This window comes from Capricornis sumatraensis, chromosome 1 (genome assembly GCF_032405125.1).
Source record: "Capricornis sumatraensis isolate serow.1 chromosome 1, serow.2, whole genome shotgun sequence".
NCBI lineage: Eukaryota > Metazoa > Chordata > Mammalia > Artiodactyla > Bovidae > Capricornis > Capricornis sumatraensis.
The window spans coordinates 249,804,753-249,875,132 of NC_091069.1; the positions used below are offsets into that span (position 1 = coordinate 249,804,753).

Sequence of the window (70,380 nt, forward strand, 5' to 3'; positions counted from 1 at the left end):
TTTGACTCTTTATGTTACGGAACTCACGTTCAGCTGCTTGTCACTCAGGAATCCAATGCTAGGCGTCAAGTGTTGGGTAAAAGGAAAGATGGCTGTCAGGAAGAAGCCGGCAATCTGGGGGAGAAGGTAGGCCTATGTCCCAAAGAATCAACTCCCCCTTGCTGATCAGGGGGCAGGAGCTTTCAACGGGCAGTTCCAGGGGTGCGAGGCCGGGGCGGAGGGGGAGCCGTGTGTGGGAGCTGCAGTCAGCGCCGACAGGCTCTTGGAGTCGGGCGCGCTCCCGTTGACAGTCGTCTTGAAGCCGGCCATGTGCTAGTGCGAGCAGCATCCTCGTGATCGTTGTGTGTACAGTTAACCTTCAGTTCCAGAGGTGGTTTGTTCCCATTTCCTTGAGGCCAGTTCTCAGAATTGTGCAAGATGGAGCAGCTCACATCATGGCTATAGCCTGGTCATCATGAAGTTAGCTTCTTCCACTGGGTGGGGGTTTCAGTATCTCTAAAATAGCTCAAAGGATACGGCTCAGAATGTTAATCACAGATTTTTAAAGAGGAAATAAAGGTCCTTGTCTTTTTTTTTGTTTTTTGGCCATACCACATGGCTGGCAGGCTCTTAGTTCACTGCCCAGGGATAGAACCCAGACCCTCAGCAGTGAAAGTGCCAAGTCCTAATCTTTGGACTGGCAGGGTATTCCCCAAAGATCCTTGTCTTTAATGGCTAAACTTACTATTTTGTCTTGTTTGACTGCTTTCCTTTGCTTCTGCATGTTCTTACTCCTCTAATTAAATTTATTCTTTGGCTAAAGTTTTTTCTACAGACAAGAAGTGGGCAGAGGGTGGTAAGGGAACAGTCTGGGCTTCCCAGGTGGCTCAGTGGTAAAGAATCCACCTGCTAATGGAGTGAGTGAGTGAGTGAAGTCGCTCAGTCGTGTCTTACTCTTTGCGACCCCGTGGACTACCAGGCTCCTTCATCCAAGGGATTCTCCAGGCAAGAATACTGGAGTGGGTTACCATTTCCTTCTCCAGGGGATCTTCCCGACCCAGGGATCAAACCCAGGTCTCCCGCATTGGAGGCAGACGCTTTAACCTCTGAGCCACCAGGGAAGCTAGGAGACCAGGTTTGATCCCTGGGTTGGGAAGATTCTCTTGAAGGAGGAAATGGCAACCCACTCCAGTTTTATTGCCCAGGAAATCCCATGGACAGAGGAACCTGGCAGGCTACAGTCCATATGGTCACAAAGAGTCAGACATGACTGGGCACATGTATACATATTGTCCCGAGAAGGCCCCATGGGGACTTGCTCAGTTACAGTTACACACTTCTGTAAAGCAAAAATAAAACTTCACAATGAAAGCAGGCAAAGCTAGGAATTTTTTAAAGGAAAATTAATGGAGGGACAGAAGATTTACCTATTAGTATAAAAATGTCCATCCCAGAATTTAGAAGCCCCCTCACTGCTCAGCCTCTGTCCACAGCCAGGAGCCCTGTTTAGTTGGAGAAAAGTGTCTATAGAACTGTGTCTTCCAGGGCCCTGCTGTTGGCAGCGCTGGGTGCTTACTGTAACCCTGAGTTCCCAGCCCTTTAGATTCCAAGTCCCTGGGGCTTGGTGGGGCCCAGGCATCTGTGGGATTGATGGACACTCACCGATGCTAACAGTAGCCATCACTAGAGGTGGGGAATGGGTATTTAACAACACTCTGTGAATTTCTGTGTTTTTCCAAAGTTTTATCTAAAGGACTCTTTTTTAAAATTAAATGTTTATTTATTTACTTGGCTGTCCCAGGTCTTAGATGTGGCATGTGAACTCTTAGTTATGGCATATGGGATCTAGTTTTCTGACCAGGGATCGAACCCATCCCTCTTTCATTGGGCGCTCAGAGTCTTAGCCACTGGACCACCAGGGAAGTCCCAGGACTCTTTGTTTTTAGAAAAAGAAAAGTTTTCTTTTGGAATACTGTTCATTCTTGAGGAGTAAATGACATCATAGGAGAATGCTAGATGTGTTATTGAGAAGCAGTTTCAAAACAGTCAATATAATGTGGTTAATACAATTGATAGATTCTATTTAATTGACATATAATTAATAAAAATCCTATGCACAGAAAATAGAGAACAGATCTGTCAGAAGTTTTCCTTTAGATCATGAGGCCATGGGCTTCTCAGATGGTGCTAATGGTAACAAACCTGCCATCTCCCAATGCAGGAGACAGAAGAGACATGGGTTTGATCCCTGGGCTGGAAAGATCCCCTGGAGGAGAGCAGGGCAACCCACTCCAGTATCCTTGCTTGGAAAACCCCAAGGACAGAAGAGCCAGGCAGGCTACAGTCCATGGGGTCACCAAAGAGTTGGACCTGACTGAAGTGACTTAGCACCCACGCATGAGACCATGGTTGGTTCCCTCCCCTAACTTTTTCTATTTCCTTAATCTTCTATAATAACAACGGAGGGATGAATATGAGGGGAGAAGCAGCCTGTATGGAGTGAGTGGGTGTGAGTCCTGGAGCAGCAGGGGGCAGGGGCATGGGGTGGGGAGTCTAGCAGGAGGAAGGGCGGGGCCATGACCACAGCCGTATCTGCCGGGCTGTCTAATGCACGTACAAAATGAGTTTTCAGGCCCTTGTTCTAAGAGTACCAAGGATCTCAGGAAGGCAGCGCCTGAGCCACCCTGGGCACAGCCCCTGTGCTCAGGCCCATGCTGCTAACTGGGCACACACACCACCTGCCACCTGTGAAGCGGTCCTGGCCCCCACCTGGGGCACCCACAGCTGTGGTGGGCATGCAAGCTGGCCTGGGTGTTACCTTCACCTGTCTTTTACTGACTCTGGGCAAGAGCATCCCCTGTAAGCCCCCTTGCTCACCTACTAAAGTGCAAAAGTCAGGACTTCTCTGGCAGTCCCATGGCTAAGACTGCCCTCCCAGTGCAGGGGGCCTGGATTCAGATGCCACAGCTGAAGACCCTGCATACCACAACGAACAGTCAGTGCAGCCAAATAAGTCAATGAATATTTATTTTAAAAGTGCAAGACCCATCCCTTCCTCGCAGGATTCTTTCAAAGTTTACAGAGGCTTTATATGCTTCATGAGTCAGTCCTCGCACATGGCAGGCACTCGTTAGCTGGCAGTGACTGTCAGGTGGTCTTCTTTGCCCCTTCTGTAATGCGTTCAATAGTGTCCCCTCAGAGTCACATCCACCCAGAACCTGAGAATGGAACCTTAATTTGGAAATGAGCTCTTCGAAGATGTAATGAGGTAAGGTGAGGTTAACAGTGGCTGAGGGTGGGCCCCAAATCCAGTGGCTGGTGTGCTTATAAGAATGAGAGGATGCAGAGAGACAGAAAGAAGCACAGCGCATGAGGACAGAGCCACAGGGGAGGGGGCCATGTGAGCATGGAGGCAGAGCCTGGGGTGACTCGGCCACACTCCAAGAGCACCAGGGGCCCCCACGTCAGGAAGACGCAGGGAGGACCCTCCGCTGGGGCCTTCGGAGGAAGCGTGGCCCTGCGGAAGTTTTGATCTCAGGCTTCTGGCCTCCAGAGCTGGGAGATGATACATTTCTATTGTTCTAAGCCACTCCGTTTTTGCCACTTTGTTATAGCCTCTCCAGGGAACGGAGTCCCTCCCTGGTTCAACACACACGCTTCCTAGCACAGATATGAAATTGTGCTTCAGAGGTGTCACACACACCCTTCCGGTCTGCACCAAGCTGGTCTGGAGTTGAAAGACTATGACGTAGGAAGACACACAAGATCTACAAACAGGGGTTTTTTCCATGTCCCAGAAAACGAACACAAGCAGGGCAACCTCAGAATCGGAAGTGGCTCCCCACGATGCTGCAGGATATGAGAGATGCTGGGTTTTGTTATTTGTCGAATACACGAGCACACTTCTGTTGTTAATTTGTACCTAGTGAGCTATTCACATCTGTTCTGCACACTGTCACCTCGTAGGCACCGTCCTGGGTACAGACAAGCAGGACACAGAAAAACCCTGCCCTTGGGGTAGGATGGGGTGGGGGTGTATAATGCTTGTAGAAATGGGAAAATACCTCATTTTCCCAAGTCTTCTCAGATTTTCTGTTCTTGCTTTTCTAATTTTTAAATATTCATTTTCATTTCTCTGTTTGGCTGCCCCGTGTCTTGGTTGTGGCATGCAGGCTCTTCGATCTTCACTGCAGCACATGGGATCTAGTTCCCTGACCAGGAATCAAACGTGGGCCCCCTGCACTGGGAGCGGGGAGTCTTCCCCTGGACCACCAGGGAAGTCCCTTGCCTTTCTTTTTAAACTTTAATTTTTTTTAACTTTTTATATTGAAATAATTTTAGGCTGCAAAAATACTACAGGGTTTTTGTGAATTCTTTATCCGGTTTCCCTAAATGTTAAACTCTTAAAGTGTTGGCTGCTCAGCCATATCAGACTCTTTGCGACCCCATGGACTATGGCCCGGCAGGCTCCTCTGTCCATGGAATCCTCCAGGCAAGAATACTGGAATGGGTTGCCATTCCCTTCACCAGGGGATTTGCCCCAAGGATCAAACCTGTATTGCAGGCAGATTCTTTACTATCTGAGCCAACAGGGACACCCTTAAACTCTCACACAAGCCTAAACATAGTAGTTACCAAAGCCGGAAGTGAGCCTTGAGATGCCCTGGGAGGAGCCTGTGTCCAGAATCCAGGCCCGTCTCACTGCACTCCCACTAGAGTCCTCCTGGCCCACGTTCCTTCCACCTGGCCCTTCCTGGTCAAGTCCTCTGAGCAGACATCAACCCGGGACAGGTTCCCGGCCCCTCGCCTTTTATACCCTTGACACATATAAAGAGGGTGGATTGCCTGTGTCGAGGAATGGTCCTAGTTTGGGCTCGTCTGATGTTTCTCCTGATGAGGTGGAGGCTGTGTGTTTGGGGCAGGGACACCACCAAAGTGATGTTGTCCTTTCAGTGCGTCACTTTGAGGGCATGTGACGTCCATACGTCTCGCTGGTGACGCAGATCTCCATCTTGAGTGAAGGCATGTCTTCGGGGTTTCTCCACTGTAACGTCACTAATTTTCCCATTAACCAATAAGTCCTTTGAGGCTGTAAGAATATCATGTTTGTCATCACCCTTTTGCCACTGATTAATATCCATGGGTGGTTCTTGCCTGCGATGCACAGCAGATTTTGGAAAGTCTCCTAAAGAAGGATAATTTGGCAGGTAGAATTGTCGAGGAAAATTCAGCTGACAAGAAGAAAAAAAGAGAACTTTATTTGAGCCAAATTGAGGACTATAAGCCAGGAAAAAGTCTTATAGAAAATTCTGAAGACTCTTCTGGCTGTTAGAAGTCAAAGGCATGGTCATATACATTTTCGAGACAAAGAACCATCCATCAAAATGACACACTGACATTTTAGATACAGTTCACCAAGGATACATAGTCCAGTCACCATGATCCCCTACGAAGTTGGGAAAGAATGCTGTCTTCTAAGAAGTCACATTGCCAGCGTCAGAAAACACAAAACAAAACAAAAATGATCTTTATGGTTGAACAGGCATTCTCACTTTTGAGGAGGTCTGGTTAATGTATAATTTGGATGCACTTGGCCATCAAAGGTAGAAGGAGGCCTGAAAGGACAGAATTTTATGCTTCATTTTCTCATCCTGCCTTAAAATATAAATTTTATTTCGTCTGAACAAAGACATGTATTTTTTAGTTCCATTGAATATGCAAGAAACCCTTCATTGGCCATCAGCATCTAATAGCTGTATACACTGTCAAGTATGTTGAGTTGTACAAAAAGTTCATTTAGCTTTTTCCATAACATCTTAGGGGAAAACCCAAGTGAACTCTTTGGCCAACCCAATATTTTTAAAGTATATGTTGCTCCATTTCATTATATTATTTTGGTGAGATTCTTTGTTGGAAGTTCACTGAATGTCTATTAAAATTGCCCTTTCCTCTGAGTTTTGTTGTCCCTTTTCCTGTTTTGGCTTTTCCCAGAGCACTGTCCTCTCTGGAGTGCAAGGATTTGTTACTTTACTGCCTGGTATCTCTGCTGAGTCCTGGCTGGTGAGGCAGGGATCTTGTCCTGCTCAACAGTGCCACTGCTGGTGAAAAACTTAAATAGCTTTTTCAAACAGAAAAAGTTGGATGAATAGGGCAATGAACACTTGTATTCATGCCCTGGAGTCAATCCTTGTTAACATTTTGCCATATTTCCTTGTGTACTCCATGCATGTCATCATTTATCCATTTATTGACATCACAACATTTAACTCTCACCGAACATGTCACCGTTATTTCCTAAAAGTTGAGGCATTCTTCTCCACCATGTGCTGGCAAACTATAATCACTGGGCCTAATCCTGGCCCATCACTTATTTTTGTAAATAAATTTTTATCAGAGTCTCATCCATTCATTTACATGTTGCCTGTAGCTGCTTTATGCACCAAAGGAGCAGTTGTTTGGGCCCACAGAGATGGAAATATTTACTGCCTTGCCTGTGCAGAAAAGCATTAATATTAGGCCAGAGTGTTATCCTTAGGGAGTCCAGCAAATGAGTTTGACCCTTAGCTGGGAACCTGGATTTGGGGATTTTTCTCATCTCCCTTAAAACTCAACATTCAAAAACTTAAGGTCATGGCCTCCAGGCCCATCACGTCATGGCAAATAGATGGGGGAAAAGTGGAAGTAAAGGCAGATTTTATTTTCTTAGGCTCCAAAATCACTGAAGATGGTCACTATGCTTCTGAATAGTGTGTGGGTCGGGCTGCTTACCACTCAAAAGGCAATACACAGGCCAGGTTGGTGGAAAGGGGAGTTTGCTTTATTTCAGATGTTGACAATTGTCTGGGGGGTAGGGTGGCAGACATCTGTCCAAGGCTGACTCCCACTCCCTGAAAAGCAGGGATTGAGAGCTTTTATCGACAGAGTTGCAGATGATACTACCCTTATGGCAGAAAGTGAAGAGGAGCTAAAAACCTTCTTGATGAAAGTGAAAGAGGAGAGTGAAAAAGTTGGCTTAAAGCTCAACATTCAGAAAACCAAGATCATGGCACCTGGTCCCATCACTTCATGGGAAATAGATGGGGAAACAGTGGAAACAGTGTCAGACTTTATTTTGGGGGGCTCCAAAATCACTGCAGATGGTGACTGCAGCCATGAAATTAAAAGACACTTACTCCTTGGAAGAAAAGTTATGATCAACCTAAACAGTATATTCAAAAGCAGAGACATTACTTTGCCGACTAAGGTCCGTCTATTCAAGGCTATGGTTTTTCCAGTGGTCGTGTATGGATGTGAGAGTTGGACTGTGAAGAAGGCTGAGCGCCAAAGAATTATTGCATTTGAACCGTGGTGTTGGAGAAGACTCTTGAGAGTCCTTTGGACTGCAAGGAGATCCAACCAGTCCATTCTAAAGGAGATCAACCCTGGGATTTCTTTGGAAGGAATGATGCTAAAGCTGAAGCTCCAGTACTTTGGCCACCTCATGTGAAGAGTTGACTCATTGGAAAAGACTCTGATGCTGGGAGGGATTAGGGGCAGAAGGAGAAGGGGACGACCAAGGATGGGATGGCTGGATGGCATCACTGACTTGATGGACGTGAGTCTGAGTGAACTCCGGGAGTTGGTGATGGACAGGGAGGCCTGGCGTGCTGCGATTCATGGGGTCGCAAAGAGTCAGACATGACTGAGTGACTGAATTGAACTGAACTGATAGACAGAGTTGGGGTGGAAAGCAGAAAGAGCACAGTCATCTTCAAATTGGTCATCAGTGCTCTGACCAGCATCATCTTGGTTGTTTTAGGTACAGTTAGTCTTCAGTTCCAGGGTCCATTTGTTCCCATCTCTTTGCAGCCAGTTCTCGGATGTGTGGCAACTCATGTCCTGGGGACAGCCTGGACATCATGTAGTTAAATTCTCCACCTGGTGTTTTGGTATCTGTAGGACAGCTCACAGGACATGAATCAGAATGTTATCTATAGCCCTTGAGAAAGAACGAAAGGTCCATGACTATGCTTAACGACTACACTATTATCACTTAGTCTCCTTAGACTGTTTCTCTTTGTTTTCACATGGTCTCATTTCTCTGATTAAACTTTTTCTTTGACTAAAGTTTTCCACATGCAAAAGGCAGGCAGAAGATATGCAGGGCAGGCAGGCAGCAAGGACCATAGGGTCCTGCTCTGTTTCAGCTGCAACCAGGAAATTAAAAGACGCTTGCTCCTTGGAAGTAAAACTATGACAAACATACAGAGTGTATTAAAAAGCAGAGACATCATTTTGCTGACATATGCCTGTATAGTCAGAACTATGATTTTTCCAGTGGTCATATATGCATGTGAGAGTTGGGCCATAATGAGGGCTGAGCACTGAAGAATTGATGCTTTTGAATTGTGGTGCTGGAGAAGACTCTTGTCTTGGACTCCCTTGGACTGCAAGGAGATGAAATCAGTCAATCCTAAAGGAAATCAATCCTGAATATTCCTTGGAAGGACTGATGCTGAAACTGAAGCTCCAGTCCTTTGGCCACCTGATGCAAACAGCCAACTCACTGGAAAAGACCCTGATGTTGGGAAAGACTGAGGGTAGGAGGAGAAGGGGGAGATAGAGGATAATATGGTTGGATGGCATCCGACTCAGTAGAGATGAGTTTGAGCTAACTCCGGGAGATAGTGAAGGACAGGGAGGCCTGGCATGCTGCAGTCTATGAGGTCAGAAAAAGTCAGACTCCACTTAGTGAGTGAATGACAACAACCCCAGCACCCTAACTGTGATAAGAGTGACTCATGGGCCTAAGGCGTTTGGAGCAACAACACAGCAGGTGCTGGGCATCTGCCCTCCCTGTGGGAGTCTGGAGTTCGGGTGTGTCTGGTAGAGGCAGCTGTGACCAGCTCATAATAACAACTCTGGGCTTTTTGTTTTATTTTAACTTCTTAGCGGTGTTTCGAGTCATTCGGGAGACCAGGGATCTCGTCAGTGGAAGTGGAGAGTGTCGGCTACGGGACCACCAGGAAAGTCCCCTAAATGCTCCGGATTCTGATCTCTAACAAGCTCCTTCTGACATTCAATGGGTTGCCATAGCTGTTTGATCGGAAGTTAGGGGAACACGTGCTCTTTAAACCTTTTCCCTGTGCTTTGAATCCTTTTGCCATAATAAATCACAGCCAAGAGTCTTCCTAGTGAATCAGTGGATCTGGGGATCCTGGGTCCCCCTGACATATGACTCATTACTGAAAAAGGCTACTGAGGGGCGCTGTCCTGGAACAGGTTCGAGACTGCCTCCCCCTGCTCTGTGTGCCGCCTTCTGCCTTTCTGTGTTCCAGGCCGGTCTCGGACCTACAGGGTGGACGAGGTCAGTGCAGCGTGCCCCACGGGTGACAGTGCTGTAGCGTGGGGGCCCTCCAGGGTGGCAGGCCACTGCGGGCATAGGTGATACTCCCGCAAACCCCGCCGTGACTACCCTCCCCTGGCATCGTGGCATTTTCTGATGACCTTGGCCTGAACCAACATTCACTGGATTCATTGTGGACTTTCTACAATTCCACCTTTTCTCTGTCTGTGCTCACTGGCATTCTTTGCTAAAGAAGAGCCTTCCCTCAGCAGCCAAGGGTGAACTACAGCACCTCTCCGCCTCCCAAAAGGCGGGCAAATGCTGGCTTCCTTTTATGCGGGGGACGACCCGTGAAGGGTCGAATCCTGGGAGCTGCTCCGCAGGTATGCGGAGCCTTAGGCGTTGACCTAAGCTCCCTGTCCCGCCACCCTCAAGAATTTTTACAGCCCTTAAGGCTCCAGGCCGTCTTGCTCCAGGAGGTCTGGCTCTTGCAACATGTCTTAGAAGATAGATTACTTATGCATACATTGGTAGGGGTCTGGTGATAGTATTTGGAGATTAAAGAATAACCTTGTACATGTCTTAAGTCACGTACTTTACCCTATAAATACCGTGGCCTAATAAAGGAAGGCATCAGACATAGTGGGTCTGATCCTCTCAACCCCATCTTTTCTCTCTCTCTTATTTTTCCACGCGGGGACACTCCGTTTCTCTCCCCTTGCAGGTGCGACTCTTGCTTGTGCTGGCCGCGGCAGGTGGCGCCCAACGTGGGGCCCGAGATCGACAGCTTCTCCTCGCCACTGCTCATATTAAGTCGAAAAGAGTGAGTATATAGGTATACTAGCGACTATCAAGGAAGGAGCAGTAAGGTATATCGTTGAGAGTATAAATATGGGACAGACGCATAGTCGTCAACTCTTTGTACATATGCTATCTGTAATGTTAAAACACCGGGGAATTACTATTTCTAAACCTAAATTAACCAATTTTCTTTCATTTATTGAAGAAGTTTGTCCTTGGTTCCCCAGAGAAGGCACGGTGAGCTTAGAGACGTGGAAAAAGGTAGGGGAACAAATTCGGGCTCATTATACTTTACATGGCCCTGAAAAGGTTCCTGTAGAAACTTTATCTTTTTGGACACTAATTCGGGATTGCTTGGATTTTGATAATGATGAATTAAAACGTTTAGGAAATTTATTAAAACAGGAAGAAAATCCTCTTCATGTTCCTGATTCGGAGCCCACGTATGCTGTTCCCAAGGGAATTAAAGGTGACCCTCCCTTTTGTAACTTGTCGCGTCCGCCAGATAATGATGATTCACTTTCCTCCACAGATGAGGCAGAATTAGATGAAGAGGCTGCTAAATACCATCAAGAAGATTGGGGTTTTTTGGCACAAGAAAAGGGGGCGTCAACATCTAAAGATGATTTGGTTGAATGTATAAAAAATCTCACTGTTGCCTTGCAGAACTTAGGAATTAAGTTTCCTAGTAACAGTTTAAAATCCCCTTCTGCTCCCCTTCTCCCTCCTGCCTATGCTCCTTCCGTAGTTGCTGGTCTCGATCCCCCTCCGGGGCCTCCTCCTCCTCCTCCATCTGAGATGGTGTCTCCGCTACAAAAGGCATTGAGACAAGCACAACGACTTGGTGAGGTTGTCTCCGATTTTTCCCTTGCTTTTCCTGTCTTTGAAAATAATAACCAGCGTTTCTATGAAGCACTGCCTTTCAAGCAATTGAAAGAGTTAAAGGTCTCTTGTTCACAATACGGTCCTACCGCTCCATTCACTATTGCTATGATAGAAAATCTGGGTACTCAAAATCTACCCCCAAATGATTGGAAACAAATAGCTAGAGCTTGTCTTTCAGGGGGAGATTATTTATTATGGAAATCTGAATATTTTGAACAGTGTGCCCACATAGCTGATATTAATCGGCAGCAAGGTATACAAACCTCCTATGAAATGTTAATTGGTGAAGGCGCTTTCCAGGCTACTAATACTCAACTTAATTTTTTGCCTGGTGCATATCCACAAATATCAAACGCAGCCAGACAGGCATGGAAAAAACTTCCTAGCTCCGGTACTAAGACAGAAGATCTTTCAAAAGTCCGACAGGGACCTGATGAGCCTTATCAGGACTTCGTGGCACGACTCTTAGATACTATAGGTAAGATAATGTCAGATGAAAAGGCTGGGATAGTATTAGCAAAACAATTGGCTTTTGAAAACGCTAACTCTGCCTGTCAAGCTGCTTTAAGACCTTATAGAAAGAAGGCAGATCTGTCTGATTATATTCGCATTTGTGCTGACATTGGACCTTCCTACATGCAAGGCATTGCCATGGCAGCGGCTTTACAAGGAAAAGGCATTAAAGAGGTACTTTTTCAGCAACAAGCCAAAAACAGGAAAGGATATCAAAAATCAGGTAATTCAGGTTGTTTTGTTTGCGGCCAACTTGGTCATCGGGCCGTAATGTGCCCCCAAAAACAACAGCAACAAACTCCTGCTAATCCTCCTACTCCATGTCCACGATGTAAAAAAGGAAAGCATTGGGCTCGAGATTGTCGTTCTAAGACGGATGTTCAAGGTAATCCCTTACCTCCGCTTTCGGGAAACTGGGTGAGGGGCCAGCCCCTGGCCCCGAAACAATGTTATGGGGCAACACTGCAGGTTCCCAAAGAACCATTGCAGACCTCTATCGAGCCACAAGAGGCAGCGCGGGATTGGACCTCTGTGCCACCTCCTACACAGTATTAACTCCGGAGATGGGGGTTCAAACCCTTGCTACAGGGGTGTTTGGGCCTTTACCTCCAGGAACTGCTGGACTGCTTTTGGGGCGTAGCAGTGCGTCTTTAAAAGGGATACTTATTCATCCTGGTATAATTGACTCTGATTATACCGGAGAGATAAAAATATTAGCCTCCGCTCCTCATAAAATTATTGTAATTAATGCAGGACAACGTATAGCTCAACTCCTTTTAGTTCCATTAGTTATACAAGGAAGAACAATTAACCGAGATCGTCAGGACAAAGGTTTCGGGTCCTCTGACGCCTATTGGGTGCAAAATGTTACCGAGGCACGACCAGAATTTGAACTGCACATCAATGGTAAGCTTTTCCGCGGAGTGCTTGATACCGGGGCTGATATTAGTGTTATTTCTGATAAACACTGGCCCACTACATGGCCTAAACAAATAGCCATTTCTACTCTTCAAGGTATTGGCCAAACTACTAATCCAGAACAAAGTTCGTCCCTTCTTACTTGGAAGGATAAAGACGGCCATTCAGGCCAATTTAAACCCTATATTCTGCCCCATCTTCCGGTTAATCTGTGGGGGCGTGATATATTAAGTAAAATGGGTGTATATTTATATAGTCCTTCACCCACTGTAACAGATTTAATGTTAGATCAGGGTTTACTCCCTAACCAAGGTTTAGGCAAACAACATCAAGGCATCATTTTACCCCCTGATTTAAAATCTAATCAGAGTCGAAAAGGCTTAGGGTGTTTTCCCTAGGGACCTCTGATTCTCCTGTGACACATGCCGATCCTATTGATTGGAAATCTGAGGAACCGGTATGGGTTGATCAGTGGCCCCTAACACAAGAAAAACTTTCTGCCGCACAACAGCTGGTGCAGGAACAGCTGAGACTTGGGCATATTGAACCTTCTACCTCTGCATGGAATTCCCCAATTTTTGTTATTAAAAAGAAATCAGGAAAATGGAGATTACTACAAGACCTTCGTAAGGTAAATGAAACAATGATGCATATGGGAGCCCTACAACCTGGGCTACCCACTCCTTCTGCTATACCTGACAAATTTTTTATCATTATTATAGATTTAAAAGATTGCTTTTACACTATTCCTCTTGCACCCCAAGATTGTAAAAGATTTGCTTTTAGTTTGCCCTCTGTTAATTTTAGAGAGCCTATGCAACGCTATCAATGGAGAGTCCTTCCACAAGGAATGGCTAATAGCCCTACGCTGTGTCAAAAGTTTGTTGCTGCAGCGTTAGCTCCTGTTCGTCAGCGTTTTCCTCAGTTATATTTAGTGCATTATATGGATGATATATTATTAGCTCATGCTGACGAACATCTATTGTATCAAGCCTTTTTTATTCTAAAACAACACTTGAGTCTTAATGGTCTTGTCATAGCTGATGAAAAAATTCAAACTCACTTTCCCTATAATTATTTGGGCTTCTCCCTATATCCTCGGGCTTATAGTACTCAATTAGTCAAGTTACAGACTGATCATTTAAAAACTCTAAACGATTTTCAAAAGCTCCTGGGAGATATTAATTGGATACGCCCTTATTTAAAATTACCCACTTACACCTTACAACCATTATTTGACATCCTTAAAGGTGACTCTGACCCTGCGTCACCCCGAACACTTTCTTTAGAAGCACGATCAGCCTTACAATCAATAGAAGAAGCTATTAGACAACAACAGATTACTTATCTTGATTACCAACGATCATGGGGTCTGTATATACTTTCCACCCCACGAGCACCTACAGGGGTTCTTTATCAAGATAAGCCTTTGCGATGGATATATCTATCAGCTACTCCAACTAAACATTTGCTTCCTTATTATGAGCTTGTTGCAAAAGTTGTAGCAAAAGGACGTCATGAAGCCATCCAATATTTTGGTATGGAACCCCCTTTCGTTTGTATTCCTTATGCTTTGGAACAACAAGATTGGCTTTTTCAATTTTCAGATAATTGGCCTATAGCTTTCGCAAATTATCCGGGACGGATTACTCATCATTATCCTTCTGATAAATTGCTACAATTTGCTAGCCTTCATGCCTTTATTTTTCCAAAAATAGTTCGCCGACAACCCATTCCTAAAGCAACACTTATATTTACAGATGGATCTTCTAATGGTACTGCAGCTTTAATTATTAACCATCAAACCTATTATACGCATACCAGTTTCTCTTCTGCCCAGGTTGTAGAATTATTTGCAGTCCATCAAGCATTACTAACTGTACCCACTTCTTTCAATTTATTTACAGACAGTTCCTATGTGGTCGGTGCTTTACAGATGATTGAAACTGTTCCAATTATTGGCACAACCTCTCCTGACGTTCTTAACTTATTTACATTAATTCAACAGGCACTTCACCGTCGTCAATACCCGTGTTTTTTTGGACATATTCGTGCACATTCCACCCTTCCTGGTGCCCTGGTACAAGGCAATCACATTGCGGACGTTCTTACTAAACAGGTGTTTTTTCAATCAGCTATCGATGCGGCTCAAAAATCTCATAACTTACATCACCAAAATAGTCATTCTTTACGGTTGCAATTTAAGATTTCCCGTGAAGCTGCACGACAAATCGTAAAATCTTGCTCTACCTGTCCTCAATTCTTTGTTCTCCCTCAATATGGAATCAACCCTCGAGGTTTACGCCCTAATCACCTTTGGCAAACAGATGTCACTCACATTCCTCAATTCGGGCGTCTCAAATATGTTCATGTCTCTATCGACACTTTTTCCCATTTTCTTATGGCCTCCCTTCATACTGGAGAATCAACTCGTCATTGTATTCAACATTTGCTTTTTTGCTTTTCTATTTCAGGAACCCCACACACCCTTAAAACTGATAATGGACCCGGTTATACTAGCCGTTCTTTCCAACGTTTTTGTCTTTCTTTTCAAATTCATCATAAGACAGGAATTCCATATAATCCACAGGGACAAGGTATTGTGGAACGAGCCCATCAACGCCTTAAACATCAATTATTAAAACAAAAAAAGGGGAATGAACTGTATAGTCCCTCACCGCATAACGCCTTAAATCATGCTCTTTTTGTTCTAAACTTTTTAACTTTAGACGCAGAAGGCAATTCAGCAGCCCAACGTTTTTGGGGAGAACGGCCCTCCTGCAAAAAACCACTTGTACGATGGAAGGATCCACTTACCAATCTGTGGTATGGGCCAGACCCTGTATTAATATGGGGACGGGGACATGTTTGTGTTTTTCCACAGAATGCCGAAGCGCCGCGCTGGATCCCGGAGAGGCTGGTACGCGCGACGGAGGAACTCCCTAACATATCAAATGAACCGCATGACATTGGATGAGCCCGCGAGTGAGCTGCCTACCCAAAGGCAGATTGAAGCGTTAATGCGACATGCTTGGAATGAGGCTCATGTACAACCTCCAGCAACACCTACCAATATCTTGCTCATGTTATTGTTGTTGTTACAGCGGATACAATACGGAGAGGCTACGGCTTTTTGGGCATACATCCCTGACCCGCCTATGATTCAATCATTAGGCTGGGATAAAGAAATAGTACCTGTCTATGTCAACGACACAAGTCTTTTAGGAGGAAAATCCGATACTCATATTTCCCCTCAGCAAGCTAATATTTCCTTTTTTGGTCTTACTATGCAATATCCTATGTGCTTTTCTTATCAATTACAACATCCTCACTGTATACAGGTGTCAGCTGATATATCCTATCCTCGAGTGACTATTTCTGGCATCGATGAGAAAACCGGAAAAAGATCGCACCGTGACGGGGCGGGACCTCTCGACATTCCGTTTTGTGACAAACATCTAAGCATCCGCATGGGAATAGACATTCCTTGGACTTTATGTCGAGCCCGGGTTGCGTCGGTGTACAACATAAACAATGCCAATACCACCTTTTTATGGGATTGGGCACCTGGGGGAAAGCCTAATTTTCCTGAATATCGAGGACAGCATCCACCCATTCTCTCTGTAAACACTGCTCAGATATTTCAAACAGAACTGTGGAAACTTTTGGCTGCTTTTGGTCATGGTAATAGTCTATATTTGCAACCCAATGTCAGTGGGAGTAAATATGGTAATGTAGGAGTTACAGGGTTTCTATATCCCCGAGCTTGTGTCCCTTACCCATTCATGCTGATACAAGGCCTTATGGAAATAACATTGTCATCAAATATTTATCATTTAAATTGTTCTAATTGCATACTTACCAATTGTATAAGAGGTGTTGCAAAAGGAGACTCATACTGTAGATTCCTTGTCATATAATGTTACTAAAGTAATGGGAACACAAGAAGATATAGATAAAAAAAATAGAAGATAGATTATCAGCTTTACATGATGTGGTTAGAGTTCTAGGAGAACAAGTTCAGAGCATTAGCTTTCGCATGAAAATTCAATGTCATGCTAATTATAAATGGATTTGTGTTACAAAAAAGGCTTATAATGCATCTGACTTTCCTTGGGATAAGGTGAAAAAACATCTACAAGGAATTTGGTTTAATACTAATGTTTCTTTAGATTTATTGCAATTACATAATGAAATTCTTGATATTGAAAATTCTTCTAAAGCTACTTTAAATATTGCTGATGCTGTTAACAATTTTGTGCAAAATTTATTTTCTAATTTCCCTAGCTTGCATTCACTATGGCGAAGCATAATTGCTGTGGGCGCGGTTTTGACTGTTGTGCTAATCGTGATTTGTCTGGCTCCTTGTCTTATTCGTAGTATTGTTAAAGAAGTTTTACATGTCAAAATTCTGATACATAAAAACATGTTGCAACAGCGACACCTTATGGAGCTTTTAAAAAATAAAGAGAGGGGAGATGCGGGGGACGACCCGTGAAGGGTCGAATCCTGGGAGCTGCTCCGCAGGTATGCGGAGCCTTAGGCGTTGACCTAAGCTCCCTGTCCCGCCACCCTCAAGAATTTTTACAGCCCTTAAGGCTCCAGGCCGTCTTGCTCCAGGAGGTCTGGCTCTTGCAACATGTCTTAGAAGATAGATTACTTATGCATACATTGGTAGGGGTCTGGTGATAGTATTTGGAGATTAAAGAATAACCTTGTACATGTCTTAAGTCACGTACTTTACCCTATAAATACCGTGGCCTAATAAAGGAAGGCATCAGACATAGTGGGTCTGATCCTCTCAACCCCATCTTTTCTCTCTCTCTTATTTTTCCACGCGGGGACACTCCGTTTCTCTCCCCTTGCAGGTGCGACTCTTGCTTGTGCTGGCCGCGGCACTTTTACTTGTCAGTAAATCCTTAAAGATGATGCTGTGAGAGTGCTGCACTCAATATGTCAGCAAATTTGGAAAACTCAGCAGTGGCCACAGGACTGGAAAAGGTCAGTTTTCATTCCAATCCCAAAGAAAGGCAATGCCAAAGAATGCTCAAACTACCGCACAATTGCACTCATCTCACACACTAATAAAGTAATGCTTAAAATTCTCCAAGCCAGGCTTCAGCAATACATGAACCATGAACTTCCAGATGTTCAAGCTGGTTTTAGAAAAGACAGAGGAACCAGAGATCAAATTGCCAACATCCGCTGGATCATTGAAAAAGCAAGAGAGTTACAGAAAAACATCTATTTCTGCTTTCTTGACTATGCCAAAGCCTTTGACTGTGTGGATCACAATAAACTGTGGAAAATTCTGAAAGAGATGGGAATACCAGACCACCTGACCTGCCTCTTGAAAAATCTGTATGCAGGTCAGGAAGCAACAGTTAGAACTGGACATGGAACAACAGACTGGTTCCAAAGAGGAAAAGGAGTACGTCAAGGCAGTATATTGTTACCCTGCTTATTTAACTTATATGCAGAGTACATCATGAGAAACACTGGGCTGGAGGAAGCACAAGCTGGAATCAAGATTGCCGGGAGAAATATCAATAACCTCAGATATGCAGATGACACCACCCTTATGGCAGAAAGTGAAAAAGAACTAAAGAGCCTCTTGATGAAAGTGAAAGTGGAGAGTGAAAAAGTTGGCTTAAAGATCAACATTCAGAAAACTAACATCATGGCATCTGGTCCTGTCACTTCATGGGAAATAGATGGGGAAACAGTAGAAACAGTGGCTGACTTTATTTTTCTGGGCTCCAAAATCACTGCAGATGGTGATTGCAGCCATGAAATTAAAAGACACTTACTCCTTGGAAGGAAAGTTATAACCAACCTAGACAACATATTAAAAAGCAGAGACATTGCTTTGCCAACAAAGGTCCATCTAGTCAAGGCTACAGTTTTTCCAGTGGTCATGTATGGATGTGAGAGTTGGACTGTGAAGAAAGCTGAGTTCAGAAGAATTGATGCTTTTGAACCGTGCTGTTGGAGAAGACTCTTGAGAGTCCCTCGGACTACAAGGAGATCGAACCAGTCCTCCTAAAGGAGATCAGTCCTGGGTGTTCATTGGAAGGACTGATGCTAAAGCTGAAACTACAATCCTTTGGCCACCTGATGCGAAGAGCTGACTCATTGGAAAAGACCCTGATGCTGGGAAAGATTGAGGGCAGGAGGAAAAAGGGACGACAGAGGATGAGACGGTTGGATGGCATCACCGACTCAGTGGGCATGGGTTTGGGTGAACTCCGGGAGTTGGTGATGGACAGGGAGGCCTGGCATGCCGTGGTTCATGGGGTCGCAAAGAGTTGGATACGACTGAGCGACTGAACTGAACTGAGAATAAATGGGGAGAAGGCAGTGGCAACCCACTCCAATACCCTTGCCTGGAAAATCCCATGGACGGAGGAGCCTGGTAGGCTGCAGTCCATGGGGTCGCGAAGAGTCAGACACGACTGAGCGACTTCACTTTCACTTTTCACTTACATGCATTGGAGAAGGAAATGGCAACCCACTCCAGTGTTCTTGCCTGGAGAATCCCAGGGACAGGGGAGCCTGGTGGGCTGCCGTCTATGGGCTCGCACAGAGTCGGACACGACTGAAGCGACTTAGCAGCAGCACCAGCAGAATGATTGGAGCCAGAGCCCCATGCACTTGTCATTACGGCACCGTGCCACTAGGAGGCGGAGGCGTGCGACCCGGGAGAAGCTGGCGCAGACACATGACGTCACTCAATGTGCTGGAGAGGCCGGCGCGGGAGCGTGACGTCACACGGAATCCCATCGAGGCCGGCGCGGGCGTGTGACGTCACGGAACGCGCCCAGGCATAGCAGCAAGTTAACTGGTATCGTGGGGTCTCGGCGCGGTCTCCATGGGTCCGCGAGTACAACTCCCGCCCGAAATCCAGCTCGCGCAGCGGCTGGCGGGTAACGAGCAGGTGACCCGGGACCGGGCGGTGAGGAAGCTCCGGAAATACATCGTCGCCAGAACTCAGCGGGCCGAAGGTTGGCGCGGGGTTGACGGGATGTGGGCCGGGGGCGTCTCGCGAACGGGGCCGGGCTGGGGGCTCGAGGGCCTGGGTTGGGGGCCGGCGGCCCGAGTTAGCAGACTTTCCAACCGCGTGGAGCCTCCACGTGGTCCGGCCGGCCGGGCGGAGCCTGGTCGGGCCGTGGCGATCCTCCCACCCACCCCACCAGTCACGCTCCCGCCTGAACGCTTGGCCCTGATCCCTTATCCACGCTGACTGATTTGAAGGTGCGCGGCGTCACCTCGTTCTCGGCCGCTATATGTGCCTCTCCACGCCCCCCCCCCACCACCCCCCACCTCCCCGGCCTCAGCCAAGCCCCTAATCTCTTTCCAGTTCAGACTTGCCTACTCTGGGAGCAGGATCCTGTCAACCCGTATATCCCGCTACCCCTGCTAGCCACTGTTTGGGCACCATGTTTTTTTTCTCTCAGAGCGGCATTTGTGACTGTTGGTAGTTTTTTCTTGTGTAGTTGTTGGATTGTCGTCTGAGTTTCATGCAGCATACACCTGTCGGATATCACGCTCCTTAGTGGTTCTCAGAACGTGGCCCCATCAGCAACTTCCGCATCACCTGGACATGTGTTAGAAATGTAAATTTGTGAGTCCCATCCCAGCCCTGCTGAATCAGAAGCTCTGGCAGATGGACTGTGTATGTGCTTAGCCTTGTAAGCCATCTTCTACTCTTTGTGACCCTCTGGGCCATAGCCCACCAGGCTCCTCTGTCCATGGGATTCTCCAGACAAAAATACTGGAGTGGGTTGCCATTTCCTCCTCCAGGGGATCTTACCAACAGGGATGGAGCCCACGTCTCTTATGTCTCCTGCATTGGCGGGCAAGTTCTTTATCACTCATGCCACCTGGGAAGCCCAGGAATCTTTAAAGAAACCCTCCAGGTGATGCCATGCTATTAATAAAGTCTGAGAACCACTGCTCTGGATCAGGATGCCAGAACATAGTTAAGACCTCAGTCTATACTTGTTGGGTGATTTTATATAACTGTCTTCATCAGTCAGTTTATATATTTGTCAGTCACTTCAGTTGCTCAGTCGTGTCTAACTCTTTGTAACCCCATGGCCAACTCTCAGAGCTTGCTCAAACTCATGTCCGTTGAGTCAGTGATGCCATCCAACCATCTCATCCTCTGTTTTCCCCTTCTCCTGCCTCCAATCTTTCACAATATCAGGGTCTTTTGCAATGAGTCAGTTCTTCTAATCAGGTGGTCAAGGTATTGAAGCTTCAGCTTCAGCATGAGTCCTTACAATAAATATTCAGGACTTATTTCCTTTAGGATTGACTCGTTTGATCTTCTTGCAGTCTGAGGGACTCTCAGAGTCTTCTCCAACACCACAGTTCAAAAGCATCAATTCTTTGGTGCTCAGCTTTCTTCATGGTCCAACTCTCACATCCATACATGACTACTGGAAAAACCATAGCTTTGACTAGACGGATGTTTGTCGGCAAAGTAATGTCGGCAAAGCTGTGATTTTCAGTATGCTGTCTAGTGTTGTCATAATGAGCCTGAATGAGGTAATGTGTAATTTTAAAATTTGAAAAGTGTGTAAAGCCCAGGTGTAACACTGGGTGAACTGTGGCCAAGATTCACCTGCATAGCCACCATCCAGCCCAGGAAGATGGTGACTCATTCAATTTTGAATCTGAAAAATGGAGCACAGTCTCTGATACTTGGAGATTTCTCGGGAAACATTTATTGAAAAAATCAAACAGCAGTTACCTGCGGGAGACCCTGCAGCCACTGGCCCAGCAGGTTCTGGGTTGGGAGGATTGGTTGAGAGCGAGGGCCAGGCACCTGTGCAGTAAGAGGACTTTGGTCTGATTCAGGCCGTCCCAGTTCTCTGGCTGTTCTGGCGCTAAAAGATGGGGTTCCTTTAGTCTGAATGGTGCTGTTTCTGACGCAGGTGGTTTCACTCATGATGAGCTGCTAAAGGTGTGGAAAGGGCTGTTTTATTGCATGTGGATGCAGGACAAGCCGCTGCTGCAGGTGAGTGCCCAGGAGGCTGCAGAAGGCCCTGGGGCCACAGTATGAGTGGGAGGGTGGACGAGCATGTTGCCAGCCCTCGTTTTACTGCAGCAGACATGCTGAGCGCAGTTTTATAGCTTTGATGCTATTTTTTCCTTAAGGCCTGGAGGGCCATGGCCTTGGGTTAGGGAGGTTCTCACACTTGATGAGTTGGGCACCATAGCGATGCTGGTGAATGCCAGGGTACATCGTGGCTGAAAACTGGGTTTTCTGGCTTTTTTTGGCCCGGGGTGGGAGTGGTTGTGGGCTCTTAGTACCCTGCCAGGACCAGGGGTTGAACCCATTGCCCTGCAGTGGAAGCTTAGAGTCCTAACCACTGGGCCGCTGGAGAAGCCCCTGGGTTGTCTGTTTTGTGTTTGTCAGAGACGATGAGCTGAGTGCTGAAATGCTGGAAAGCAGGGGACAGCATCCAAGTCTTCTGAGACAAGTATTTTTCCCTTTTATCTATTTGTTTGGCCGCACTGGGTCTTAGTTGCGGCATGTGGGATCTAGTTCCCCGACCTGGATCAAACCTGGGCCCCCTGCATTGGGAGCATGGAATGGTCTTAGCCACTGGACCACCAGGGAAGTCCCTAGCCTTTTTTTCTTAATTGTCTTTTATAAAAATAGGCTTTATGTTTTAGAGCAGTTTTAGGGTCACAGCAACATGAAAAGAGAAGGTATTGCGACTTCTCACATGCCACCTACCCCTGTACTCCACACCCCCACGGGAGTGGGCCCTTTCTCAGAATCCATGGACCCACCCAGCACATCATCAGCACCCAGGGTCCATGAGGGTTGCGCTGTTGTGCTCTGTGGGCTGATACGTGTATCATGGCGCGTGTCCATCGTTGTGTACCTTAGAATGGTGTCCCTGCCCTCAAGTACTCGCCTTTCTTGGGGTGTGTCTCAGTGGGAATTGTTCGCGCTTCAGAGCACTCTGCGTAGTGAGGGTACTTAATGAAGTTCAGATGCTGCACTGGGGCCCAGCGCACTCGGTGGTACTTGTACACCGAGGCAGGCAGGCAGCTGGTAACCTTGGGGGTCTCCTCAGCCCCCCTCTCAGGTGGCTGTGTGCTCCCAGGCTCCTGCTCCCCTCCCCGCTTTGACTGTCAGGCTCCGTTACTGAGTGTGGGGCTTTGGTCAGGAGGGCAGTCCCTGCCCTTGCTTGTTGTGAGGCTAGGTGGGCGTGGCCTTCAGGGGAGGCCTCTTCTAGTGGTGTGGGACTTCCAGACCCCAAGCTCGCTGGGCTGCAGGGCCCTGTGGAGCCAGACCCCACGGTGAGTGAGGACAGTGGAGTTTCTTCCTGCCGCTGCTTGTTGCATAGGATCCCATTTGTTCAGGGACTGAGGGCGTTTGTCCTGTTTCCTGTGCAGGAGGAACTTGGCCGGACCATTTCCCAGCTTGTCCATGCTTTCCAGACCACAGAGGCACGTAAGTATCCTTGCCACGGTGAGCCCCAGCAGTGAGGCTGGATCCGCAGAGACCCAGCCCCTGAACACGAGGCCTGCGTTCTGAGAGTGGGAGCGAGGGCCCCATCCCAGCCAGCGTTTGCTGGTGCGGGAGAGGCTACTCTGCTTTCCAGCACGTGTTCCTCACTCACCCAGGACAGAGGTCTGGAGCTGTCTGAGATCTGGAGGGCTAATGCCTTTCATTTAGAATCTCGGTGGAAGCTGTGGAGTGTCCGCAGCTGACGGCGTGAGCTCCCTGCTGTGCATCTTCCTGAGTCTTCTTCGGACTAGCATCAGGGATCCTCAGCCCTGTCGCCTGCCCTTTGGCATCCCTTGTGTCTTTAGAAATCCTGATGTGTATGTAGACCCTGGTCCTGTTGAGCCGAGCTGTGGGGATGGGGCCCGTGTGCCAGCATCTGTGACCTCCCTACCCTGCTCCAAGGGCAGCCAAGGCCAGGTGGTCTCCCTGGCCTGGACCTTGGGACCACTGGGACCATTGCTGGTGGTGTCCTGGCTGTGTGGTTAGGTGTAGTTTGGTTATGGTTAAGTAGCCAAAGAGGAAATCCATTCTCTGTAAGTTTCACCTTTTAAGAACGTGCAGAAGCGTTTCCGTGCTCAGCATGAGGGCAGGTGCAGAGCGTTGGTGACACTTGAGTGAGGTAATGGACGCAGTTCTATCCTTCACTGGGCTGTCCGACCAGCCCTCTCTCTGGGGATGCTCTGCAGCAGGCGCTAGTGGTGGCCTTCGTGTCCTGAGGGCAGGGCATCAGCAGGCCAGGATCTCGTCAGGCCTCTTCTCTGGGAGTGTGGATGGCCTCCTCTTCCTGTGTCCTCACGGGGCCGTCTGACTGTGTATATCTGTGTCTTGAATCACCAGAGGCCTTTTCTCTTCATCGCTTCTATAAAGACTTGTCTCCCAAGTATAGTTATATACTGAGGGTTGAGGATTAGGACTTTGGGGGACCTGGTTGAACCTGCAGCCCCCTGGTCCTGACATACCTGTTGTTGGCAGGGTTTTGTGTTTGATCAGGTCGGTGGATCCAGTGGGGTAAGTGGTGGGATGGGGTGTAGGTGCTGGGGCGGGGGCAGTGGCCGTGTGGGGAGGGGCGGCCTAGGCAGCGCCTCTCCTGCCAGGCCTCACCTTCTCTTTACGCTTGATGTTCAGAGGATGCGGCTATGGTTCAGGCTTGTGGCTAGACTGTACTTTTCCTTCTGAGGTTCCTGAAAGTCCCATTTTTAAGCCAGATCCGCAGCACTGCTCTTAGCGCACTCAGGCCGAGGGCCCCCAAGGCCACTGCCGTGGGACCTCCTGACCAGGTTTCTTCATGGTCTCCTCTCTCCCCTGCCCTCTGGGGGCGGCCGCTGCTCCCCCCCAACTCTTCTGGTCTCGTTCCTCCCCCAGAGCACCTGTTCCTTCAGACCTTCTGGCAGACCATGAACCGTGAGTGGCCGGGCATTGACAGACTGCGCCTGGACAAGTTTTACATGGTGAGGATGTGGCCCGCTCCCTGCAAGGGGCCCCACAGTGCTGGGCTGGGGAACAGCGCTCCCAGAGCCGGGCTCAGCATCCAGGCGCCTGGTCTTGGCGCCCCTGCCCGACAGTGGCAAAGACAAGGCCCCTGAGGGGTGAGCACCGTGTGGCGCAGCCCTGTGTGTCTGGAGGCTCCTCCTGCAGAGGCGCTTCTCCTCGTCATTTTCACTCTGGGAACATCCATCATAGCCATCAGTCCTGGTGCTGCGGTCACTCCCCAGAGTCCATCCTGCTGCTCCCGGGAGGCTGGCATCCAGGCCCAGCCCCTCGCCGCTCTGGAGGGCCCGCGGTGCATGGTGGGCACACAGATGGTGGGCAGCGGGGAGGTCTGGGCTGGTCTGCTCACGGGGTCTCCTCCTGTGCCACAGCTCATGCGGATGGTCCTGCGCGAGGCCCTGACGGCCCTGCAGACGCAGGGATGGGACGAGAGGTGGGTGCCCCTGTGCGCGTGCTGCTCACACCCGTTGCTGGGTGGTCTGTAACCCTCCAGGCTGAGGGTCTGTGTTTCCTGGCTCACCTCAGGCCTCCCTGGCAACTGGCAGCTGGGTAGCGTCCTCCAGTGGGGCTGGGCAGGGCTCTGCTGGTCTTACCCCTCCCCGCTAGTCCCTCCTGGAGACAGGTGGGCAGGGCTCCCTGGGCAGATGGGCGGGGCTACTGCTGCCTGGACCTGTCTGTCACCCGCCGCCCTGCGTCCAAGTTCCGACAGCCAGCAGGTTTCCAAACCTCCAGGGGGCAGTCTGACATCACAACATAAAGTGAGTTTCTGCAGATTCACGTTTTAAAGTTTTTAAAATTAAAATTTTTTTTAAACTTTTCTTTTAATGATAGGAGGGATGTGTGCTCAGTAAAAAGAACCAAGAAAAACTTTTTAAAAGCATTGAAAAGCAATTTTAATTCCAGCAGACAAGTACTTAAAAAAATTATTTTTGGTTGTGCTGCATGGCTTGTGGGGCCTCAGTTCCCCAACCAGGGTTTGAACCCCAGTTTGAACCCCGGCCATGGCAGTGAAAGCCCGGAATCCACTAGGCCACCAGTGGACTCTCTGACAATTACTTTTAAAATATGATGGTGTTCTGTGCTTGGTACAAAAGGGCCATGGAATTGGGTGTGGAGTTTATAGAGACTGCTTTTTTATTTTACTGAAAGTGTGTCCAGACATCCCACCTGTGAGTGTCCTGCCGCCACCAAATTTGGGGAGGGCGGGTGCTAGGGGAAAGGGCTTAGAAACAGCAGATTTTGAATTAATTTGTGTTTAAAAAGTGATGGTAAAGCAATTTATTTTTAAGCATAAGGATAATAAATCTAGGACCCAGATGTCAAAACAGCTGCCAGACTGGAAAGGGCAGCTTACGGCTCGCATCACTGTAGGACTTTTCCATCTTCTGGATCACAGAATTCAAGTCTTACCCTTGGCCTAACGTCCAGCCAATAAAAATATCAGCAGGAGTTGGACTGTAGTTACTGAGCTGCTTTTCTACGTTGAGAATGGCTGTGGGTGACTTGACTCCACGTTTAGGGTCAGGCTGTCTCTGGTTTTTAGTGATTTTCATCCTTAAAAATCCTGTGAAGCCCTGAGGCTGGCAGTGTCCCTCATGCCAGGATTTAGGGCTCTGCTGTCTTGGTTGAGGGGCGGGGGCGGTGCAGGGTTTGCAGCGGGCTCAGTGGAAGCAATGGTGTTACTTGTGTTAACTTGGGGGGTGCTGTTAGGAAGGTAGTTCCATCCTCATTGTTGCTGGTAATTCAGCCTCAGATCCTTAATGAAGAAGCTGGTAACCTCCCGTTACCCTGTGTAAACAGCTAGTTCATCTGCTTTTCTGGCCCTTTTCCATTCTCACGCATGTAATAGGCTGAGGGTGACATTCGGTAAGTATGTGTGTGTCATAGCCTGGAGGAGAGGTCTCCGGCCCCGGCCTGGGTCGCTTCTGATCCAGGGACAGCACCCTGGTGTTGCTGCCTGACTTGCCGCTTCTTCCCCAGACAAACCGAGCAGCTGCTGGAGCTGCTAACGACAGAGATCCTGCACCCGGACAGTGAAGCCCCCAACGGGGTGAAGAGCCACTTCATCGAGATCTTCCTGGAGGAGCTGACCAAAGTGGGCGCCCATGAGGTAGGTGGTCGGCAGCCAGGCAGGGCGAGGTGGGCAGTAGCAGGCTGCTCGGCGCCTGTGGCCCGGGAGCTGAGCCCCAGCCCTCTCCCTGCAGTTGACCGCGGACCAGAACCTCAGGCTCATCGGGCCCTTCTGCACGATTGCTGCCCAGACTCAGGAGTGAGTGCTGTCTCCCGCCTGCCTCCTCTGTCCCGTTGAGTCCCTGAGGAGCTGCCCTTGGAAGACGCTGTGTGCTCACGACAGTCCAGCGAGGTCCAGAGGCCAGCATGGGGAGGGGCGAGCGCAAGCATGGTCCAGCCTGAATGCGGCTCTGTGTTTCCCCTCAGCTCCCTGGTTTTGCACAACATCGCTCAAGGCATCTTTGAAACAATCGTGGAGCAAGCCCCACTGGCCATTGAAGAGCTCATGAATGAACTGGAGGAGGAGGAGCTGTCGGAGGAGGAGGCGCTGTCAGAGGAGGAGGTTTTGGAGGAGGAGGAGGCACAGGAGCCGGGCGTGCTGTCCAGAGAGCCCCCTAAAGGTGAGGACTGCGCGCTGCAGGGTGACAGCCTGTCCCGGTCCCGCCTGCGGTGGACCCCCCCCCCTTCCTCTCCTGTCCCACCCCCTTGCTTCTGCTCTCGCCCCTGAAGTCTGTTCTCAGTGCGGCAGCCGGGCTGACCTTGGAAACAAACACACCTGCCGGTCGCTCTCCCGGCGCCCACTTCATGGCCCCCGCCTCCTCACAACGCCCCAGGCTCTGTGCCTGTCACTGGGTATCCGGCCCGCCCCTGTGGGGTCTCTGCCCTCCATCACTCCTGCCCTGCCCTGCCCACCTTTTAGAGTCCAGCCTCCCAGTCCCTACCCAGCTTGCTCAATGGGCATTTCCATGGTGGATCACTTTTTGGAGTAAATCACTTAAAATTACATAAGTCACTTGTTCATCTTTCTGGCCTGTCTCCCAGCACCGGGTGCCCGGCCCCACCCACCAGGATGGGAGCTGTGTGTCCCTGGTGTTGGGAGCGGGGCCCGCTGGGTCGAGCTGGACGAGGGAGAGGGTATGAACGAAGAGTAGCGGGCGGCTCGAGTGAGCATCCCCTTGGAGGCGGGGCCTGTGGGCCTGCATCGACGGTGTCTGGTCCAGCCTGTCCACCTTGTGCTAGGTGGGTCCTCGGGGGGCGCCAGCTGGGCTCATGGCCGTGTCCTTGGGGGGACTGTGTGGTAGGTCCTCGTGCCTTTAAGGGTGCGTGTCCTCCACCAGCTGCAGACTTTCCCACCCTGGCCTTTTGTTGCGGAACACACGTGATGTGAGGTCTACTAGCTTAACCGTGTGTAAGCGCACAGCTCAGTGGCACTAAGTGTGTTCACGTTGGACAGCTGTCATCATTGTCCGTCTCTGGAACTTCTCATCTTCCCAGACCGAAGCTGTCCGCGTGCCTCCCTCTGCCAGCTCAGCTCCTGCACCCGCCCTGCCGTCAGTCCTGTGAGCCTGCCCGCCGGCGTCTGTGTTGACAGCAGTGGGCTCACACGTATCTGTCTTTGTGTCTGGCTTAGTTCCCTGAGCCACGCTGCAGCGTGTGTGGCAGTGCTTGAGGCTGAGCGACACAGCGTTGAATGTGTAGCTCATGTTTTCTTCGTTGGTAGATGGAGTTTGAGGTTGCTTCCGTGTTTCTTTGTTGTGGTTAATGCTATTATGAACACGGGTGTACGAATATCTGTTTGAGACCCTGCTTTCAATTCTTTTTGGTCTGTGCCCAGAAGTGGGATTGCTGGGTCCTCGGGTAATCCATGTTTAACTTTCTAGGACCTGCCACCCTGTTCCCACAGCGCAGCCTCGCGTGCGTTCCGGCTGGCAGTGCGGGAGGCTGTGGCTCCTGCGCGTCCTCCCAGTTTCTCGCCTTCTTTGATAGCGGCCCTCCTCCTGCATGCGCGTGCTGTCGCCCTGGTTGTGGTTTGCGTTTCCCTAGTGACTGTTGGTGTCAGGCACCTTTTCATGTGCTTCTTGGCCCTTCACGTATTTTTGGAGGAATGTTTACTCAAGCCCTTGGCCCATTTTTTGAGTCATTGTTTTTTCATTGTGTTTTAGGAGGTCTCCATATGTTCTGGTGGAGAAGGCAATGGCACCCCACTCCAGTATGCTTGCCTGGAAAATCCCATGGACTGAGGAGCCTACCTGCAGTCCATGGGGTCGCCAAGAGTCGGACGCAACTGAGCGACTTCACTTCCACTTTTCCCTTTCATGCACTGGAGAAGGAAATGGCAACCCACTCCAGTATTCTTGCCTGGAGAATCCCAGGGACAGGGGAGCCTGGTGGGCTGCCGTCTAAGGGATCGCACAGTCGGACACGACTGAAGCGACTTAGCAGCAGCAGCAGCATATGTTCTGGCATCTTCCCTAGTAGCTCAGTGGGTAAAAGAATTTGCCTGCAACGTAGGAGACCCTGGAGAAGGAAATGGCACCCCACTCCAGTACTCTTGCCTGGGGAATCCCATGCACACACGCCCTGGCAGGCTACAGTCCGTGGGATCGCTAACAGTCGGACACTTGCTTTCTCCTGTGTTCTGGTTGTAACTCCTCCCCAGGTCATGGTGTGCAGGAGTCTTCTGCTGTATGGGTGGTCTTCTCAACTGTATTCACAATCTGTCGATGTACAGATTTGAAAGTTCTCATCAAGTCTGGTTGTCTTAATTTTCCATGTTACTTGTGCCTTTAGTCCATGAAATCATGGCCAGATCCAGTCTCCTGAGGCTTTCGCCCTATGTTTTCATCTGAGTTTCACTGTTTTGGTTCTTTCTTTAGGTCTTTGGTCCATGTTGAGTTAATTTGGTCCAGCTTCTTTCTCTGTGTGTTGATGTCGGGTGTACTGGCACATTTGTTGAAGGGACTGTCCTTTCACCCCTGGACCTCCTGGGGAGGTCATTGGATGGTAGGAGCAAGAGTTGATTGCTGCAGCCTCTAAGTCTGGCACCCTTGCTGGCGCCTCTGGCTTTTTCGTTGGTCAGCCATCCCCCTCAACACTCCCCAGCCGTCCTGGACGTCCTTCCTGGCCCTCCTTCCCCTCCTCCTTGTCCTCAGTAGCCTGAGTGACCAGTGCAGACGGACCCAGGGGCCCATGGTGGCCTGGGGCCTGCCCACAGCCCTGCTATTGTCATTCTTTGCCACACGTGCTCGCCCCTCAGGCCAGCTGGTGATCGAAGCTGTCTTCTGGAGGTGGAGACGGCAGAGCCCCAAGTGTCTGGTGTCTGCTCCCTCACCCGAAAAGGCTCTCCCTGCTCACCTCTTAGTCCAGGCCGCCCCCTGGCTGGACAGCCCCCTTCCTCCTCCTCCTGGGGCTCCTGGCCCGCCATTCCTGCCTGAGGTGCCCCCTCCTGGTTTCACAGGCCCCCCGCTTCTGGGACGGCTCTTTGGTTCCCGGTCTGTAGGGCACTGCTGCCCTGGGACAAGGCCCTCGGCGCTCCTGCCATCCCGCTGTGGGCTCCTGAGCCCAGCTGTGGCCCTGGCAGGCAGGGTGCCTGGGCCCCAGGTTGGGCCTGTAACTCCCATGGTACTAGGCGTGTCTAAGTCCGTGGGGCCCTTCTGTTCTAGGTTCGGTCTGCAGGGCTCAGCGCCCCCTGGACAAGCAGGCGGAAGATGACGATGAGGACAGCGCCAGCCCTGTTCTCCAGGTGTGTGGCTGGGCCTGTTGGCTGAGCTCTCGGCTCCAGACGTCAAGCAGGGTGGCATCTGTCCGGCTGGGACTGGGTGGGAGGCAGGGACCCTGGAGGCTTGTCTGTAGAACACAGACTGGTTGAAAGGGGAGTTGGGGACCGGGTCCCGGGAGGCTGAATCCAGGTTTCCCCGCTCGGCAGTCACCCTGCCTCTGCTCCCGGCCCCTTCGACGCTGGGGCCACTGGGGAGGTGCGTGCTGAGCGGGGGCCTTTCAGGTCCCCATCGGAGCCTGAGCTCAGCAGACAAGATCAGGGACTTCAGGTGGATTGGACCCGTAGGGGCCTTCCTAGGCAGTGTCAGATGTTGATTACTGGATGAGTTAATAAGATTTTAGATGTCTTGGGCTAAATTCACCAGATTAATTTCACTTGTTCCATCCTCTGCTCGTATTGACATGGCTCCCAGAGGACTTACAGTTGTGCAGAGGCTCGCCGTGCGGCCCCTCGTGTTCGCTGGGGCCGGCCTCTGCCGGGTGGAGTAGGGTGTGGGGCGCAGCCGGGGGCATCGGGCGGCTGAGTGTTGGTCCTCCTGCTTGCTCCTTGTTGGGCCTCCTTCTGGGAGCCCCTGGGGGCTGACAGCCTACGCGGCATCTCTCCTTTGAACAGTTCGACTACAAGGCTGTTGCTGACAGACTGTTTGAGATGGCCAGTCGCCAGGATACCCCTCCGCAGAACCGGAAGCGCCTCTACAAAGTGGTCCGGAAGTGAGTGCACCGGCCCTCTGCTCCGCCCGTCTTTAGATGGTGGCCCATCTTCAGAGGTCGCGTTGGGAGGGCCTTCCCTAGGGGGGCGACCCCTCCTGGTCAGGTGTGTGATGAGTGACTCTCTCGTCCTTCCAGGTTGCAGGCCCTCGCGGAAGGTGAGCACTGGGCGCCAGGCGCGACAGCATCTTCTCCTCCCCACAGTGGATCGGGCCACGTGTGCTCACCCCCCACACCGGTGGCTGTGGGGAGGCCAATGGTGTTTCTCTCAGGAGGCTGCTGTGGGGCTGTGCAGCTCTCGTCCTGGTGAAGCCCAGGGGTTCTCGGGGCTGAGTGTGAGGGGTGGGGGGATGGCTGGCCCGAGAACCTGAATTTCTAGCAAGTTCCCCGGGCCGGCCACTCTGCTGGCCTGTGGTGCAGTGTATGGCTCCGCTTCTCGGCGTGTGGCTGGTGGAGCCGGTATGGCTTGTTCTGAAGGACAGTTTCCTAGAAAGCGTAAGACTGAAGGTGTGTTTTCCCCCCAACGTTTCATTATGAAAAATTTTAAATATGCGCAAAGTCTCAGGGATTCTACGGTGAGTACCTAGATTCTACTATCGGCATTTTGTCATCTTTGATTTATCATATATCTACCCCCACCCCTCAGTCAGAGCATACTTTCTAAATGCTTCATGCTGGGCTAGTACTCTCTAGGTGAAGTTAACATACAACAGAGCACGTGAATGTTGGGTTCGTCTGGTGGGTTTTGACTGACATACGCTTGTGTGACCAAAACCCATCAGTATTTTGAAGGGTCTGCTGCCTCTCCCCAGCTAAGTGTGTGAGGCAGAGCGTGACGCATCCAGCTCTCCACGTGGGCTCTTCCAGACAGTGTCTGGCAGTGCCCGTGAGCTGCCCATGGCCATGTGGGAATCAGACCAGGGCTTCTTGCCGAAAGCTCATGGCCATGGTGCTTGTGGGGTGCTGGAGGCGGTGGACGCACGGACCGTAAACACCCTGGCCTGCGGCCTCCTGACCACCTGCCTGCCTCGGTCCGCAGGCCTCTTCCCTGAAGCTGACATCCCAGAAGAAGCGTACCGGAATCCGCGGGGCGGGAGGCGGGTGAGAATGAAGAAGCGCTTGTCCGGATCCCAGCTGCAGGGCAAGACAGGTAGGCCTGGCGGTGTTGGCTTTTCCGCTCCCCTCGTGTCACCTGCGACTGCGGCCTGTCTCCCCCTAGACCTGACTCCCTGCCTCCCTCCCCACCCCCCACTGCCCACGGGTCCTGGAGATGTGGCACCCTGGCCCCGACGCCCTCGCGGTCCTCCCCGTTCTCCTTCCCTGTGGCTTGGTCTGGTGCCTCTTCCTGACCCTTTTCCGTCTTTGGTTTGACCTGCTCCCCCTGGGCCTCCCCTTCCTGCTCTGCAGCATCCTCAGGAACCCCCTGGCCTCACGTGCCCTGCTTGATTTTAGAGGCTCCTCTCCCCTCCCCTGTGCTCCCTCCTTCCCACCTTTCCCTCCCCCTCCCCCTCCTGCTCCCCTCCCCTCCTCCTTCCCCTCCCTCCTCCCCTCCCCATGAGCTTGTACACAGGCCAGTGGCTGGAATGTGACCTGCCCTGTGAAGGGTCTCCATTCACCCCTGCTCCAGCCCAGCCAGTCCCGTCCGGGTCCATTTATGCCAGGCTGCTCTGCAGTCTGGACGTCTTGCGCACCCACGCCAGGCTGGGCCCTGGATGCCACTCACAGCTGTCACGTTGACTGGGCTCCAGCCCTACCTTCTCAGCAGCCCCCGCCCCCGTATACCGAGCCTGGGCCCCCGTCCCTCTCGTCTTCGCCCATGTCCCTCTCTCCGGTCCTGCCCTCACTCTGGTTGTCCTGAAGGCCCACCTCCTGGTCAGTCTCACAGGTTGTGTGCCCGCCTGGTGGCTGTGGGCCTTGAACCCTCACTGATGCAGCCCTGGGTGGCTGACTCGGGTCCGTTCCCAGGGCCGTTGTGCTGCACACTGTGTCCCTGCCACCCGGGCCCAGCACCCCAGGCAATCTCAGGAGTCGGAGCCGACCTTCTCGATGCTTCGTTCACTCAGCCTTGTGTTTCAGGGAGACATGCAAAGGAGGCCTTACGTTCTGACTTGAGCCCAGGATCCACGAGGAGGAGGCGGCGGCGGAGAGCAGGCGGTGACCCTGCTGTGCCCCGGGAGCGGCCAGGGGGCCATGGCGGGAGAGGGGCCCCCAGGAGGCAGCGGCGGCCTCAGGTGGGGGCCAAAGCAAAGATGGCCGGTTGCCAGGAGCCAAAGGCAAAAAGGAAGCGGACCCCAGAGGGCCAGAAGTGACATCCCCCAGGCCCCTGGGAGAATGAGGGGACAAGACAGTCGGGCCGGGTCCCCAAGACTCCAGAAACTGACTGCTCCCCAACTTACTGTGTGGAGAGGTGGCCAAGGCCAGGACTTGGGGTCGGGCCCTCACTTCGTGCCCATGTCCCTCGGTCAGGCCGGCGAACCCTGGGACTGGAGGCCCCCACAGACACCCTCCCTGGCCAGGAGACTGGCCACTCAACGGGTGTCGATAAATAAACGTGTCACGTGGCGCCTACTCGTTGGTCCTGCCCTGGTGTGGTTTCACGGGAGGTCCAGTTGCGTGGCCTGGCAGGTGCCCGGCGGTTTTGGTGTTGTGCCTCCAGAGCCTGTTTGCATCTTCCTCAGACCTTGGAGGTGATGCCAAGTGTTCACAGTGTCGTCTGCACGTGTACTTTATCAGCTCGGGTGAGAGCTGACAGTGCACTGGCGCTTTGCTCCAGCACTGTCATGTGGGCAGGGGGTCGGCTCCCCACCCACCCCTTCTCTGCGACCTGGACGCAGAGCTGGGCCTGAGGTCCCGTGGGCATCTGCCTGCCATGCCCCTCCTCCTTTCCCCCGGGGTTCAGCTCCTGGCCCAAGCCCTGACTAGACAGGAAAGAGAAACGGCATGCAGTGCAGGTGGGCTCGGGGGGCTTCCAGGTGGTGCTGTGCCTGCCGCAGAGGGCTGCCTGGGTTTCGGGTGGGTGTCGTCTCCAGCCGGGCTGGCTCTGCCGGGCCGAGGTGTGAGGCCGAGCCCAGCGAGAGGCCCGGCCTTGGGAGGGCCCGTAGAGGCTGGAGCTGAACCTCAGTTTACAGAGCCCAGCTGTGTGCAGGCTCGTGCCCCCAGGAGAAGGTCCCCAGTGGGCCCCCTTCCAGTCCAGGTGGGGGCTGGAGGAGGAGATTGGAGGGGAGGGGAGGGGAGTGTTAAGTCCCCGAGTTTACGGTGCTTCTCTCCCCTGTTGATAGAAGTAGTCAACAGTCTGTGATAGGAATAGAAGAGAGTTTTATCCGAGCCAGACAGGACTGGAACCCAGAGGACAGCCTCTCAGAGAGCCAAGGCCCTGCTCCAGAGAAGCGAGGTTTTCAGCACAATTTGGTTTTTTTTTTTTGGCTGCCCTTGGCCTGCAGGGTCTTCCCCGACCAGGAACTGAACCTGTGGCCTATGTGTTGGGAGCGCAGAGTCCTAACCACCGGGCCACCAGGAAAGTCTTCCGCATAGGTTTATGTCTTGTCAGAATGAAAAGTCCTGACAAGTCAGGCACACTTTCCTTCACAGTTTCAGAACCAGGCCCACAGGTGCACAGTGAGTCAGCACGGCCTTGGCACCTGGGCAGGAGTCTTAGGGGAGGACTGGCGTCCCAGGAAAAGAGGTGCTTCATCTTTCGTTTTTACTTCTCGCGACTGTGCCTTTCTCTTCGGTCATTAAAGCGCAGTCACGGTGTGTGTTGGATAGGCCACTGTCAGACGGCTGCAGTTAGCGTAAGGTGCAGGTCAACTCCTGTGCAAGCCAGAGTGCCCTCCCCTCACCTCTGGGCGAACGTTTCTGCCATCTCCACAGAGCAGCTTCAGGAGACAACGCCGCTGGCCGCAGGGCTGGCCAAGGGGCTGGCCTGGCTGGTGCCCTCAGGCGTCACTTCCTCCTCAGCAGGGCCCCTGGGAGGGAGGGAGGTCCTGCTGCTCTTGGCGCTGTTTTGTGGGTGCGAGTGGGTATGGGTCTCTGGTTGGTGGAATTCCTTTGATCAAAGAGTAAGGAAGCAACCATCATCCCTGCAGAAGTTTCTGGGGGGGAAGAAAAAGCGTCATGCCTGATTGCAGTTCTCAAACCCCGGCCCTCCGTAACTCCGTCAGCACCCTGCTCCTGTCACCGTTCCAGGCCAAGCTGTTCCACCGCCTCCCGAGTCTTCAGGATCCTTCAACTTTAACCGCGTTACCGCGCTGTGGGCCCTGGTGGGCGGTGGGTCGCTGTCTTTCTGAAGGGCAGTTTTTCTCCAGTGTTGGGAAACGTTCCCATTGGGCAAGATGGGTAAAGATGCCAACCGTTGTTCCCTGGAAAGCTTGTGTTCAAAAGAGGGCATTGTTTTTATTTTCCCCATGTATCATTTTTTAAAATCACTTTATTGAGATGTGATGAACCCACCATCAAACATTTCCACCCCTGAGGACGCTTGGTCCCCTCACAGTCCCCACCCTCCACCCCAACCTACTTCCTGTGCTGATTTCTCCATTTTGGATTTTCAGATGGGGGGAATCCTTCAGTGTGTGGCTTCCTGCAGTGTCTTTGTTGTTCACAGTGGGATGTGTGTCAGAACTTCATTCCCTTTGGGATGGAGTAGTAAATACCTCTGTGCAGATCCCCCCTCGGGTGGGAGCATCCCAGATCCTGCCCAGTCCGCAGAGTTTCTACCCACCTGTGTGTGTGTGTGTGTGTCCAGTCTGCAGAGTTTCCACCTGCGTGTGTGCGTGCATGTGTGTGTGTAGAGGGGTGGATCTTGAGAAGGTGGCCTTCCCCCTGGGGCTAACAGTGTTGTAGAGGGGCTCTGAAATTACAGGACTGTTTCTCGTCAAACTGCTACTTACTCACTGATCTCCTGTGTTAGGGGCTCATGGTTTCCTGTCTAACCCAGTGGATTATATGTACTCTGTTGATGTCAGGAATGTTGATCCTCAGCTCAGTCTCCAGTGGGAAACTTGAGGCCGGCTCCTGAGGCCCTTGCCCAGGCGCTCGCTCGCTACCCCTTGGTTTGACAGGAAGCCCCAGCCCTGGGAGGAGCTGCTGTGGATGAGGGTCTACACTGGCCTCTTCTTTTTTATTGAGATTTACTTTATAACCATTCAGGGGCTTCCCTGGTGGCTCAGAGGTTAAAGCGTCTGCCTACGATGCAGGAGACCTGGGTTGGGAAGATCCCCGGGAGGAGGAAATGGCAACCCACTCCAGTACTCTTGCCTGGAGAATCCCATGGGCAGAGGAGCCTGGTGGGCTACAGTCCACAGGGTCGCAAAGAGTCGGACACGAGTGAGCGACTTCATTTTTTTATAGCCATTCAGTCCACCCAGTTAAAGGGTGCAATCCAGCAGTCCTTAGTATATTCATAAGGTTGCGCATCATCACCTCGGCCCCTCAGGACTTCTTTATTGACCCCCAAAGGAACCCTGTGCTCAGGGTTTCCTTACCCTTGGGGAGGCTTTGGGGCCAGTGGTTGTTATTGATCACCAGGCTAGGAAGTTCACTTACAGTTTTCTGGAGCAGCCGGGGTCTAGAACAAACAGCCCTGTGTCTGAGTGACCTGAGAGTTTCAGGTGGCAAGTGTGTTTTACAGCTTTGTGGTTATAAGAGCTCCATTAATGGTTCTCTTCTCGGGAGACTGGACAGGCTTTGGAGCATGTTCACTAGTGGTGTCTCTGGGAGCCCCTTTGTGTGTCGGTACGTGTGGGCCCACCTGGAACTTTGTCCTGCTAGGCAAGGGTGGCAGCCGTGTGGGTTCTCAGCTCCCACCCTGGTTCACCCGGATTGAAGTCTATTCTCCCGGCCTGCTAAGGAGGGTCCAAAACAACAGCCCAGAGTTCTTAAAGTGCTTACATCAGCCCATGGCTTGCTCGTCAAACTCTCCCAAGACTCTCTCGGTTGTAGCTGGAGCCAGGCAAAGTAATACTGCAACAGGAGCAGCGAGCAGTGGGGAGCTCCGGCCCCGGGGAGTCTAAAGGCTGCGGGGGGATGGGGGGGATGAGGAGGGGTCTGCATGTCACGGGGGAGGGACCAGCCAGAGCGGTTTGGGACACACACACACCCCCGCCCCACCCCCACCCCCGCTGCAGTGGGATGGAGTGGGCTTGGGGACAGACCCGCCAGCAGCCAAGCCTGGGTCCTGGTCTGCCCTGGAGTGTCCCCATCTGCTCTGGGCCTGTGTCCTCTGCACCGGGATGGGGCTGCTGATCTCAGGTGACTTCACAGAGCGTCCCTGATTGGCGGACTGTGGCCGGTCCTGGGGGGGAGGTGATGGAAACCAGCTTTCCCTCTGTCCTCCTTTCCCAGGAGGCAGTCACGCTAGTCAGTGTGGCGCAACTGCTCCAGCGCCGGGTCACCGAGCCACACCGAGGATGGGAGGTGGGTGGTCTGCACAGTGGTTCTCGGGTGAAGTGGCCACCCCGCCCCCAGGGCCTTGGCTGTGCGGCACCCGCCTGCCACCTGGTGACCTAGATTGCCCTTTCCCCTCCTCCACCTCACTTGGGGGGGGGGTCTAAGCTATGTGATTTCCAGGTTTGATGTTCGGTGTTTTGGGGGGCTGTGCTCCCTGGCTGGACCCCAGGCTTTGAGGTGCCCTGGCAGCCTGGCTCCCCACCCCTCTCCACAGCCTCCCCTCCTGCCTGTTTCCTGCCCTGTCCCCTTGCCCTTTTCCTGCCTAAATGTTTACTCAGTCCTGCACGAGACAGCCATGCTCCCTCATGAATTACTGCGAGTGTGGCATGAAAACAGCAGCCTCGTAGGTCAGGGGTCTCCGCGCTGCCAAGCCCTGTCCAGCTCGCTTCTTGCTGGCAGAATTCAATCCTTTGCACCCAAGATCGAGGTTGAGGTTCCTTCCCATTTTCTTGCTGGCTGTCAGCCGGACTGGCTCTGAGCTCCTCCACTGCCCATAGCTCCTGGCCACGCACCCACAGCTCCCGACCGTGGGCCCACGGTTCCCGGCCATGTACTGGCAGCCGGCAGGAGAAAGCCTCACATTCTGAATCCCTCTGACTTCGTCCTGAGCACCAGCTCATCTGATGAGGTCAGGCCCACCATGCTCGGGGGAGGGTATCTGCAGGTGTGGACACCCCTGGGCGGTGGGGAGGAGGTCGCGACCAGGGTAGTGTCCTGGGTCACCTGAGATCCAATGCCATAGGCCCCATGTCCTCTTTCTCTCCTGAGTCTTACCCTCAGAGCTTGACCCAGGAGCAGAAGATTCCTGCCCCTGGACAGCTGCTTGCCCTGGGAGCTTTGCCAGAGAGTGAAAGGATTAGAGAACACCGCAGTGCTGGGGAGGTGCCCTGCGTGCTTCCCGGCACTTGAGCAGCCTGGGCCTTGCCTTGGGGCGAGTCCCTTCAGGGAGGGGGTGGGGGACTGGCCGGCTGGTGCCCACCTTGACAGCCCTCCCACTGTAAGGACAGAACGTCCTGCTCTTGCTCTCGCCTAAGCGCTCCGTGAGCCCCAGTCCATGCACAGGCCCCCAGAGCAGGCTCCTCACCCTCCAGGCCTGGTTCCTCTTCTGGAACCCTGTCCCCTAAAGCCAAGTTCCCATACTGAATTTATGATTCACCTTTCATCCAAAACTTTACCCCCTTCCTGTCCCCTCTGACCGCAATCCTGCACTAACTACCCTAGTCAGCCAGTCAGGTGACTGAGAATACTCTTGGCGATAACATCGTGCAGGTACTTAAATTGCTACTGTAACATGGTCTTTAATGTACACATCAAGGCAGTTTCTCCAGGGCAAGATGAGCTCACAGAACCCCTGAGCCATGGACCACCCGAAACGTCCTGCCTCCTGAAACCACGTCTCAGAAAGGTCTCAAGACAGTGATTCACCCCAGCTGCTCTGCTTTTCCCCTAAACACATCCCCCAACCCAGAGACCCGGTGGAAGTGGATCCCGGCTTGTCTCCCCTCGCTGGCTTGGAGCCTGCAGTAAACCCTAACTCTGCTGCAGCCATCGGCGTGTGGCTCTCTGTGCCCAGGGCACTCAGCTTGGCTGCACTTCTCTCAGCTACACAGTTTCTAAGGAAACGAGCCTTGCAGGTCAGCCCGGCCGGCTCTCACTTTCTCACAGTTCCTTCGACTTGGCGCCAAGCAGATTCACCGGGACCCCAGTCCAAAGTCTGGGCCTCTGCCTCCAGCCCCTTCCCCCAGGGAGAGTGGCCTCAGCAGCTCTCAGGCCAAGGGGTTTGTGCTTTGGGCTTTTGGCATTGCAGTCTGTGTCTGTTCTTTTACTTTTTGGTGGAGGGTTGGTGGCATGCCACGTGGCATGCAGGATCTTAGTTCCCCAACCAGGGAGTGAACCCACGCCTCCTGCGATGGAAGTGCGGAGTCCTAACCACTGGGCCACCAGGGCAGTGCCCCTGTCCTTTTAATAACTAAGTAAATTCTACCTTGATGTGAATTGAAGATGTGGTTCAATTTCAGAAATGGGGGGCTTTTGGATTCAGAATGTGTTAACTCCAGAACCTAGACACACGCGGGCTTATACAGGGGAGGGGTGCCCAGGCTTGCCCCTGAGGATTCTGGGAATTGTCTGGCCTCAGGTGAGGTCACCAACGGTCAAGTTCTTTGTCCTCAGACTTGTGTGGTTGGTGTCCCCTCATACCAGGGTTCCCATCCCCTTGACGGCCCCGCACTGGGGAAGGCCTCGAGCTCGCAGCCCAGGCCCCGAGTCTCACGCTGCCCTGACCCTCCGCTAGCCAGAGGCAGGGCCTCACCCTGATGCCCACAGGCCGCAGAGCCTCTGGGGCCACAGCGGTGATGGAGGCATCGAGCGGGCGCAGTGAAGTACACCCGCCGGCTCCCTCTCTAAGGGCCGGGACTCGGGACAAAGCAAAGAAATGCAGTGCAGTCAGGCCCGCCAGCTCTGCAGCCGAGCACCGGTGAGGACACCTCAGGCCTGACCGCCCCTCCCTCTCCCGAAGCCCCCGGTCCAGGACTCAGGTGGGTTTTCTGACTCACCCACCTCACCGTGTGGGCAGCGCGGTGACTGTGATCAGTCAGGGGCCTGCTCCTTCTCGGCCAAGCTCCTGCCTGTTTGACATGAGCGTTTTCCTCTCCTGGCTGGAAGCAGCTGAGAGGCTTGGTGAGATTTTAGTATTTTGTTGTTATTTTTCCTTTTCAAAGAATTCCTTTTCAGAAAGTCCTGGTGACATTCACGCATTTCTCTCTAGATGAGAGCAAAGTTCCTGCCTTCCTCCCTCCGAGTAATGACCCTGTGGAGTCTGAGCACGTTCCAGAAGGTTCCAGGAAGGAGGCAGTGAGCTGACTCTGGAGAAAAGGCTCTTGGCCAGAAGCCAGCTTCAGGCCAGATGGGTCCCTGAGGCACTGAGGCGGGTGTACCCAGGTCTCTGGGAGCTGTGAAAGCACCCATTTCTGCATGAACTTGGGGCACATGCAGCCCAGGGGAATGTGGACCCCAAGTTTATCTGTAGGGGGTCTGGGGGACATTGATGGCTGGGGGTGGTTTCTCATCTGTGTGACTGATGGGAGAAGGGAGGGAGGTGGGCTGGGCTGGGAAGGAGCGGCTGCTCGTTGGTTTGGCTGGGGACCTGCTCCCACCTGGCTCCATGGGAGCCTTGGAGCAGGGCAGCTACAGAGTTGGACTGTCCTGAGGCCAGGCCAACTGGCTGGGGGAGGCCCCCAAATCCAACATTGACCGTGGAGTTGGGGTACAACCTTGATGAGAACATTCAAGGTTCTGGGAGTCTACGAGTCTAGAATGTGGTGGGGTCCCCAAGGCCCACAGTTTGCAGGATCCTGTCTAAAGAATGAATCTGTAGGGCAGATTGTGAATGAGTACAGCCCCTCTTTATGATCATTCAGAATTTCAAACAGGACATGAACCCAGTGGCCCAAGTGACCACCCAGGCTTCAGCAGGGAGTCAGCCCCACTGCCCCCAGGGATCCTGGTATCACAGCTGTGGGCTCCCCAGATGGGGCTCCTCTTACAACCAGACTCTGTCCTCACGGAACCACACTCTAGAGGCAGAGACCGCGGGTCTGGAGACAGTAGAGGGAGGAGAAGGATCAGGTGTGGAGGGCAAAGGATGGTCTTCTGAGGTCGCCTTTGGGCAAAGCCAGGAGTCGAGTGGATATTAGGAGCAGAGACCCTGATGGGGAGTGTGCCTGCTGGTGGAACAGCAAGGAGGCTAGAGGGCGGGAGGGTGAGGTGAGTGATAACAGGTGGGCAGTCACGGGGTCACCTTAACGAGTACCACAGACAGGGGCTCAGATGACAGGAATTTATCTTCTCACGGCCTGGAGGCTGGACATCCAAGACCATGGTATGTGCAGGGCTGGTTCCTCGTGAGGCCATCCCTCTGTACCTGTCCATGTCCTGACCTCCTTCTCATAAGGACACACTCATCTGGAGTCAATACCCACCCTGGTGACCTCATCTGACCTCAGTCGCCTCTTTCCACAGAGTCACACTCTGAAATGCTGGGAGTCAGGATGTCAACACATGAATTGAGGGGGACACATTCAGCTGGTGGCAGCTGTTGGTGTCTAAGGAGTGTGCCCAGAGGTGTGCAGTAACCAAGCCTTAATAAGAGAGAGAGGGTCTCTCCTGCCCTGGCAGGAATTTTGAAAATAATTGATAATCTTAAAGTATTTCTCAACATCCTTCTGAGGATTGTTTTTCTTTCCTTCATGGTAGGGACCAGACGGACACTTGTAGATTCTAACAGAAAACAGAAGCCAGTTTATTTTGTGAAACTCATGTGTCCCCAGACCACAAGGCCTCTTGTGAAATGCATGCCCTGTTTGAATCTCTGCCAAGCTCAGATTTTATTTCCAAACACCAGCCAGTGTTTGCATGAGGTAGAAGGAGGGGAGAGTCTCCCTGCTTTTCAAAAGCCCCCAACAGCCGTGTCCCAGCATAGGCAGCATGAGATGAAATGGGGCCAGACACTAGCTTTGTGTCAAAGTCAGCACAGCAAGGAGAGTGGGGAGGGGACGGTCCCTCAGCCTGCCCAGCCCTGCCACTCATTCTCCCTCCATTTTTGTCACACTGAGCCTGAGGTCATGCCCAGTGTGCAAACTCTGACCCTAGTGTAGTGTCAGTGTCCTTCTGCTCTTGGTGCCATGTCACTAACAAACCCAGCTCTTGATGGCACAAGGTGGGAGGTGATGGAGAAGATCCACCAGGATGGAAGCTGCCATTGGGTTAACAGGTCAGACGTGAGCTCTGTGGATGGGGCTGTGTAAACACACCCGTGGGCTTTGGATGGGGCTGAAACTCAGCAGCGGCCACAGGACTGGGAAAGGTCAGTTTTCACTCCAATCCCAAAGAAAGGCAATGCCAAATAATGTTCAAACTACTTCACAATTGCACTCATATCACATGCTAGCAAAGTAATGCTCAAAATTCTCCAAGCTAGACTTCAACAGTACATAAACCGAGAACTTCCAGACGTTCAAGCTGGATTTAGAAACAGCAGAAGAACCAGAGATCAAATTGCCAACATTTGTTGGATCATAGAAAAGCAAGAGAATTCCAGAAAAACATCTACTTCTACTTCATTGACTATGCTAAAGCCTTTGACTGTGTGGATCACAACAAACTGTGGAAAATTCTTCAAGAGATGGAAATACTAGACCACCTTACCTGCCTCCTGAGAAATCTGTATGCAGGTCAAGAAGCAGCAGTTCAAACCGTACATGGAACAATGGACTGTTTCCAACTTGGGAAAGGAGTATGTCAAGGCTGAATATTGTCACCCTGCTTATTTAACTTCTATGCATCATGCCAAATACTGGGCTGGATGAAGCACAAGCTGTTATCAGGATTGCTGGGGAAAATATCAATAATCTCAGATATGCAAATGACACTACCTTTGTAGTGTCAGAAAACTAAGAGGAACTAAAGAGCCTCTTGATGAAAGTGAAAGGAGAGTGAAAAAGCTGGCTTAAAACTCAACATTCAAAAAATGAAGATCATGGCATCCCGTCCCATCAGTTCAGTTCAGTTCAGTCGCTCAGTCGTGTCCAGGTCTTTGCGACCCCATGAATCACAGCACACCAGGCCTCCCTGTCCATCACCAACTCCCGGAGTTCACTCAGACTCATGTCCATTGAGTCCGTGATGCCATCCAGCCATCTCATCCTGGGCCATCCCCTTCTCCTCCTGCCCCCAATCCAGCCCAGCATCAGAGTCTTTTCCAGTGAGTCAACTCTTCGCATCAGGTGGCCAAAGTACTGGAGTTTCAGCTTTAGCATCATTCCCTCCAAAGAAATCCCAGGGCTGATCTCCTTCAGAATGGACTGGTTGAATCTCCTTGCAGTCCAAGGGACTCTCAAGAGTCTTCTCCAACACCACAGTTCAAAAGCATCAATTCTTCAGTGCTCAGCTTTCTTCACAGTCCAACTCTCACATCCATACATGACCACTGGAAAAACCATAGCCTTGACTAGACGGACCTTTGTTGGCCAAATAATGTCTCTGCTTTTGAATATGTTATCTAGGTTGGTCATAACTTTTCTTCCAAGGAGTAAGCGTCTTTTAATTTCATGGCTGCAGTCACCATCTGCAGTGATTTTGGAGCCCCCAAAAATAAAGTCTGACAGTTTCCCCATCTATTTCCCATGAAGTGATGGGACCAGATGCCATGATCTTGGTTTTCTGAATGTTGAGCTTTAAGCCAACTTTTTCACTCTCCACTTTCACTTTCATCAAGAGGCGTTTTAGTTCCTCTTCACTTTCTGCCATAAGAGTGCCGTCCCATCACTTCAGGGCAAATAGATGGGGAAACAATGGAAATAGTGAGAGACTATTTCCTTGGACTCCAGAATCACTGCAGATGGTGACTGCAGCCATGAAATTAAAAGACACTTGCTCCTTGGAAGAAAAGCTATGACTAACCGAGAAAGCATATTACAAAACAGAGACATTACTTTGTCAACAAAGGTCTGTCTAGTCAAAGCTATGGTTTTTCCAGTAGTCATGCATGGATGTGAGAGTTGGACTATAAAGAAAGCTGAGTGCTGAAGAATTGATACTTTTGAACTGTGGTGTTGGAGAAGACTTTTGAGAGTCCCTTGGACTGCAACTAGATCAAACCAGTCAATCCTAAAGGAAATCAGTCCTGAATATTCATTGGAAGGACTGATGTTGAAGCTGAAGCTCCAATCCTTTGGCCACCTGATGCAAAGAACTGACTCATTAGGAAAGATTCTGATGCTGAGAAAGATAGAAGTCAGGAGGAGAAGGGGATGACAGAGGATGAGATGGTTGGATGGCATCAGTGACTTGATGGACATGAGTTTGAGGAAGCTCCGGGAAATGGTGATGGACAGGGAAACCTGGCATGCTGCAATCTATGGAGTCAGGAGCGACTGAACTGAACTGAACTGGGGGCCCACTGAGGATTCCACGCCAACCTCACCCTTCCTGTCCAGACCCCCCAGACACTCCCCTGCCTGAGGGCAGTCGAGAGATGACTACGGAGAGTTAGACAAAGACAGGAGGATAGAACCCAAGGATCGTCAGCCCCTGATGAATTAAGGGGTGTGGGGGGTGGATACCAATGGGTGTGACATCACAAAGGAGAAACAAGTAGCCATAATGCCTCCTGGCAGAGACCCTACCCCTGCCTGCAAGGAAGTCTAGAAAGAAAGAAGAGGAATCCAGGATGGATTAGGTCTGCAGAGCAGACACCTGTTTATAGAAATGTGTCCTTAGTCCAGGGAAAATGCCACAGGACAAGCAGCCTGGTTTTACAGAAACTCTACAGGAAAAGAAGTGGGGTTGGGGATGGGGTGCTATAGAAGCAGAATGGAGACACCAGCTGGTCTCCGTCTATAGACCGAATCTATGAAGCCAGTAAACACCCTAGGAAAACACAGACGCTGCCGGGACTATGCTGGAAGAGCGACGATCTCAGGGAACCCGATTTGATCCCAAGGACATCACAGGACCCCAGAGGACTTGAGTGAGAGCAAAGGCTGGACACCACCCGCCCCCGTGTCTCCTGACCTCCAGGCTGACCAGAGAAGGCATCCTTGTGGCAAGGACACATGCAGTGTTCAAGTGAGAAAACACTGAGGTCATCGGGGTTTACTGTACGCTTCTTTCTTCTTTCATCTGTTTGAGATGTTACCTGCTTCTCCGTGAGAAGTAAAAGAAAGCTTTGGAAAACATCATTTTCATGATTTCTCTTTTATTGACACCTTTGGAAATGGGATGTGTTTAAAAAGCCAAGCATTTACATGAAAACAAAGTTGATCAATTGGTTATATTATGTTGTAAAATTAAAATCATTTTGATTTAAATCTTCCTGTTCTGGTTTATATACAGAAAGCCTAAATCTAGATGAAAAAGTCCATGTCCTGTGTGGGGCTGGCCCCTTGCTTGCTTACGAACCCACTGTCTACACAGGAGGCCCTCCTGGGATATGGGTCAGATGGGTCCCCTGGGTGACAGGGACCTACCATGGCAAGCAGCCACCTCCAGACCTAACCTGGAGAGAAGTATGTGCATGTTCATGCTTAATCATCTTAGCTCCCTCCTCGGCTCACCAAGGTCACCCCACCCTCAGTATTAGCACCACGGTCACGGCCTCCGTAGCCACCACTCACCCTGACCCCTCCACTGACTGCCCTCCCACCTCGACACCCACGTGGGAGCCCGGGGCAGGGGTGCTGAGGAACTGGCCAGGCTCTGGGCATGGACCAGTGCTCCCCGCTCAGCCTGGCTGTCCCCCTGCCTGTGTCCTCAGCTCAGGACAGGCGTCTCTCTGAAGGACCGCCCCACCCCTGCTGGTCCCTCACTGGCCAGCTTCCTGCTGGCTCTGCCCACAGGTGCCCATGGACACAGGAGGCTGGGAGCAGGGGCTGGCCCTGCCTCCTCCTGTTTCCAATGGCATCTGTGGGCTCAGAGGAGCCAGCTGGCTGTTCCTCTGGGGGTTACACAGATGCTTACATAGATGAGCAAGCCCTCGGGAAGCCATGGGATGGGAGCAGGTGAGGGGCAGCAGGTGTGTGTTGGAGGGGACAAGCAGCTGCCCTGTATAAGGCTCACAGCCATCAGGTCGCATCCAAAAGCCTGTAGTCCTAGAAACCAGATGTAGAAACCACGAAAAATGTGCTTATGAGGGGAGCCCACCCAGGCCAGACAGCAGTACCGGAAGCTCCCCCCATCCTGCCCCGAGAACCTCCCCCCACGCCACACCCAGCCACACAGGTAACCACCATCCCAGCTTCTCATGATGGGCCAAGAAAATTCAGTTCATGGCCATGGGAAGAATCAAACAGGGAATTTTACTCCAAACTGAGGAGTCTAACCCGGGAAGCAGATTCTCAGAAATTCTGAGCACTGACCACCTGCTAGGAGTTGAAAGTATGCTCAGGGATGTTTTTGAGACAAAGGATTATCCATCAAAATGAGGGTCTGGCATTTTACTTCAAGGTCACCAGGGGTGGAGAGTCCGGGTAGCATGTATGCAGAGCGTGGCCGGCCACTGTGACCTTCTACAGTCATTCCTCTAAGAAGCATCATCGCCAGCATCAGAAGGGAGAGAATGAATCTATCTTTGTGGGGTGCAGGACTTCCCACCTTGAAGGAGGTCAGGTTCATGTGTGAGGCAGAGGCCCAAACAAACACACAGAGAGGATCTCGTGATTAATGTTTCTTGTCCTGCCTTCACCTACAAACTTGGTTTCATCACAGTTATCACCGCCTGTGTGTTTGAACAGGTCACGGCCCAGGTGTGCTTGCTTCCTTAGAGCCAATAGTTTACTCTGGTCTGGCTCTTGTTTTAAGCAGTTTTTACTGCAGTGAAACACACATCACATGACATGTACTGTCAGCAGCATTTTGTACATCCCCGGGCTGCTGCAACCCTCTGCTTTGCCTAGTTCTGGAACATTCTGTCACCCCAAAGGAGCCTATCACCCCACCCCAGCCTCAGCCCCTGACACCCACTAAGCTACTCTTATCTCCGTGGGTGTGTTACTCTGGGTATTTCCTGCTCAGCTTCCAGCCTCTGTCACCAATAGTTGCTCTGTGAATAGCTGTGATTTCGGCATGGTCGTGGGAGCAGGTCCATCTTCGTCCCTCTCCTGGGAGGACAGGTTTTTGTTTGAACGTCTATTGTTTTAGATTATTGACGCAGTTTTTGAAGATATTTATTTTGGCTCTGCTGCCTCTTTGTCGCTCGCAGTCTTTTCTCTGGCTGCGGGGAGCGGGGGTCCTCTCTAGTTGTGATGTGCGGGCTTCTCTCTGCAGTGCCTCCTCCCCTCGTGGAGCACCGGCTCTGGAGCGCAGGCTCAGTGGCTGGAGCGGGAGCCCAGATACTCTGCAGCATGTGGGATCTTCCTGGACCAGGAAGGGAACCTGTGTCTCCTGCACTGGCAGGCAGGTTCTTTACCACTGAGCCTCCGGGGAAGTCCTGAACAACACCTCTTTCCAATTCTATTTAAACTCCGTTTAACCACTGCAGAGCCGCCAGACTTGCCCGTTTGTTTTTAGATTGAAATGCCTATACCTCTTCACCCAGAGCCCCTCTTCCATCCCTTTCTTTCTCTCTGACCTCAGTTGTCCACTCCTGGACTTTGCCGGTGGGTCCTCCGCTGCAGGGCCGCCTGTTGGGTCCACGTATACGTCATTGTGCAGGGACTTCATCCCCCTTTCGTTGTTAACTCCCACACTGACTGTGAGGCTTCCCCTGTGCGGTGGGGACATCCCTTCCTCCATGGCTCATGGCCACGTGGATCCCCTTCCCCACCTGGGAAGTCCCCTGGACGGCCTGGGCTGCCCACACCCCTGACTGCACTGCCACGAACCTCTGGGACACATTCTCACTGGACTAGTGCCGGTTGTGTGTGTGTGTGTGATCAGCGTCTCAGCTTGGGGCCCCCTAGGGCCTATCAGACTCCGGGCTGCTGTCCCAGGTCCTCAGTGTGACCATGGTGGGGGCGGGGCGTTACCCACGTCCACATGCACTCTTGTGTTCATAGTGGGCATGGGTCCACAGGACCACACACAGCTCAGGTCAGGGGAATGCATGCACGTGTGAGTGTGTATCTGTTGTGTGTATGCACACAAGTGTGGACCTGGGGTGTGTGTGTGCTGTGAGTGTATGCATGTGAGGGAATGTGTGTGTGTGTGTGCTGTGAGTGTATGCATGTGAGTGAATGTGTGTGTGTGTGTGTGTGTGTGCTGTGAGTATAGGCATGTGAGTGAATGTGTGTGCCTGTGTGTGCTGTGAGTGTATGCATGTGAGTGAATGTGTGTGTGTGTGTGTGTGTGTGGTGTGTGCTGTGAGTGTATGCACATGAGTGAATGTGTGTGTGTGTGTGTGCTGTGAGTGTAGGCATGTGAGTGAATGTGTGTGTGTGTGTGTGTGCTGTGAGTGTATGCATGTGAGTGAATGTGTGTGTGTGTGTGGTGTGTGCTGTGAGTGTATGCATGTGAGTGAATGTGTGTGTGTGTGTGTGCTGTGAGTGTATGCACATGAGTGAATGTGTGTGTGTGTGCTGTGAGTGTATGCACGTGAGTGAATGTGTGTGTGTGTGTGTGCTGTGAGTGTATGCACGTGAGTGAATGTGTGTGTGTGTGTGTGCTGTGAGTGTATGCACGTGAGTGAATGTGTGTGTGTGTGTGCTGTGAGTGTATGCATGTGAGTGAATGTGTGTGTGTGTGCTGTGAGTGTATGCACGTGAGTGAATGTGTGTGTGTGTGTGTGCTGTGAGTGTATGCATGTGAGTGAATGTGTGTGTGTGTGTGGTGTGTGCTGTGAGTGTATGCATGTGAGTGAATGTGTGTGTGTGTGTGTGGTGTGGCATGTATGTGCATGGGCGCGTGTGTGTGTACAGGAAAGCTGGCCCGTCTGTTCTGGAGGGAGGAGGTAGCCCCTGCTCCCCGGCCAACATGGCTCTGCCGTCCTCATCTGACTTCGTCTCACTGGACTTTCCCTCTTGCTGTCTCCTGCCTGGGTATCTGCCAGCTCCTTCCTGGAGAGGGCTGGGTGATGGTCTCCAGGAGGCAGACAGGCCGACGCCCTGCTCAGGCGAGGGTGCCTGTCTCCCTGTGCTTCTTGGGCGCTGGCCCCGCAGGCCTGGGGCACAAGCCTCGGGAGGTCCGCTCAGTACTTCCTTGGGCTAGAGAGTCTCCGGCAGCCACGCTTCCCTCCCGCCACCTGCCCAGCTGCTCAGCAGGCTGATGGCAGCCTGATCCACCCAGTAGTGCAGGTGGGGGCAGCAGCTGGCAGCCACGGCAACCCAAAGGGAGGGGGAGACCCGCTGATGGGGGGGGGGTCCCCTCACCCTGGGGTGACGGGCTGGCTGAGAGGTCAGGTGAGCTGGCTCTCCCAGAGACCCTCTCTGCCTCTGGGCCAGTCTCGTGGGCACTTAGGATGGCTTGGCTGGAAGCTCATGAAAGCGTCCCTGGTGAGCAGCCCCCAGGACACGGGGTCTTCCCCACCTCACCCCCTACACTTCACACACTCACCTGGTCAGAAGCCCACAGCCCCCGGTGCCTCCTAACGAGCAATGAGGGGGCAGGCAGGGCTCAGGCCCCGGGGACCTCAGGACCATCAAGCCCAGAGCAGCTTCAGGATGCGGTGCACTGACAGCCAGCCCTGTTTCCCGTCTCTCACCTGGGAAATGGCAACGCGCCGGCTCAGGGTCATCTGAGGATTCAGTGAACTGAAGCGTGTAAAGTACTCAGAGGCACATGGGCCCAGAGTAGTTGTGGATAATGGATAAGTTGTGGATAAGGTTTTTAATCTTTTTTTTTCACTCTGCTTGTGCTGAACAGAGGTTGCCCTCCAAGGACAAAGGAGAGGCTGTGAAATTGGGAAACTCGGGCCACGTGGGAATAGCCGGGACCTTCCTAAACCCATAAATGGAAGAGACACTTCTCTTCCATGGATGGTGGGTTAGAAGAAGGAGGAGCAGGTGGTTTATTTAAAATGTGCTGTGTTTTTGGAGAAGCCTCTTGGGATGTGAAAGGACGCTCAGCACTGAAGAGAGACAGTTTTACTGCCCTCCCTCCAGACTCCAAGTCCGCCGGCAAACGTTTCACCCCAGTGTCTTCAGTGCATTTTAAAGGCCAAGCCACAGTGGCCATTTGTGTCTCCAAAACAGTCATCTATGAACAGTGGGGTGGACGGAGCTGGAAGCTGCTAGAAGAGTGGTAATGAATGTGCATGACGGGTCGGGTCAGGCCTGGAGGACCACGGCTGCAAGGGAAGCAAGGACAGAGCCCTGCCTCTGCCTTGCTCCCGCCTCGAGATGGGGCTCCCAGCCCAGCCAGTGCGGGTGGTGCTGTCTGCGCCAGTGGGAATCGCACCTCTGGCCCCGAGCCCACCTGCCGTCCCCCTGGCCCTGAAGAGCCACAAGGTCGACAGGAGGTCTTGCAGAGCCGGCAGTAGACCACAGTCCCCCCTGCAATGTGGGGGCTTCACAGGAAGGACTGCACAGAAAGGCACACCCCCACTGACCCCCTGCCCACGTCATGCCTTCCCTCACTCCAGCAGAGTGAGAGACTCTGTGCTGCAGAGTGGAGGGGTGGGTGGCATGAGAGGCTGTGCCCTGTGGGCATCACGTCCAGCCGGGGAAGTAGACGCTGAGCACACACCTACACGTGCACACACACACATGTAGAAGTGTCCCTGCTGGAAGGTCAGTGCCCAGGCAGAGCTGACGCCTGAGTCAGAGAGCGTCATTGACTAAGCCCCGTGGGCGGCCTGGGCCTCCATCAGTTCTAGACTACGTGACTTTTGACCTGGATTAAAAAATCTGCTCTGGCTAATGAGGACTCGGCAGCCACTGCTCCAGCCCACAGCCAGTGAGCATGGCCCACATGCTCCCTGGAGCCCGGCTGTTGAGCACACGTGTTCAGGTGTGGATGTGAATGTTTGTGTGTGTGCACACATGTGCATCTGTGTTGGTGATGCCCAGAGCAACGGCTGTAGGACTCCAGGGGACGACCCCAACTCACTTCTCAAAGCCCTCTGCCACGTGGGTGACAGGAGGACCTGACCAGCTGCAAAGCCCAGAGAGCCCTGAGCCACATGCGGGCCCCTGAGCCACCCTTCCTCTTCTGCTTTGGGGGTCAAGCTGCCCATGAGTGGGGCTGGGGTCGGGAGAGGTGAGTGAAAAGGTTGGTGAAGCTAGGGCCAGACTCTGCTTTTATTTAAAAATTTAAAAATTAATTTACTTTCGGCTGGGCTGCATCTTCATTGCTGCGGGGGCTTTTCTCAAGTTGCAACAAACGGGGACTCCTCCTCGCTGGGGTGCGTGGGCCGCTCACTGGGGCGGCTCCTCTGTTTCAGCACACAGGCTGTATGTAGGGTGCAGGGGCTCCCACAGGTGCGGGTCCGGGGCTCTAGAGCGCAGGCTCAGTAGCTGTGGTTCAGGGGCTTAGTTGTCCCTCACCATGTGGGATTCTCCCGGACCAGAGATTGAACCCACGTCCCCTGCATTGGCAGGCGGATTCTTAGCCACTGCCCCACTGAGATGTCCTACTTAAACTTTTGATATTTTGTTTATTGTTAATTTCGGGAGTGGGCATCCATTTTGATTTATTAAAATATTGTTTATCCCGCTGCTGAGTTTTGGGCACCCGCTTATACTTTTGCTTGAGTGAGCAAGGCTCTCCTGCCTGGCTGGCCCTGCCCGCAGGATCCCTGGGCCCTCTCCTGACCTTGGGGGACCCAGGCCAGCCCCCTGCCCCCACCGCAGCATCTGGGGGTTCTTGTCCTTTGTACATCTAATCTGGAGTGACCTGGCAAAGCCTTGGGCCTAGTGGGATGGGAGGGGCAAGATGAGAGGACCCTGCGGTGGGGTCTGGACCCCCAGGGTGGATGGGGAGAGGCCTGCAGTCACCCCAGCTCCACTGGAGGAGGGTAAGGGTGGTGCCTCCTGCCATCAGATGGCTGCCCAGCGTCATTGGTTTCACTTCCTAAGAGGTAAAATCAAAACGAAACAAGAACCAAACGGATGCCTCACAGGGCAGCATAAGAACGATAATGAAGCAGTTAAACAGCAGGCAGACTGCCAGCTTTCTTTTCCCTGATCTCACACTCATTCTTGAGCACAAAGCTCCCAGAAAGTGAACTCAGACCCCAAATGTGGGCTTGTGAGTGTGAGAGTGCAAATATGGGTGAGTGTGATGGTGAGCCTGGGTGTGCAAGTGTGTATATCTGTGAGTGTGCAAGGGGAGGGATGAATGGCAGAGAAAGGAGAAAGGTGCCCAGTAGGAGACTCCAGGGGCTAGACCCACCATGAGACGAGGTCTCATGGGGCGAAGCCCTCTGTTCCAATGACAGCTGCGCAGCCAGACCCAGGGCTCAGCCACTAAACAGAGGTGTTGTCCTGGCGTGTCCCCAAACACAGATGGGCCATTCAAAAGACGCTGGTGACAAAAAGGAACAGACTGTTGGCAAAGATGGTCCCCTGGACGAATCTCCAGAAAATTAAGCTGAGGAAGCAAAAGCCGAGCCCCAAAGGTTACATACATACGATTCCTTTTAGAGAACCTCCTTAAAAGGACAAAACTGCGGAAAGAGAGGACAGGTTGGCAGCTGGTGGGGCTGGAGGGTTGGGAGTGGAGAGATGAGGGCAGCGGGAGGGAGCTCGTGGGGACGGGAGGCTCTGTGTCTGCATCCCTGTCACCATCCTGGTGTGACGGGGCTCTGCCGTTTGCAGCATGTCACCACGGGGGGAGCGGAGTAAAAGCACAGTCTGTATTATTTCTTACAACTGCATGTCAATCTACCACATCTCAAAATTTAAAATGTGATAATAATAATAATAAAAAGCAGACAGCAAGGACCAGGACAGGCGTCACTGCACATGGGTATCTGAACATCTTCCTGGCACCCGTGCCCGAGGCTTCCACGAGGCAGGCTCTCTGTCATGCTTAGAAGCTCACAGACCAAAAACGAAAAAGAAAGGAAAAGGGAGAGGAAAATAGTCCTCATTCTTCCATGAAGGAAAAAAAGAAAACTCGCAGGCCAGAGACACAGGCTGGGCTCCTCGAGACTCGCCCTAGCAGACGTCTCTCTGGGCAGAGCTTGGGTGGGGGGCGGGGGGTGTCGCAGGGAGGCTGAGCTGCTCCTGCCCCTCAGCACATCTCAGGCGTTTCAGTATCGCCTGCTGTGTGGCGGCACCACTATCAAGAGCAGATCTCAGCTGTGCCCCTCCTGTGCTGCACATCCCAGGAGTTTGGCAGCTCCCGAGACAAAGCACTGCCTATCTTACTTTTAATCTTGTCTACTCTTCAGTTTGTTTCATGTGGACGTTGGACTTTGGGCGTGTTTGCAAAGTGAGCATCTGATTCCTGGTGAAGATGCTGGAAGAGGAGGCATCCCTGGGCTGACCTGGCCCTGGAGCCGGTGTGCCTTGGAATCTGCCTGGGGCTGCTCTCCGCGGGACCCTCACCTGCAGGACTGTGGAGCCACCAAACGTAGACTATCGCGCTGAACATGTGTCTCCTGAGATGTGTCTCACTCTTCCGACTCAGGGGCCTCAGCAGACCCAGGAGTGCAGACGAGCCCCGCGTTCTGCACTGTCACCTCAGGTTCTGCAGACATGAGAGGGGGCTGGAGCCAGAGCTGCACAGGGGACCACGCCGCAGATGCTGAGGTGGAGCACTCCAGCCTCGGTGTCGTGGGATGCGCGAAAAAGCAGCCAAGCAACTTCCTCCTCCTGATTTTGCCTGGTGGCTTGCGGCTTAATCTGCTCGTTTCTCCCCATTTATTTCATTCTATTTATAAGTTGCTGGCACCATGTAATTCTATCTGGTTGTAGTCACAGAGGAGAACTGAGAGTTTGATTTTAGAGCTCTCAGGAAAACAAGAACTGCTGCAATCTGATCTGTCTGCTCCTTCTGCCTGAAGCTGAACTCACACGAGTAGAAACATTCCCTGCACTCACAGGGTTCTTCCTTCCCACAAGAAGCTCCCCTTAAAACATTTTCCATCTCAGGTGTGTGTGTTGAAAGGAAAGGGTTTGGAGGGGGTGAAGAATATAGGTTTTAGAATCAAAAGTCCAGTGCTTGGCTCTAGAACTTACCTTCTGTTTAAACTTTGGATTCCCAAATACTATTTGGGAAGATCACTTCATGTCACAAAATGGCCACTGGAACCCCAACCATCACAATCATATTCCAAGCAGGAAGAAAGAGAATGGAACAGGGAAGAGAGCATTTCTCAGTGGAAGCTGCCCCCTTTAAAGAACTTTTCTGGAAGTCTCAGCTTCTATCTCATTGGCAAACCCTGTTGCAAGGGGAGCTGAGAAGCATTTTGAGAGCTGTAATCACGGCCACACCACCAACACTGGGGCCGTGTTAAAAGGGAGGCCGAGAGAATGGAGAGTGGACAGGCAGTGAGGGGCAGGCACCCTCGCTGGAACACTGAAGGAGGTGCCCCAAGCTCTGTTCATCTCAGCCCCTGTTTGTTTTGTTCATGGCACTAGCCACAGTCTGCAATACGGGCTTTGTCTGTCTCCCCATAAGGACACAAGCTCCCTGAGAGTGGGGGCTGGGCTGACTTGTCCCCGAATCCTGGCCCCGGCCCTGACCGCCTCACAGAGGAGTGCAGTGTGAGTCTTTCCTGGAGGGTGGGTCTGAGTCCTGGCGGCACCCCACCTACTCAGCCCCTGCACACGCCCCACCCTCCCCACACTGGGTCAGGTTTCCAACTGGGATCGGTCTCCATGGTCTTAGAAGTTGGAGTGAAGGAGAGCAGGGCTCCCTGAAACCCACAGATCATCGCAAACTCATACTTCGTGGTAAAAATGTTTATGTAGCTCAAGTGTCCACGACTGTAAAGGAGGAGATTGTGGAATAAAGTGGGGGCTTATCACTCCTGACTCATTTAGGCCGGGATGCTCCTGGGGTGGCGGGGGCATGGCCCTCAGTAGGAGCGGGTGGGAGGGAAGCAGCCTGCATCTTGCAGCTCAGACTGGTCTGGTCACAGAACTGAACTTCACATTTCAAATAATGTCAATGTCAATTTTTTTTTTTTTTTTAGTAAATTCACCCATGTTTCTTAATAAAAATACCCATCCTCACCTCTATTTCTTCTTCTTTATTTTTACCTTTGGCCACGCTGTGTAGCTTGTGGGATCTTAGTTTCCTAACCAGAGATGGAACCTGAGCCCCTTGAATTTGAAGCGAAGAGTCTTAACCACTGGACCACCAGGGAAGCCCCATCTCTTCTCAATTTCTTGAGTAACTGCTATTCTAAAAAAATAGCCGTGTCCGTTTTGTCTTCATTGCCTGTTGTCCCCCTGCTGTCTAAGCATTGACCTGGCTCGGGGCTGGGCTCTGGGGAGGCTGGGGCCTGGACGCAAGCCCCCTCCTCAGGGGCATGGTTGATGGGGACTGTGGGGTCCTAAACCCTGGGGCAAGGGTCAAAGGGAGAGGCTACCAGGACCACTCCACAGGGCAGGGGCAGGGGCAGGCGCCCCTGAGGAGGGGCGATGCCTGTGGACTGGCAGGAGTTAGGAAGGGACAGATAGACATGGGGAGGGTGCGCGGCTTGGAGGCGGGCAGCTTCAGTCTTGGAGAGCCTCAGCGGCAGCAGAGAAGTGTGGGGTGACCCGGCAGAACCTCTGTCACCGGGCAGAGCTGCAGATGGTCACAGGGCAAGAAGCAGCGGCTGTTTGGATAGCAGCCAGGCCGGGGGCGGGGCGACAGGACCAAGGGCAGAGGGGCACAAGACTGTCCCATTTTCCAGCATGGGCTGCGGTGACAGAGTGCCCTGGCGGGGGCCCCGATGCCCTGTCAAACAGTTAGGGGCAGGCCATTGTCTTCCTCCCCGCGTCCCCCCTCCTAATGCCATCACCCTGGGAGTCAGGGTTTGTTTATGAAGAATGTACCCTGCCAGTGGTTGCTCAGTCATGTCCGACTCTTTGCAACCCCACAGCATGCAGCACGCCAGGCTTCCCTGTCCTTCACCAACTCCCGGAGCTTACTCAAACTCATGTCCATTGAGTCGATAGACCACCCAATCCACACTGCAGGGAGTCCACACTGGGCAAGATAACACTGGCATCAGAAACGGGGTAGACAGCCCCCTGACGGCAGTTTCTACCATGAGAACACAGGCTCCTAGGACCCTCTGACATGTCCAGGACTTGGGGGCAAAGGAGCCCATCCTCTCTCAAAGGCCCAGGCCCACAGGCCCCAGCTTGGGGTCAGTGGTGGGCGTTTCCCACACACTGTTGTGTTCAGGCCTAAGAATGTCTCCAGAAGCAGTTTTCTCTTGACTGTCAAGCTCCAGAAGGGGCACTGCCCAGCATCCCTGTCCCTGCTGACCTGTTTTCAGGTTGTTTTGGGCAGAATCAGCTCTTTTGTTCCAGGGACAGGTGTCTGGAAAGTGGGTGCCAAGAGGTGACTTGCTCTCAGATGATAAATGGTCTGAGCGCTCAGTCCTGAGGGGTCAGGCTCCACGGCCCCTGTGCAGAGGGTCTTGTGGCTAGAATCTTCTAGAATCCTCCAAACTTCCTCTTGCTGCTCCTTTTATGCAAATAAGGAAAAAGGCCCAGAGAGACTGGGTGCCTGGCTCTGGCTCCTCAACTCTGCTCCAGCTGGGTCTGCTGCCCACAGGGAGGGTGGGGACCCCCTGCTCCGAGGCCTCCAGGCCGTGGGTCTGCCCTGCGGTGACCTCGGCCAGATTCACCTTGGACAACATGCTGGGATCTGGTGAGGGGGTGGTGAAGCCCCTTGCAGAGACCCCATGTGGAGCCTTAGAAGCACATCCTCAGTAAGGTCCCCCTCTTCCTTGGGGTCCTTTCTCAATTGTGTTGGGAGCCCTGAGGTGGCTGTGGAAGGAGCCTCTGCCCCAGGGCCCCGCCTGGCTCACAGGCCCTCGGCCCCCAGGAGGGAAGGAGGGCTCTGCCCCTTCCTGCCTCCCCTCTACCTCAGGGGCAGCCCTGAGTGTCTCTCCTCTCTGTCCTGGGTAAACGACGGCAGGTCAAAAGCCCTCTTTGGAAACTGCTGTCCCAAAGGACCCTGGAACATCTGTTTCTAGAAGTGGTGGCACCAGGAGCTGTGGATGACTCACCTCCGGCCGCGTCCCCCTCCTTGAGCCCACGTGCCCGCGCGGGCCTATTTCTGGCCAGCCTGGTCATCCAGATCCCCCCTCATCCCGGATTCAAGGCAGACCATTTGCAGCCACGTCCCTGGAGGCCAAAGCACTTTGAGTGCTCAGAAACAAACCCCTTCACATTCAGCATCCCTGCCCTTGTATCCCACGTGTTTAGTTGTGCCCTGAGAGTTTGTGAAACAGGCAGTTGGAGCACGGAGGTCGTAATAGTATTAGTAATAGCAGCCCGTCAGTCTGCACTCTCAGGGGGCCGTGCATGTCCTGGGTTCAGCACCTTTGCAGGCCCGCACCTGCGGTCATTTCTATCTCAGAGCAGTCACCTGGCTCTAGGGAGGAAGGGTCTTCCAGCCCCATCCTCCAATCTATTCCAGTGTTCTCACAGGGCAGTGGGAATAACAGTACCTTAGCACAATAAGGCTTATCTTTGGGGATCATTTTAAAGGGACGGTTTGGAGGTGACTCACCAAGGGCACACAGCCGGCACTCAATGTGTGCGGCCCCATTCCCCTCCCCAGCATCTGAGCGCCTCCCAGGTGCTCATTCTGCTGGCTCTGTGCTCCATTGGTACCTCTGGGGCCCAGGCACGTCCCTCTGATCCTAGCTTCTCTGGGACACAGGGAGACGAACAGTGCGAATGGTCGAGGGCCCCGAGCATCGGCCCCCCTCCTCCAGCCCGCCACAGCCACGGGCCTGCCTGGGGAATGCGACACGCACAGACCAGGTGGCTGTGCCTCGATATTTGAGTCATGACCGAGCCAACTGGCCACTAACAACATCAGCTCCGTCCTCCCACCTGATGAGTTCATTTCCACAAAGACCTGGGCACCAGGTCAGACCTCAGGAAATTTAAAGCTTATTAAAAAAAAAAAGGACAAGAGTGGATATATGTAAACGAATACCCAATTCATTTTGTTGCACAGCAGAAACTAACCCAACTTTGTAAAGCAAGCATTAATATACTACAATGAAAATCAATTTTTAAAGAAAGTAAAAAAAAAATAGAACAGAAATTAAGTCAAGGTATTGGCAGCATGACTTGTGTTTCAGTCTCCCCTAAATGGCCCTGCACTGGCAGAAATAGTGACCAGCAGGCTTTGTACTCAGTAGGTGCTTAATGTCACTTTCTTGGTTGGCTAAAGAAATCATATTAAAAAGCAGACATTACTTTGCCAACAAAGGTCCGTCTAGTCAAGGCTACAGTTTTTCCAGTGGTCGTGTGTGGATGTGAGCGTTTGGACTATAAAGAAAGCTGAGCACAGAAGAATTGATGCTTTTGAACTGTGGTGTTGGAGAAGACTCTTGAGAATCCCTTGGACTGCAAGGAGATCCAACCAGCCCATCCTAAAGGAGATCAGTTCTGGGTGCTCATCGGAAGGACTGATGTTGAAGCTGAAACTCCAATCCTTTGGCCACCTGATGTGGCCAAGAGCTGACTCACTGGAAAAAACCCTGATTCTGGGAAAGATTGAGAGCAGGAGGAGAAGGGGATGACAGAGGATGAGACGGTTGGATGGCATCACCAACTTAATGGATATGAGTTTGGGTAGACTCCGGGAGCTGGTGATAGACAGGGAGGCCTGGCGTTCTGCAGTTCATGGAGTCACAAAGAGTCGGATACTACTGAGCGACTGAACTGAATGAAAGGAATCAAATTGAAACTGTGGATGGAGGTCTCCTGACAACACGACCACGTGAACATGAGGCAGCCCTGAGACCCTGGAAGGATGACAGGCACGACCTGGTCCCCCCTCCATCTCCCAAGGGAAAAGGCAGGTTCGTCTCTTGGGGGGATGCAGGAGGGGGCGTCTACATCACGCCCTCCAGGGCATGGTGCAGGCTCTCACAGCTGAGGCCCCGCAAGGGGACCAGCCGGCCCTGTCTTAGAGAAAAGATGCCCATTTTATCGTTAATATGTAGTAGAATTAGTTGTCCTTCTAAATGTACTGCTAGTTTGTACCATCTGACACCGTTTCCCCCACTGTGTTTGCACAGAGAGGGGTTGCTGGGGGACACGGTCCTGGGTTCCCATGCACAACATGCTTTATCCCCGGTCATGGATCTTTGGGCAGCTTCTGCAGAGTTGCTGCCTCTGGGAGGCTGGTTGAGGTTTTTTTGTTTTTGTTTTTTAAACTGAAGTATAAATGGCTTACAGTGTGTTAGTTTCAAGTGTGGTGTAAAGTGGTTCAGTTATACGTATTGTACACGTATGCTATGTCGTGTCTGACCCTTTGCGACCCCTGGACTGTAAACCGCTAGGATTCTCTGTCCATGGGATTCCCCAGGCAATACTGGAGTGGGTTGACATTTCCTTCTTCAGGGGCTCTTCCTGACTCAGGGATCGAACTCACGCTGACTGTGTCTCCTGCCCTGCAGGTGGATTCTTTACTGCTGAACCATCAGGGAAGCCCATTGATATATATTCTATTTCAGATTCTTTTCCATACAGTTTATTATAAGATATTGAGTAGAGTTCCCTGTCCTGTACAGTAGGTCCTTGATGTTTACCTATTTCATACACAGTAGTGTGTATCTGTTAATTCAAACTCCTAATTTATCGCTGCCTACTTTCCCCTTTGATAGCCATAGATTTGCTGTCTATGTCTGTGAGTCTATTTCTGTTTCATAAATAAGTTCATTTGTACCATTTTTTTAGATTCCACATTTAAGTGATATCATATATTTATCTCTCTCTGTTTGACTCACTTCACTTAACACAATAACCTCTAGGTCCATCCATGCTGGAGTGTTTTAAAGCCGTTCTCACTCTGCTGGACATTTTAAGGCAGCGGTGCTTGTGTGGGAGACTTTAGCATAGCGATGAGTTTGTGAGGGTCTTTGGTGACCAGGAGAGCAGACCATAGCTGCCCTGGTTTCCTGTGGCTACTGAGCAAACGGCCCCAAGCGCAGCGGCTTGAAACAATACAGATGTGTTATCTTTCGGCTCAAGTGTCGGAAGTCATAAGGTCGAGGTCTAGGCAAGGCTGTTTTCCTCCTGGGCCCTCTGGGGAAAAGCCTTTTCTTGCCTTTCGGCTTCTACAGGCACTACCTCCTGGCTCGTGGCCGCTCCGTTGCCCCCAGGGGCAGCTGCACAGGGCCTGCCCTGACCTGCTTGTAGCATCTCGTCTCCTCTGACCTTGACCCTCTGCCTCCCTCTCAAGAGGACCCTCGTGATTATATCGAGGCCCCCTCACCTTGGCATCTTCCCATCTTTAGCCCCATCTGCAAAGTTTCTTTTGCCTCATAAGGTAACACTCTCAGGTTCTGAGGATCAGAACATGGACCTCTTTCGGATCATCATTCTGTTCACCATGGAAACCAGCTAAATGTGAAGTCGATCTTGCTTATCCAGAAGGTCGATGCCAAGACACTGACCCCAGTGGAATTCTTTGGAGACCATGAAGAGCTAGTTTTTAATAATCTTTTTCTCCTAAACCACATTTCTCAGCTATACATGTCTTCTCACCTTATTACATTTCTTCAGCCAAATGAAAAGCATCTAAAAAATGAAAAATCAATTTTTTCCTCCAAACCTGGTCCTTGAGTTGCTCCAAAGTAGGACAGACCTGACTCCAAGCCCAGAAACTGTTACTGCTGTGGATGCTGCTGCCTCTGCTCCAGTGGGCCTTCTGGCCAGCACTCCCTGGTGGCCACGATAGCCATTTGCTGCTGTCAATGCAGGTGGATATAAGAGACGCAGGTTCGATCCCTGGGTCAGGGAGATCCCCTGGAGGAGGGCATGGCAACCCACTCCAGTACTCTTGCCTGGAGAATCCCATGGACAGAGGAGCCCGGCAGGCTGCAGTCCATAGGGTCACACAGAGTCGGACACAACTTAGCATGCATGCACAGGAGAGAAACACAGAAGGAAGCTGTGAAAATCAACACTGTGTCTGTTTTCTTCCTGAATCACCTGAAATGGAAGAAAACCACTCAGGTGTTTAATCTTTCCATTACATACATAAACTAGGAATAGATGCCAATTCCTTTTAAAAAATATGGGCCACTTAGCATATGATAAACCAGGCACCTTTATATCCTACTAGGAGGACTTTAAATTGGTTTCAGTTTTTCAGAAGAGCATTTTGGCAGAATGAATTTGAGCCTTAAAAAAATTCCTGTTCCAGGAAGCGATCCTAAGGAAATTACTCTTGGTACCAAAAAAAAGCATCACATACAACTCCTGAGAGTGAAAATCTTAGCAAAAAGGAAGGAAGGGTTGAGAAAACAATGGTAAACATATCAGATGAATATTACATGGCAACTAGAGCTGATGTTTCCAAGAGCATTAAGACACTAGGGAAATGCAGATTAGTGTGTTGTTGTCATTGTTGTTTGGTCACCAAGTTGTGTCTGACTCTTTGTGACCCCACTGTCCGCAGCACGCCAGGCCTCCCTGTCTCTCACCTGTCCTGTCCCTCCCAGAGTTCGCCCAAGTTCATATCTATTGAACTGGTGATTTCATCCAACCGTCTCATCCTCTGTCATCCCCTTCTCCTCCTGAGTTCAATCTTTCCCAGCATCAGGGTCTTTTCCAAAGAGTTGGCTCTTCCCATTCAGGTGGCCAAAGTATTGGAGCTTCAGCTTCAGCATCAGTCCTTCCAATGAATATTCAGGATTGATTTCCTTTAGGTTGGACTGATTTGATCTCCTTGCCGTCCAAGGGACTTCTCCAGCACCACAGTTTGAAAACATCATTTCTTTGGCGCTCAGCCTTCTTTATGGTCCAATTCTCACATCTGTTCGTGACTACTGGAAAATCATAGCTTTGACTAGATGGACCTTTGTTGGTAAAGTGATGTCTTTGCTTTTTAATACACTGTCTAGGCATCTTTGTGTGAATTCCTGCCAAAGCTGGTCCAAGGCATGGGGTGGTCTCCTTGGGGGAGATGGGAGAGGACCTGGAGGGGAGGAGAATGCCCTCCTGAGCTGGGAACTCCATCCCGCCGGGGACGCTGGAACACGCCATGGAGGTCCATGCAGCATCCTGTCTCCTTGTTGGAGGAGTGTTCCTGTTACATCAGCTCCCCAGGGCTTCTGGCAGCTTCGTGCACCACCATCCAAGCAGTCTCCAGGGCTGGAGACACACACCCTCAGGCAGAGAGGCAAGAAACAGGTGTTGGATCCATCTTCGGGGAAAACTGAGGGCATGCGGCAGGCACCAGCGGAGTTTGCTACGGCATGCTTGTCGTAAATGCAAAGCTCACAACTTTATATTCACTACTATCAGCCACACGAAACAGACAAAAACTGCGTAGAAAGAGGACTGGGAGAAAATACGCTGGACTGTTAACAGTCTGGGTCTCTGAGCAACAGCACAGACAGTGGGGCATTTTCTTTTCTGTTCATTATATTGACTTTACTGTCCTTTCCATTTTTAGATTTTTAAAAAAACTTTTAATTTAATTGGACTAAAGCCACTCAACAGTGTGATAGTTTCAGGTGAACAGCAAAGGAACTCAGCCTTACATACACGTGTGTCCGTTCTTCCCCAAACTCTCCTCCTGTCCAGGCTGCCACACAGGGGTGAGCACAGGTCCCTGCGTTATATACAGCATCCATTTTTTTAACAATGAAACTTTGTGATTTTAATAATGAATAAGTTGCACACATGTAACACACACATACAATGAGATGGTGTGAGAAATTAAACAAGACCTAATATATACCATGTTCAATGACTTGGAAGACCCAGTACTGTTACGAGGTCAGTCCCTTCCAAATTGATCTATTGCTATAATACAAAATCCCATCCTAATTCCGCAGATTTGGGGATTGATGAACCAGTTTCAAACGTATATGGAAACGCAAACACCTAGGCTAGCCAAAGCTCTCCTAAAAAGGAACAGCTGGAAGACTCATTACTGGGTCTCAAGTTTCACCATAAAACTCCAGTATTCATACAGCAAGATCTTGGCAAACGGTAGACAGATACATCTTGCGGCAAAATAGAGACGCTAGATTCCCACTAACACCACCATCTGATTTCCAACAGAGGCACTAAAGTGATCTCATACAGATAAGAAAGTCTTAAATGACTAGATATCCATGTGGAAAATAATGAACCTAGGTCCCTACTTTACATCTTGTGCAAAATTAAATGGAGATGGATCCTAGACATAAATATAACAGCTAAAACTATAAACCTTCCAGGAGCAAACACAGGAAAATATCTTTTTGACTTGGGGGTAGGCAAAGCTTTCTTACAAAGTACAGAGAAAACAATAACCCTAAAAGAAAATTTGACTTCATTAAAATTAAGAAGTTCTGCTCATCAAAATGCTTCATTATGAAATAAACAGGTGGACTTCCCTGGTAGAACAGTGGATAAGAATTCGCCTGTCAATGCAGGGGACACGGATTCAATCCCTGGTCCAGAAAGATGCACATGATTTGAAGCAACTGAGCCCATGCACCACAGCTACTGAGCCTGCACTCTAGAGCCTGAAAGACACAACTGCTGAGCCTGTGTGCTGCAGCTACTGAAGCCAGCCTGCCTAGGGCCTGTGCTCCATAACAAGAGAAGCCACAGCAATGAGAAGCCTGTGCGCTGCGAGGAAGAGTAGCCCCGACTCACTAAAGCTAGAGAAAGCCTGCGTGTAGCAACAAAGGCCCAGTGCAGCCAAATAAACAAATAATCTAAAAAAGAAGTAAATAGGCAAGCCACAGACTGGGAGGAAATATGTGTAAAAATGCATATCTGTTAAGCACTGGGGTCCAGAATATGTAAAGAACTCCTACACCTCAAGAATAAAAAGACAACTCAGTTAAGAAATGGGCAAATAATTGGAACAGACACTTCCCAACAGAAGACATACAAACGACCACAAACACATGAAAATGTGTTCATTAAAAGCATCATTAAACATCAAGGAAATAAAGGTAAAAACCACGATGTGCTACTGTTACAACACTCATCAGGATGGCTACAACTTGTGGCACTATGTATTCCTACAATAGTATTAATGTCTTGGAGCTTCCCAGGTGGCTCAGTGGTAAAAATTCCACCTGCCAAGCAGAAGGCAGGTTTGATCCCTCAGTCAGGAAGATCTCCCGAAGAAGGAAATGGCAACCCAGTCCAGTATTCTTGCCTGGAAAATCCCATGAACAGAGGAGCCTGGTGGGCTACTGTCCATGGGGTCACAACTTAATGAGCAAAGAGTTGGTCACAACTTAGTGACTAAACAACGATTAATGTACTGGCTTGACACGGAAGCAACCTAAATGTCCATCAAGAGGAAAGTGAAAGTGAAAGGTGCTCAGTGGTGTCCAACTCTTTGTGACCTCTGGACTATACAGTCCATGGAACTCTCCAGGCCAGAATACTGGAGTGGGTAGCCTTTCCCTTCTCCAGGGGATCTCCGCAACCCAAGGATAGAACCCAGGTCTCCCACATTGCAGGTGGATTCTTTACCAGCTCAGCCACAAGGGAAGCCCCATCAACAGAGGAATGGATAAATAAGATGTGGTACATAGGTACAATAGCATATTAGTCATAAAAAGGAACAAAATTGGTCCTTTGTTGAGACAGGGATGGACCTAGAGTCTGTCATACAGAGTGAAGTGAGAAAGAGAAAAGCAAATATTGTTTATTAATGCATACATGTGGAATCTAGGAAAATAGTACAGATGAACCTATTTTCCAGGCAGGAATAGAGATGCAGATGTAAAGAACAGACGCGCAGACACAGGGAGGGGAAAGGGGGTAGAAGGAACTGGGAGCGCGGCATTAGCGTATATATACTGCCACACTTAAAGCAGACAGGTGGCGGGAGCTGCCGTAGAGTGAAAGGAGCTCAGCTCAGCGCCCTGTGATGACCTAGAGGGGTGGGATGGGGGGCAGGGGTGTGAGGGAGGTCCAAGAGGGAGGGGGTTTATTATACATATAGCTGATTCACTTTGTTGTACAGCAGAAACTAACACAACAAGCAATTATACTCCAATTTAAAAAAAAACATGCCAAAGTGAATATGATTCAGTAAATTGGCTCAGAGTGAATTTAGGACAGCAATATATTCAGATTAGTAAAAACCACATGTTAAGTATGTGTTTAAAAAAACTTAGAAACCTATTAAAAAAAAGAATGGCTAAAAACTAACATGATGGAGTTTAGGCAGCAATGTAGAGCAACTGCTGATAGCCGGGTAAACACTACAACTTTTTGATCAGAGAGCTGGGAGTTTCTTATAAAACTGAATATACAGTTGCCCTATAACCCAACAGAGACATTACTTTGCCAACAAAGGTCCATCTAGTCAAAACTATGATTTTTCCAGTAGTTATGTACAGATGTGAGAGTTGGACCATAAGGAAAGTTGAATGCCAAAGAATTAATGCTTTTGAACTGTGGTGTTGGAGAAGACTCTTTAGAGTCCCTTGGACAGCAAGGGGATCCAACCAGTCAATCCTAAAGGAAATCAATCCTGAATATTCATTGGAAGGACTGACGTTGAAGCTGAAGCTCTAGTACTTTGGTCACCTGATGTAAGGAGCTGACTCATTAGAATAGACCCTGATGCTGGGAAAGATTGAAAGCAGGAGGAGAAGGGGACGAGAGAGAATGAGATGGTTGGATGGCATCACCAACTCAATGGACATGAGTTTGACCAAGCTCCGGGAGTTGGTGATGGACAGGGAAGACTGGCGTCTATGGGATCACAAAGAGTTGGACGCAACTGAGCGACTGAACTGAACTGATAATCCAGCAATCACTCTTTTTATTTTATTTCTTTATAAGATTTTTTGAATTTTATTTTCGGCCATTCTGGGTCTTGCTTGCTGTGTGCAGGCTGTCTCTGGCTGTGGCGGGTGGGGTGGGGCTCCTCTTTGATGCTGTGTGCAGGCTGTCTCTGGCTGTGGGGAGTGGGCAAGGCTTCCTGTTGCGGTGGTGCCTCTGGTTGTGGAGTGCTGGCTCTCGGAGCACTGGCTGCAGGAGTTGCAGCTCCAGGCTCAGTAGCTGTGGTGCACGGGTTTAGCTGCTCCGTGGCATGTGGAATATTCCCAGAGCGGATTGAACTGGGGCCCCTGCATTGGCAGGCAGATTCCCATCCACTGTACCACCAGGGAAGCACTCTCCTAGGTTTTTTACCAAGGAAAACAGGAAAAGATGTTCACAGAAAGACCCCTGAAAGATCTTCATAGCAGCTTGTCCTTGCCAGTTCAGGCTGCTTTAAGAAAACACCGAAGACGGGGAAGGGATTATGTGGGGTCATGACCATAGACCTTTTTCTTTTCTCAGCTCTGCAGGCGGGGAGGCTGAGGTCAGGCTCGCTTCTGGGAGGGCTGACCTCTTGTTGAATCCATTCACGAGGAAGGAGCTCATCACCTGCCAAGGGTCCCATCTCCACACACCAGCACATTGGAGATTAGATTTCACCATACGAACTCCGAGGGGGTACAGTAACACTCAGTCCACAGCACAGCTTTGTTCATAATAGCTCCAGAGTGGGAAAAGCCCAGGGGTCCACGGACAAGAAGATGGATAAACTGTGTTATATCCACACTATGGAATTCAACTCAGCCATAAAAAGCAAAGAATTATTAATGCACACAGCAACATTAATGAATCCAAAACCTGTTACAGCTTAACCAAAAGTATGCCTACTATACTATCCCATGAAGTTCTGAGAAGGCAAAATCGAGCTGCAGTAGAGAAGAATCAGAACAAAGGTGCCTTCTGGGGGTGGGTGGTGGGTGGAGGGGGAGCATGAAGGAAACTTCTGGAGTAGCATTCACATTCCGCACCTTAATAAGCACTTGGGTGACACAGATGTGTGGATTTCCCAGAAAGAAGCAAATCCATGCATTTTATTGCAAGTTTTACTTCCGAATAACCATAGATAAATATTGAGCTTAAACTCTAGTTAATAAAATGCATGCTGAAATCTTTTGTGCAGAGACATTCACTGATACTTGTAGCTTACTTTGAAATGCATAAAAATGAGATAGATAGGGAGCTGGTCGACTATGAGAATTGTCCATTGTGGAATCAAGCTGGTGGGTGCACAGTGTGTAATTCTTTCAACTTTTCTGTTGAGGTTTGAACTTTTTCTACAAAAATATTAAAGAAAAAAAAATGAGATGACAGACACAGAATACATTACCAAAACCACTTTTAGAGGTTCTCTTCCTTGACTGGAAATTAATTCCATGGGAGTTTAACTGAGGTAAAAATCCTTTGGCACAAGAAAATTCTTTGCAGGGTATTAAGAGAGGCAAAATCTAAAATAACCTAAAGTTATCAAAAAATCGTCATTTAGTATGTGAAAGTTCTTCAGCACGGTGGAGACTGTGGCAAACACTGTTCAAAATCAGCATCATGAAGACAGCGATGGAAAAGGAAAAAAATCTTTGTGGGCCTGCAACCTCAAGAAATCAGTAATTCTCACACAGGTAATGGTATTTCCCCGTGATCTGATGACTAGCTTTAGTGCTGTGTTTCGATTGGTCATTCTTTTTCAGGTGTGCTTCTATTGTAGATTTTCAGCTTGTGGTTACCATGAAGTTTCAATACTGCACCCTGTATTTAGACAAGACTCTTTAAGTTTCTGGTCTTTTAATGTCAAATGCATTTCCGGCATCCTGCCTGTGCATTCTCTCCTCACGACTGCTGGTTTCGACACCGCACTTGTGTGGCTGATTTCCCAGCTTGACTGAGTATTTGCCTTTACCGGTGAGCTTTTCCACGCATAATGTTCTTGTTTCTAGTTGAAGCCTTTTCTTTTCCACTTAGAGATGTTCCTTTAGCGTTTGGTGCAAAGCTGGTCTCGTTGGTGCTGTAATCTCTCAGCTTTTGCTTGTTGGTAAAGCTTTTGATTTCTCCGTGGAATCTGAATGAGAGCCTTGCTGGGTAGGGTATTCTTGGTTGTAGGTTCTTTCCATTCATCACTTTAAACATAGTGTCACTCAGGTAATTCTAAAATGTGTGTTGATATAAGCAGTATCTGGGAGGTCATTACAAAAGTGAGAATAGTGTTACATTAAGATAGCATCATTTTTCTTTTTAATGTTGTTATATCGCTTTTTCAATAAGAGAATTTTTTTAAAAGTAAATATAAAGGCCGAACAAAAAGCTATACAAGAAAAATATAACTAAATTACACACTAATTTAATTCCCTGATGGCCCAGTGGTTAGGACTCCGTGTTAAATTCCTGGGCTTCCAATTCCTGGTCAAGGAACTAAGATTCCACAAGCTGCAAGGGGTGGCCTGAGAAAAATTACATTGCACCCTAATAGTATTCTTTCCTTGAATATTTTTATTTATTTATTTGTCTGGGCTGGGTCTTAGGTGTGACGTGTGGGATCTAGCTCCCTGACCAGGGATTGAACTTGGGCCCCTGCCTTGAGAGTGCCAAGTCTTAGCCACTGGACCACCAGGGAAGTCCCCAGTATAGCCATCTTGGCTTGGCTTCTCTTTGTGGGTAGTTTTTTTAAAAATTACTAATTCATTATCTCTACTTGTATTGACATTTTCTATTTCTTCCTGAGTCAGTTTTGGTAGTTTGTGCCTTTTTAGTAATTATCCATTTCCTCTAAGTTATCTAATTTGTGGCATACAATTGTTCATGCATTTCATAAATCTCTTTTATTAGGGCTACAAGGTCATTAGCAATGTCTCCTTGTTCATTCCTGATTCTAGTAATTTGAATCCTCTCTCTCTCTCTTTCTCTTTCTAGCTAAAAATTTGTCAAAATATTGATCTTTTCAAAGAGTCAACTTTGGGTTTTGTTAATTTTCTCTGCATTTTTTTCCATTCCATACTATTTCATTTATCTCTGCTCTAATCTTATTTTCTTCCTTCTTTTTGCTTTGGTTTACTCTTTTTAGGGTGGAAAGTTAGGTCATTGATTTAAGATTTTCTTTCTAATGTAGGTATTTAATGCTATAAACACTACTTCACTACATCTCATAAGTTTTAGCATTTTCATTTTCATTCATCTCAAAACATTTTCTAGTTCATCTCATGGTATCTCCTTTTACCAGTTGGTGATTTAGGAGTGAGCTTTTAAATTCCCACCTATCTATGAATCTCCTAAATATCCTTCTGTTAGTGATGGTTAATGTCTACATTCCCTGGACTCTACCAGAGCCTTTCAAAGTGCCCTGTGGACCTCTCATTCTCAAACTTTTCCTTTTATATGTTGGTTGACTTCTTGTTTGCCTCAACTGCCAACACCGTCTCAGACAGCTGCCATATTAAACAATTGCCACTAACTGTTTCAAGCAATCAGTGGGGTTTCCAGGGTCTACCACACAGGGCAACCAATGACATGTCAGGAGATGGACTTTTGGTGAGCCCCAAACACAATCTGACCCCTCCAAGGGGTGCTAGGCTTCTGCCTTTCACGGCTACTTAAAATTTGAAGGTCTTCAATGCTGCGGAGATGAATGGGGGAACGGGACTAGGGCAAGCTGAAGTGCCACAAAGCTCACTGTTCTTTCTGAGCTTCAGCTGTTTTCTTGAATAAATGTTTCTCAGATTGTTGCAAGCCTTTGGTTAATTTCCACAGTTCTGAAAAAGTTCATTTTCATAATTTTTTTGGCCACTGTTCTCACTGCTTTTATGGAGGAACAGTTTTTTGGAAGTCCTTACTCAGCCATTCCGAAAGCAGCTACTCCTGCTAAAATATTCCCTGTCTCTAATTCTGATGCATGGCAGCTCTCCCTGTCAATAGCCCAGAACTGCTGTTGGGTGCTAGCTCTCAGCTCTATCAATAGTGGTTGGCCTTGTGGAGTTGGGGGAAGGGGCCTGGGGAAGGTGATGGCCTGTGGCTGTGTGTCTAGAGGTTGTAGGTCTTTCTGGCACTTCTTGGCCATGCTGTCTTCTCGCTGGTGGATGATGGTCATTCTGGGAGCCCATGAGAGTGTAGCTGGGCCACCATGCTGCCAGTTTGGTGACTGTGAGGGTCTGTCTGTAAGGTACCCTTTTCTGACTCCTTTAATGAAATCAAACCCTGGTGCTCAAGGCTGCTTGGGAAGGAACATATCCCCAGGAGGTCCATCTCTTGACCCCAGGTGGACCTTGTCCTTTGGGAGAAGGATGTCTCAAAACTTAGCCCACAGCACACAAAACAAAGGCAGCTGCTAGATTTGGTGGTTTTTTTTTTTTTTTTTTAATTGATGACAATGAGGGAAACCCATCACCAACCTGGGAATGAGGGACCATAGTTTCATTAAGGAAGCCAGTAGATTTCCATCTTATTCAGAATGGGCTAAAAGCTGGAGCAAAACAGTGGTGTTTTCAGCACTTTCTTTTTATGTGGAATGTGTCCCAAAGGACCTGCCATTCATTTTATGTTCAGATCAATTAATCCAAGATTAATTTTTCATGGGGTGTTTTTTC

General features: G+C 50.7%; 1 protein-coding gene across 2 annotated transcripts; it reads left to right on the forward strand.

The window, feature by feature from the left end:
* The first annotated feature begins 19,249 nt into the window (after window positions 1-19,249).
* RRP1 (ribosomal RNA processing 1) lies at window positions 19,250-33,474 on the forward strand. Of its 2 annotated transcripts, XM_068965544.1 has the most exons (13): window positions 19,250-19,425; window positions 21,364-21,446; window positions 22,841-22,898; window positions 24,318-24,403; window positions 24,815-24,876; window positions 26,424-26,553; window positions 26,648-26,712; window positions 26,880-27,073; window positions 30,116-30,195; window positions 30,844-30,941; window positions 31,077-31,096; window positions 31,978-32,088; window positions 33,015-33,474. In XM_068965544.1, exons 1-13 carry the CDS (start codon window positions 19,293-19,295, stop codon window positions 33,245-33,247), a joined length of 1,353 nt encoding a protein of 450 aa, XP_068821645.1. In that variant the 5' UTR covers window positions 19,250-19,292; the 3' UTR covers window positions 33,248-33,474. The 2 variants fall into 2 exon arrangements, with proteins under 2 accessions (XP_068821645.1, XP_068821638.1); XM_068965537.1 differs by lacking the exons at window positions 30,844-30,941; window positions 31,077-31,096; window positions 31,978-32,088; window positions 33,015-33,474 and having other exon boundaries at window positions 28,616-30,176.
* Window positions 33,475-70,380: the final 36,906 nt, after the last annotated feature.

Coding starts and splice junctions, on each gene's coding strand:
- RRP1 (XM_068965537.1), top strand. CDS start 19,293: ATGGGTCCGCGAGTACAACTCCCGCCCGAAATCCAGCTCGCGCAGCGG. Junction 24,404..24,814: donor GCCTGGACAAGTTTTACATG/GTGAGGATGTGG, acceptor CCTGTGCCACAG/CTCATGCGGATGGTCCTGCG. Junction 26,554..26,647: donor CCAAAGTGGGCGCCCATGAG/GTAGGTGGTCGG, acceptor CTCTCCCTGCAG/TTGACCGCGGACCAGAACCT.